The sequence below is a fragment of the Meriones unguiculatus genome, chromosome 20 (genome assembly GCF_030254825.1).
Source record: "Meriones unguiculatus strain TT.TT164.6M chromosome 20, Bangor_MerUng_6.1, whole genome shotgun sequence".
Lineage (NCBI taxonomy): Eukaryota > Metazoa > Chordata > Mammalia > Rodentia > Muridae > Meriones > Meriones unguiculatus.
Window position 1 is genome coordinate 13,299,121 of NC_083367.1, and position 72,089 is coordinate 13,371,209.

The 72,089-nt window shown below is 41.7% G+C and overlaps 1 protein-coding gene across 10 annotated transcripts; it reads left to right on the forward strand.

The window, feature by feature from the left end:
• The first annotated feature begins 30,147 nt into the window (after positions 1-30,147).
• Positions 30,148-56,008, forward strand: Cnr1 (cannabinoid receptor 1). Of its 10 annotated transcripts, XM_060373487.1 has the most exons (5): positions 31,594-31,723; positions 32,243-32,304; positions 33,169-33,255; positions 48,265-48,342; positions 50,731-56,008. In XM_060373487.1, the coding sequence occupies exon 5, from the start codon at positions 50,793-50,795 to the stop codon at positions 52,212-52,214; it is 1,422 nt and encodes a 473-aa protein (XP_060229470.1). In that variant the 5' UTR covers positions 31,594-31,723; positions 32,243-32,304; positions 33,169-33,255; positions 48,265-48,342; positions 50,731-50,792; the 3' UTR covers positions 52,215-56,008. The 10 variants fall into 10 exon arrangements, with proteins under 10 accessions (XP_060229474.1, XP_060229472.1, XP_021490544.1 ...); XM_060373486.1 differs by lacking the exon at positions 48,265-48,342; XM_021634864.2 differs by lacking the exon at positions 32,243-32,304 and having other exon boundaries at positions 31,602-31,723.
• The last annotated feature ends 16,081 nt before the right edge of the window (positions 56,009-72,089 follow it).

The following is a 72,089-nucleotide window of genomic DNA, read 5'->3' on the forward strand; positions in this document are numbered from 1 at the left end:
CAAGAATATAACATAGAAAACAATGAGCGAAGGATTATTTGTTTGAGCTCAGAAAAACGTCTGAAAAATATGATCAGAAAAACATGTAAATAAATGCCCATAAGCACACACTATATATTGACAGAGCAGCCATTTCCCAGTAACTTTTCTAAGGACAAACCAACTTAAACACAATTGTCTGCAAGTACTATAGATTATAGCGGAGAAAGCATGAAAGCAGAAGGCATAAGGACATATCCAGATTCAGGGTACACTGACCAGATAGGGTTCTATAGCTATGTTCTGACGTCCAACAAGAGTAAATACGTCTTATAAATAGAATGGAAATGTTTAACATAGGAGGTCCAAGAATCAGGTCCAAGAACAATGCAGGGAACAAAATGCACCTGAGGTAAAAGGCCCCAATGTCTTTTTTTCCTATAGCGCTGTCACAGTTCGTCAAGGCCACGTTCATCATGCATCATTCTTTTGACCATATTCAGACAAACACAGTAGCAGCATTCCAGTTCTGATATTCCTTTTATTGGTTGACATTCTGTAAAAAGAAACTTCTTTACATTTGCCTATTGTGCTTACATCAGAACCACTGCTAGACTCTCTGCCTTTACTTAAAACTTCCAAAATAACATATCTTCATTTTGTGCCGGCTGGTTTTCTGTGTCAACTTGATGCAAGCTAGAGTCTTCATCAGAGAGAAAGGAGCCTTAGCTAAGGAACTACCTCCATGAGATTCAACAGTAAGACATTTTCTCAATGGGATAAAGCTCAGCCCATTGTGGATGGTTTCATCCCTGGTCTGGTGGTCCTGGGTTCCATAAGAAAGCATGCTGAGTAAGCCATGAGGAGCAAGCCAGTAAGCAGCACCCCTCCGGTGGCCTCTGCATCAGCTCCTGCCTCTGGATCCCTACCCTGCTTGAGTTCCTGCCCTGACCTCGTTTGGTGATGAACACTAATGTGGAAATGTAAGCCAAATAAACCCTTTCCTCCCCAGCTTGCTTTTTGGTGTTTCATTTGCAGCAATAGACACCCTAATGAGGCACATAGCTTCCAAAGTTGACCACTGGATTTTTATTTTTTAGTAAGATTTCTTCCAAGTATCATTATGAATCTAAGTGTTTCAATATATGTGATGCTCTTTAATTTAAGCGTCAACTATGTTTGACTCTTTTCCAAGGTGACCTCTGAGATCTTTGACGGTTCTTCAATAGCTTTTTAAATTAAATTTTTATTTTTATATTAATTACAGTTTATTCACTTTGTATCCCAACTGTAGCCCCCTCCCTCATTCCCTCCTAATCTCACCCTCCCTCCCTCATCTCCTCCCATGACTCTCTTCAAGTCCACTGATAGGGGAGGTCCTCCTCCCCTTCCATCTGACCCTAGCTCGTCAGGACTGGAGGCATTGTACTCCTCTGTGGCCTGAAAAGGCTTCTACCCCCTCAGGGGGGTGTGGTCAAATAGCCAGCCACTAAGTTCATGTCAGAGACAGTCCCTATTCCCCTTACTAGGGTACCCACTTGGAGACTGAGCTGCCATGGGCTACATCTGTGCAGGGATTCTAGGTTATCTCCATGCATGCTCCTTGGTTGGAGTATCAGTCTCAGAAAACACCCCTGTGCCCAGATATTTTGGTTCTCTTTCTCTCCTTGTGGAGTATTTGTCCTTTCTAGCTCTTTCTATCTCCCTCTTCTTTCATGGGATTTTCTGCACTCTGCCCAAAGTTTGGTTATGAATCTCAGCATCTGCTTTGATACCTTCCTTGCTGGGTAAAATCTTTCAGAGGCCCTCTGTAGTAGGATCCTGTCCTGTTGCCTGTTTTCTCCTTCCAATGTCCATCTCAATTGTCTTTCTGATTGGGGATTGATCATCTTTCCCAGGGTCCTCCTTCCTGCTTAGCTTCTTTAGGTGTACAGATTTTAGTATGTTTATCCTATATTATAGGTCTAGAATCCACTTACAAATGAGTATATACGGTATGTGTTTTCCTGCTTCTGGGATACCTCACTCAAGATGATCTTTTCTAGTTCCATCCATTTGCCTGTAAATTTCATGATTTCCTTGTTTGTAATTGCTGAGTAGTATTCCACTGTGTAAATGTACCACAATTTCTGTATCCATTCCTCTGTTGCAGGACATCAGGGTTGTTTCCAGGTTCTGGCTATTATGAATAAAGTTGCTACAAACAAGGTTGAACAAATGTCCCTGCTGTGTACTTGAGCATATTTTGGATATATGCCTAGGAGTGCTATAGCTGGATCTTGAGGAAGCGCTATTCCTAATTGTTTCAGAAAGCACCAGATTGATTTCCAAGGTGCTTGTACAAGTTTACATTCCCACCAGCATTGGAGGAGGGTTCTCCTTTCTCCACATCCTCTCCAGCATGTGTTGTCACTTGAGTTTTTGATCTTAACCATTCTATTCGGTGTAGGTGAAATCTAGAAGTTGTTTCGATTTGCATCTCCCTGATGGCTAATGACATTGAGCATTGCTTTAAGTGTTTCCCTGCCAGCCTATATTCCTGTACAGAGAATTCTCTGTTTAGCTCTGTTCCCCATTTTTTAATTGGATTACTTGGTTTGTTGCTTTTTAACATTTTTAGTTTTTCATATATGCTGGATATCAGCCCTCTGTCAGATATAGGGTTGGTGAAGATCTTCTCCCAGTCTGTAGGCTGTTGTTTTGTTCTGATGACAGTGTCCTTCACCTTACAGAAGCGTTTCAGTTTCATGAGGTCCCATTAATTGCTTGTTAATCTTAGATAGAGCCTGTGCTGTTGGTGTTTTGTTCAGGAAGTTGTCTCCTGTGCCAACGAGTTCTAGGCTCTTCCCCACTTTTTCTTCTAACGGATTTAGTGTGCTTGGTTTTTGTTGAGGTCTTTGATCCACTTGGACTTTATTTTTGTGCAGGGTGATAAATATGGATCTATTTGCATTTTTCTGTATGTAGACAGCCAGTCAGACCAGCACCATTTGTTGAAGATGCTATCTTTTTTTTTCATTGTATGGTTTTGGCTTCTTTGTCAAAAATCAAGTATCCGTAGGTGTGTGGGTGTATTTCTGGGTCTTCTATTTGGTTCCACTGATCCACCGTTCTGTTTCTATGCCAATACAATGCAGTGTTTATTACTATTGCTCTGTAGTACAGCTTGAGATCAAGGATGGAGATACCTTCAGACGATCTGTTGTTGTACAGGATCATTTTGGTAATTCTGGGTTTTTTGTTTTTCCATATGAAATTGACAATTTTTCTTTCAAGTTCTGTAAAGAATTGTGTTGGTATTTTGATGGGAATTGCATTGAATCTGTAGATTGCTTTTGGCAGAATGGCCATTTTCACTATGTCAATCCTACAGATCCATGAGCACTGGAGATCTTTCCATCTTCTGATATCTTCTTCAATTTCTTTCTTCAGAGACTTGAAGTTTTTTTCATATAGGTGTTTTACTTGCTTGGTTAGGGTAACACCAAGGTACTTTATGTTATTAGTGGCTATTGTAAATGGTGTTATTTCCCTAAACTCTTTCTCCGCCCCTTTGTATTTGGTATACAGAAGGGTTTCTGATTTTTTTGAGTTAATTTTGTATCCAGCCCCTTTGCTTAAGGGCTCTATCAGCTGAAGGAGTTCTTTCGTTGAATTTTTGGGATTGTTCATGCATACTATCATCATCTGCAAATGGTGATACTTTGACTTCTTCCTTTCCAATTTGTATACCCTGATCTCCTTTAATTGTCTTACTGCTCTAGCAATGACTTCAAGTACTATGTTGAAGAGATGTGGAGAGAGTGGGCAGCCTTGCCTTGTCCCTGTTTTCAGTGGGATTGCTTTAAGTTTCTCTTCATTTATTTTGATGTTGGCTATAGGCTTGTTATATATTTTCTTTACTATGTTTAGGTATGTGCCTTGTATCCCTGATCTCTCCAAGACTTGAAACATGAACGAGTGTTAGATTTTGTCAAATGCTTTTTCGGCTTCTAAGGAGAGGATCATGTGGATTTTCTCGTTCAGTTTGTTTTATATGGTGGATTACATTGATGGATTTCTGTATATTGAACCACCCTTGCATGCCTGGGATGAAGCCTACTTGGTCATGGTGGATGATATCTTTTATGTGTTCTTGGATTTGGTATGCAAGTATTTTATTGAGTATTTTTCCATCAATATTCATAAGAGAGCTAGGTCTGAAATTCTCTTTTTTTTTTTGTTGGATCTTTGTGTAGTTTAGGTTTCAAGGTGACTGAGGCTTCATAGAATGAGTTGGGTAATGATACTTCTGTTTCTGTTTTGTGCAACAGGTTGAAGAGAATTGGTGTTAGCTCTTCTTTGAAGGTCTGGGTAGAATTCTGTGCTGAAACCATCTGGCTCTGGGCTTTTATTGGAAGGGAGACTTTTGATGACTGCTTCTACTTCCTTGTGGGATATAGGACTGGTCAATATTTCTACCTGATCTTGATTTAATTTTTTTAAATGGAATCTATCAAGAAAATTGTCCATTTCATTTAGAATTTTAAATTTTGTGGCATATAGGCTTTTGTAGTAAGACCTAATCATTGTTTGGATTTCCTCAGTGTCTGTTGTTTTGCCCCCCTTTTCATTTCTGATTTTACTGATTTGGATAGTTTCTCTCTGCCTTTTAGTTAGTTTGGCTAAGAGTTTGTCTATCTTGTTGATTTTCTTAAAGAACCACCTCTTGGTTTCATTGATTCTTTGAATTGTTTTATTTCATTCTAATTTCTTGATTTCAGCCCTGATCTTGAATATTTCCAGCTGTTTACTTCTCTTGGGTCTGTTTGCATTTTCTTCTTCTTCTTCTTTTTTTTTTCTAGGTCTTTCAGTTGAGCCTTTAATTTGCTTATATGAGATGTTTCAAATTTCTTCTTGAAGGCACTTAATACTATCAATTTTCCCCTTAGTACTGCTTTTTTTGTGTCCCATAAGTTTGGATATGTTTTGCCTTCATTTTCATTGAATTCTAGGAAGTCTTTAATTTCTTTCTTTATTTCTTCCCTAACCCAGCTTAGTAGTGAGTTGTTCAGTTTCCATGTGTGTGTAGGCTTTTTGCTATTTCTGTTTGCTATTCCAGCTTTAGTCCATGGTAGTCAGATAGGATACAAGGGATTATTTCAATCTTCTTGTATCTGTTGAGGTTTGCTTTGTGACCAACTATATGTTCTACTTTGGAGAAGGTTTCATGAGGTGCTGAAAACAAGGTATACTCTTTTGAATTTGGGTGGAAAGTTCTGTAGACATCTTTTGGGTCCATTTGATTTAGGACCTCTGTAAGTGCCAATTATTTCCCTATTTAGCCTCTGTCTAGATGATCTGTTCTTCAGTATAGTTTAATCAGTTCCAAGTTTTCTTTTATGTCATGCCAAGCTTTCTTGTCTGTCACCCAAAACTGGACATTTTAAAAACAACCCTGATTTATTTTAATGGAACTAGATTATTTTGACAGCAGTATTCACTGTTATGGCTCAGACACTATTTCTAGGGATTTTCTATTGATAACGAGGTATATATACTATACTGACATAAAAATATACATAAGTAAATACAGTCTGTGGAGATGACTCAGTCGGTAAAGGCATTTGCTGTTAAGCCTGACAACCAATCCCTGAAAGTCACATGGTGGAAGGGGAGACTCAACTCCTGAAAATTGTCCTCTGACCTCCACACATGGGCACAACATGATTGCATGCATGAGTGCTCACACACACACACTCACTCACTCACACGTACACGTAAACACAGACATAAACACACATACATGCATACACACACTCAAAACTAAATAAATGTTCTATTTGTATGTTTAAATTTGATGATAAATTTTTTTATTTGTTTCATTCTGGCTATTTGATTTAAAGAACAAACTACCTCATGTATGCTATTAGGACAACACTGAAATCTTTCAGAATTCAAACTATATCCATAGGAGATGATTTTGAGAAGATGTCTCCTGACATTATTTCTGACATGAAATTTAAAGAAAAAGCATGTTAAAATTTTTAGAAATAAAACTGCAAGTATAGAATATGCATGGTTTAGAATTATATTTAAGACAGAAACAATCACTTTTTCAAAAAGCAAAGTAGAAAGTATGAATAACACAAATGAATTTTTGTATGATATCACAGTGCACTTACAGCACTCTCTTGGAATTTTTGGGGGAGGGAGAAGGGGTTCAAGACAGGGTTTCTTTGTGTACTGCGGATGTCTTGGAACTTGCTCTGTAGACCAGGCAGGCTTGGCATCAGACCTCTACTCTTGCCTGATGCGTCTAAAACAAAAAGGGGGAACTGTAGAGAGCTGCGTAATGCCACGCCTTAAAGATGGAGCTGGTTTCTGCCTTCCACCTTCCCGATGGTGAGTGCTCTCTGTCACAAACAACTCCACATTTGGCTAAGGCTGAGGATCTGGCTTGCTTCCATGTATGTGGACCTATCTGCATTGCCCATGTGCACGCTGGGGTTGGCTACCCAGAGGCTATTTAAGCTGTGGGCTGGCTTTCCCCAGGGTCAGAAGATTGTTCAAGGTTCCTGAATAAACTGCATCGAGAAAAAAAAAAAAGGACTCAGTTTGGTTCTCTGTTCTCAGTAGGAAGGGAATCAGATGCCCCTGGGTTCCATAGGCACCTGCATTCTTGACATACCCACACAAAGAAACCCAGAAACACATAATTAAAAAATAAACCTTTTTTTAAATAAAAAAAAATTCTCAAGCGCTGTAATTAAAGGCATATAGCCACTACTGCCCGGCAACTTACAGCACTTTGACCACTAGCACATTGAGGGTTTTGCTTAAAAGTCTTATTACAGAAGATATGTATATCTAAAATTCTAAATCAAATTTTACCTTATAATTTGACTGTGCATTTTGAAAGGCTGTTTTCAGAAAGGGGAAAAGATTAATTTCTATATCATAAACCACAGCTGTATATAATTCATTTGCTTCATAATAAAATAGGCATATGACTTTCCATCCTTATCAGCTTTACTGGCTATTTTATTTTGGCATCAAGCAAAATACTTGTATACGTTCCTGCTTTTAAAAACTATTCTGTTGTGTCCTGTGCACGAGGTTTCTAGGTTCAAACTTTGTTTTCTTTGCACTAAATGGACGAGAGCAAAGAGGATCTGAAATAGCTTTGCCCTAAAGTCAACTTTCCCATCCGTGCTAATTCAGGAGTGTGGAGGAGAGACAAATTATAAAAGTCCCTATTTTTGTCACTGTTTCTTCCTCCCCACTAGGGCTTTCACATCTCTGAAGGCTTCTCATCCTGTCATTAAAAGGACACATCTTGGCATTAGATTAGACTCATCGTTAGGGAGTGAGTTGATAAACACATCCTTGACTCTCACAGGAGCCCAGGCTCGGAGTTCACACCAACCACTGCTGTTTCATGTGCTTCTGACCCTTCTTGGCTCCCAAGAAAGCTGCTGGGGACTGCAAAGGACTGAAGCGTGCTGAGAGAGCATCTGTCAGCTGCATGGATGACAAGCTACAGAACACACCCCACCTGGTGCAAGTGGCAGATGCCACAGTGAGAGTGTCACCTCACTCCTACATGGTGGCCAGGTATTGGCACTGTGTTTAATTGGTTGGGAACAGAGTGGGAGGGCTCACAACCAAATACAGGTTTCCACAATGGAAGATGCGTTTCATAAGTAAAGATGAAAGAAATTCAGGTGTTAGAGGTAGAGGATGGTACAAAAACAAAACAAAACTATCTTTTGCTGCATGAGGGCTGGGAGGCTGGAAGTTGGAGCTCCCAGAACAACAGATTAAAGATCAGTTCTTCAGGGTTTCTGTTTTCAGTTCTTCTCAGAAGATAAACCATCATTCCATTTAACCCCTCATTAAACTCAAAATCACTTCAAATGCACAATCATTTTCATTAAGTATGAAGGAATTTAGGAATAAGCAAACCTAAGAGAAAGCAAGAAGGTGTGATTGAGGGCTAATCAGTCTTCTCACTAAAATCAAATCAGTATGCTGTTTCCAGGGGATTTGCTGGTGCTTCACTTGCAGATGATTAAGAGCTTTCTAAACCTAAAGCTCTATTTCCGGTTCAGGGCTTTCTGTTGTGGTCATTTCTTTCTGGAAAGTGTGTATAGGATTTGTTGACCCAGTTGAGAATCTGAGTCTAGCTAAAGTTGCTGTGTAATACTTTCCTCTGAGATTGAAACATCCTATTCTGCAGGGATGCTCTTTAAGCTACTTTATTTTTATTGATTAATTCAATTTACATCTTGGTCATAGGCTCCTCTCTCCTCTCCTTCCAATTCTATCCTCCCTCCCGCATCCCCTCTCCCCTATGCTTAGGAATAGGGGTGCTCTTCTACCCAGAGAGTAACTCAAAATAGCTTTAGGAAGTCCCTGAAACTTACCAGATTCACTACCCCCCTTCCTCCCACAGAAAGCAATAAAGCTGCTGAGAAGTCACACTCATACAAGCCACACAGCAAAAAAGACTCTCAGAACAGACCAGCTCTCTGGGAGAAACAGAAACCAGCTAAGTTGCCTGAAGAGATTTAGCCCAGCTGAGGCACCTGGAAAGGACACTCTCCAGCATGTTGAGCTCCCTGTAGGCTGTACAACACGTTCTGGGTTCCCAGCCTTTGTGAGCTATAACCCATGCAGGGATTGGCTTTGGTGATGCAGCTGCCTTTAAGTCACTTTTGTTTCTCTCTGTGACCCCTCACCCGCATACCTGTAGGCAACACCAATGAAACTCATGGCTCACCAAGTTGGACTTCGGTGGTATCCATCATTTGGTCTGTCCTGGGCTTCATATCTGTGGTAAAGGTGAATAGATAAGCATGTCCTATCATCCCAGGAAAGTTTTATCTCACAACATACACACACACACACACACACACACACACACACACACACACGAAACACAGAGACGCACTTAGAGACAGATAGACAGTAACGTAGACATTTATTTCATTCCATTTCTACTTTTCAGTCCAAGGGTCATTTCCTTCCTGTGAGACCCTTCCTACTCCTGGAAGAAGAAAATCCTTCCAGACTGATCCCAGCTCCAAACTGATCCAGTCTAACTTTCAAACAACAAACTGGGCCTGACCACCTGTTCTACAGTTTTGTCTCTACCTTGACCTTCTAAGGCACTGTCCCCGACCTTGCTCACTGTCCCTGACCTTGCTCTCTAGCTGGCCCACTCTGAGGTGATGCTGAAGCGTAGGACTTCGTTTCTGCTCCCCTCTGCAAGAAGTGGCGTGGGTAACACTTGAGAGTTTAGTTCCCCGCCTTTTAATGCTCCTGTGGCAAACCACTGAAAGGACAAGGTAGTGAGCTCCATAGTCTTTGCTCACAGCATTTTGAAGCACTGGGGCTATTGCACTTACATTGTAACAGGACAGTGTTTAATTCACTGATGGAGAGAGGGTAGCTGTTCAGTTCATATAGTAATCTTTCAGCAGCAGGGAACACTTCATCATAGTCTTAGACAGAGAAGACAAAGTGGGGCTCAATGACTCTGTCCACATATGTATTTCACCAGAAACTATTCTGTATTCAGAAGAAACCCTCACACACTATCTTAATAACTTGAAAATTATCCAAAAGAGCATATTCCTTATCTTACCAGTTCACAAAAGCCAAGATCTATATATCAAACTCCAAAGCCCCCTTGCCTTTGTTCTTAAACATTTGTTGAGAAATAATTGAAAATTGATTGAAGCCACATTACACAAATATGCCTTATATCTATGGTAATCAAATTTAGTGATAAGTTTAATCACACATATTTATATATTTAGTTGTAAATAAATTTTTGTAAAGGGAAAAATAGAATAATTTAAATTAATGACAGATTAATTTCAGGAACTATACAGTTGATTATGTGTCTATTTTGGCATTACTCCCCATTTTGTGGTTTTTTTTTTCCCTCTGTATATCCCTTAAAACATAGCTGGCTCTGGCACTCTGCCCAGAGTTTGGCCATGAGTCTCAGTATCTCCTTCTATACCCTGGTGGGTAGAGTCTTCAGAGGTCCTCTGTGGAAGGCTCCTGTCCTGTTCCTTGTCTTCTCCTTTCTTCCAATCTCTATTCTGTTTGCCCTTCTGAATGAGGATTAAGCATCTTTGCTAGGGTTCTCCTTATGGAAGAAGAGGGAACTATAAAGACCTGGAGGGGACAGGGACTCTACAAGGAGAACAACAGAACCAAAAATCCTGGGTCCAGGGGGGCCTACAGAGACCGATATTCCAACCAAAGACCATGCATGGAGAGGACCTAGAACCCCTGCTAAGATATAGCCCATTGGCTGCTCAGTCTCTAGGTGGGTACACTAGTAAGGGGAACAGGGGCTGTCTCTGTTATGAACTCAGTGGAAGGCTCTCTGATCACCTCCCCCTGGGGGGATGCAGCCTTGCCAGGCCACAGAGGAAGACAATGCAGCCAGTCCTGATGAGACCTGATAGGTCATGGTCAGACAGAAAGGAAATATGTCCTCCCCTATCAGTGGACTAGGGGAAGGGCATAGGGGGAGAAGAGGGAGGGTGGGTAGGACAGGGAGTAAATGAGGGAGGGAGCTGGAGCAGGGATAAAGTGAATAAATTAAAATAAGTAAGCAAATAAATAAATTAGCATTAAAAAAAACATAGCTGGCTCCACAGAAATGAAGATTTTCTAAAAAGGCACTTGTGTCTCTCAATCTGATTGTTAGTTGAAACTTGGGGGGTTCCCACAACCTTCAAGGCTTTGTGATGCGGAGGAGTGAAGTCCTGGAGCTTCTGGGGTCTGGTTAGGGCACCTCTGGGTCAGGCCCCTCCGGAAGGTCACCTTGTCCTGCAGAACCTGGGTGTGGATGGCAGCAATCAAAAGGAGCAAGGCCCCTCAGCCCAAATTTCAGTAAGTCTAGGGGAAGAGGTCAGAGGAAGGGTCAGAGGAAGAGAGATGAGGAGGACTTGGAGAACCACATGAGGACTGGGTTCAAACAGGGTTTACACAGAGCACCAATAACGTCCCAGGAGCCAAGAGGTCTTCCGACCATGAGACCTGCGCTGCTCACGGAGGTAGAGACCACCCTGGGCACTGCTCCACGTCTCCCTCTTGTCCTCTGTGTTTTTACCCTACCCCTACCCCTTTAAAGATTTTTATTAGCTGAGTCTCCATCCTGTGTGCACTGTCCCCAGGTGTGGCAATGTGTGCTAGGAAGATGGAGCCCTTGAGACAGTGTAGTCACCCTCCTAGTGGCTGTCAGTTCCCCACTTTGATCCTCCCCAGTCACTCTACTGCTGCACAAATGTTAACTTCTGCTGCAGACCCTCCCTCTCACTCACATGGTGTTGAAGTCAGAATCTTCCTCCAGCCTTTCTGTGTCACTTCTTGGGAGCCTGAGGCATCAGAGGTGCGAGGGAAATGCAAGACTATCGTCGCCATAGAGTCTAAACCAGGATCAGAAACCGACTGGACATCACTGGGGTGGAGCCAGCAGAAGCAGATAAAAGGACCTGGGCTCTGGTCAGACTGGTGGCTGTTCCACTGGTATAGTGAGCTCAGAGGGTGTCCATACTCCCAGATGAATGAATATGGGGAAGGGAAGGAAGGCTCTCTGCCCAGAGAATCCTAACTGGAAAACTGAGGCAGAGAGACAGGCAGAGTTTACGTCAACAGGCTGAGACTGCACTACCGGAACAGTGAGAGAAGTCAACCTTTCCACAGGACAAAGGTTGAATGTGCTTAGAGGGCCTGAGAGATAGTTACACACATATATACATGCACACATACAGACACACACACACACCATATGCTACCAGGAAGTTACAGCTACATTTTGTGGTTTGACTGGAGGCAGTGTTGTGTTAATTTTGATAAGGAGCCCTGTTGTTTCTGCAGGTGAAGCTGACCTGTCAGGCTGAGGCCGAAACATTTATGGTTAGGACATAATGCCTAACTCAATTCCTCAGACCTGAGGCTAGTACCTAACACTGTGCAGGAGCATTATGATTGGCATGGGTTTTTAAAAGGTGTATATGAGTGTATGAATGAACATGCGTGCTTTGGGGTGATTTTTGTACTTTGCAATAGCCATTGCTTTTGTATCTTCCTCCTCCTTCTTCTTAAAATACAGAAATAAATTTAAAAAACTGAATCTGGAAAAAGAAAAACAGGTTGGACTTTAGGCAGGTGGGTTCCAGGTCTTGGGATGTTACTAGTACAAAGGTTAATTGTGTGTGTCTTTTTGCTGGCCCTTTCAAATGTTAATTTTAGAAACAAAAAAAATTATCACAGACTTTACAATATTGGCTAAAATTTAAAATATTTAACACCTGAAGTGATTTTTTTACATTGATTCCTAGGAGTGCACATTAAATGTTAGATTATGCTGTATATAACGATAGAGTTGTGTTTCTCAGATCTCTGCGTTATGTTTGATGAAAGCTCCAGGAAAGTAGTGTAGTAACAGTAACGTTGAGGATCTTTTAGGTTTTTTCTTACATTTAAAGAGTAAAGTTAGGGCTGGGTCTTGGCCACTAACACTGCTTGCTAATCTCGGTTCCAATCCATGTCCGGGTCCCAGTGCTGCTGTTGTTTGCACCTATTTGTAATCCAGTTCCAGGGTGTCTAAGGCCCTCTTCCAGGCTCCACTGGCCATACACACCTCTAGGCAAGTCACTCAAACATGAAATAAAGATAAATCTTAAGAAAAAAAGATGTGTATTTATTAAACAGTCAAAACATCTCTAAACTGCATTTTCTTTTCTGGACAAATTTAGTATTTTTAGAATCAGCCTCCCTGTAGAGCTATTTTGATATACCTCTAGTCCTTGTCTATTTAAAATGTGCACAGTTTGTTAATAAAATAATGAGGCAATTTTTTGGAAAATTGCTAACAGATGATATGTTTGTTGTAAATAAAATTATAAAATTAGGTTTTTAACATCTAAATATAATAGAAGTCATAGTCTTATCAATGAAAAATTTGGGAATGAATTCAATAGAAAAAGTCCATTTGAGTTAAGAACCAAGAAAAGAGGCAGGTTCAGGGAAGGAAGTTTTTATGAAACCACACAGGGGGAAAACAAAAGTCTTCAGGGAGGCAGTAAAAATACCCAGCATCCCAACAGGAATATTTAGAATTGTAGTCAAGATCTTAAAAACAAAAGACAAGGTTAGTGTCCCCTGCCTTTTTCCTTCAAATTGGAGTCAGGAAAGCAGGGAAGCCTATCAATAAAAACCCATAAACAGCAGCACTGAGGCAGGGCTCAGTAATCTGTGATGTTACAATCTTTGACACAGATTGGATTGTCATGTCTCCGCCCATGACCAAAGATAAAACTTGGGGTGTGACACTTCCCTGTTTTTGTGTATTACCAACAAAAATGTAATAAAGGGTCTAAAAGCAATTATAAAGGAGGGGCCCAACCTCATCACCTCTAAATGTTCTAATGGTTGTCTCCAATCTAATTTAAGTTGGTGAAAATGTACCTTGTAAAATATTCAAGATTATAAAAATAATCTCATCTATAAAAGAGATCAAGAGATCAGCCCATCCTTAAACTCATTATTTTTGTTATCAGTGCATAACAGCAAAATACAACAGTATAAAAATGCTAGTAGAAATTGTTCACCTTGAGTTACACACACACACACACACACACACACACACACACAAACACAATTTACCATTAACAGTAGCATGTGACAGTTTCATGTCAAATACATTTGCTTTTCTTTTTGAAATCTCCCTTCCCTGTAGCATAGTGAGCTCCTTTCTCCCTCTTCTCTTGACACTTCTTTAAGTTTTCCTTTTTGTTTAAATAGTTGTCTTTCTTTGGAATGTTAAGACAGTCTTCGAGCAGCTTCGTATTACAATAGGCTGTGTATTTAAACCGCCATGTCTTCTTGCTTCTGTTGTGATTGTGCTCTTTAAGGGGACAGGCAAGCTGAGCTTAAGCTCTCACTAAGAGAGGAAGAAGCAAATTTTAGTTATGTGAGTCCTCATGTGAGAAGCTCTCCTGCTTCCCCAGGGTCTCAGATACTCAGAAGCATGCAGTTTCTTTCCATTTTTTTTTGTAGTAATAATGAGGGAAAGAAGAAGGGAGAGAGAGAGGGAAGGAGATAGCTTCTCACGGTGTGTGTGTGTGTGTTTGTGTGTGTGAGTGTGTGTGCGTGTGGCTATCTATCATCTTTTGACAATTTCAAAATTAAATAATGTAATGCATACCGTTGGACCTTTATATATTTATTTAGAATGTTTAGCTTGTCTCTAACACACATCTAGAGCAATGCTAGAAAAATACAGTAGAGAAATTAATAACTTACCCAAACTATAAAAATACAGTTTGAGAACTAATAAAAAAAACCTCATTTCAAAATTGTTAATGTCCTGATATAAAGATGTGAAAACTAGAAGCTAATTTCTATGTCTAAAGCAGCAGGATGTTCTTAATGAGACTGTTTTGCTCAGAATAATATTTTATGATAAACCAAAGACAAGATTTATGTTTTGTCAAAAAAAAATTGGTTTACGTTTTCTGCTGTTTGTGTTTCACAATTTTGGCTGCTCGGGAGATTCTCATCAAAGTCTGGAGTTTGTTGAGGATCAATCTGTATGTGGCTGCTTTGTAAGTGACTATTTTAAACTATTTTAGTACACTAATGCTCTATGTATCTGAGACTGAAAACATGTAGAGCCATGTACTTAAAAGTTTTATTATGCAGCAGTTACAGAGTTGAAAATATATTAGGATAATACATGCCAAGTTATGGACGGGTGTTCCTGCTCAGCTGCGTGTATGGCTGAGTGCATTCTCAGCAGCCCGGGATGCCCCATGAAGAAGACACAATAATGGGGTTAGCAGCCTATGGCTGCAGTCAGAGCCAATCTGAGAACCAGGCAGAACAGGCCTAGCCCTGGCCCAGGCAGAGGAATCTGTGATAAGCCGGCTCAGTAAAGAAATACAAGAAAAATCCCATGGCAGCAGCCTGGGTAAAAGAAAGAGTTAACTCATGGTGACTGTGAACTGGGAGGATATTAAGAACATCCTTCCAGACTGCATAGCTAACTTTTCACTTTTAAAGGAAGAAGTGATCCAAATGATGGACTCTGCTTGTGCTGTATTGAACCTTGTTATCAGTGTCTCTGGAGACTTAAAACGTTATCTAAAAATTATGCCACCTGTCTTAGTTTGGGTTCTATTGCTGTGAAGAGACAGCACAACCAAGGAAACTCTTGTAAATGCAAACATTTCTTGGGGCTGCCTCACAATTTTAGAGGTTTTGTCCATTGTCATCAGTATCAGGGAGCATGGAAGCATGCTGGCAGACATGGTGCTGGAGGAGCCAAGAGTTCTATTTCTTGATCTGAAGGCAGCCCGCAGGAAACTACACTGGGCGAAGCTGGAGCAGTGATTCATTTCCTCCTCCAAGGCCACACCTACTCCAACAAGGCCTAATAGTGCCACTCCCCGTGGGCCAAGCATTCAAGCACATGAGCCCATGAGGACCAAACCTATTCAAACCATCACACCTTTGATACAATCTTACTATCCAAAGCCTAGGTATATACAAAATAGGTATGTACTAACATATGCTAACATATTATATATTGGAGGTATACTTGGCAACACTCTATACTAAGCAGCACTGTTCACTAAAACAGCTTCTGACAAAGAAACCTAAACAGCACTTTGAGGTGCCCGAGGATTACCCGAAAGACAAGCAGAATGTAATTCAAGTGTGTCTGACCTAAGATCCACTCCTTCTATATCCAAGCTACTTAAATCTGGAACTAAGTGGTTTGCTGGAATGAACTTTTTGACACTTGTCTCTTACCCATCCATAATGTGAGGTTAAATCAGACCAGCCAAAATGAATCTTCTCCTAGCTTCATGGAACAATGGGAAACAAAACACCAGATAGTGAATCACCAATGTCTTTAGAGAATGTTGCTCGGAGACAAAGGAGGGAGTTGTCAGAACTGAAATAAAGTCATGGTGGGCATGGTGTACTTGCCTGAAAGCCCAGGCAAGCTGAAGCAGGAGGGTCTTAAGTTAGAGGACATCACCCTAAGCTGCATGATGAGATACTGTCTCCAAATCCTGCCAGCCCTTCCAAAAGCAACCAGAAGTCACGAGGTTGTTATAAAAAAAAATGAGAATATTCATCAAGTGAGAATATTTATAGTTTCAATCCTGGAAAAGTCAAGAACCAAAAGCAGCATTTTAAAAAACTTTTATTGGTTCTTTGTGAATTTCACACTATGCATCCCAATCCCACTCAAATTTCCATCCCCTCATATCTGCTCTCCACTCTTGCAACCTCCCCCACAAGACAAAACAAAACAAAACAAATCTCATTGTGGAAGCTGTAGGGTGTCAATGTATCCTATAGTATTACCCTTTGTCTATGCGTCTTTAACTTGCAAATGTTAATTGCAGTGAGTCATCGCTCTGGTTTGAGGCCTCTCTCTGGCTTGTGCTACACCATCAATACTGGAACCTCACTGCGACTCCTCTCAGACATCCCATTATTGCCCTGTGTCACTGAGATCCTGCAGTTTTGGATCCATAGAAGCAGCCTCTTCACTTGCAGTTCATAGATGGGGTAGAGGTTGATGTGGGCACACTCAAAGCCCTGGATCTGGGCCTGAACGATATCTGAGCTGCTCAGCCTGATGGCTCTCCTGCTCCTATCCCTGCCCTGGCTGGGTCATCTAGTTCTTCAGTGAGCAAGTGGCAGAGCCAGCTCTCCCTCCGTTCTGCCCTCAGGGCCAGCTAATCTGCACCAACAGCATCTGCTGTGCTGCCCAGGTGAGGGGCCAGACCTGCTCTCCTAGGTGCTGCAGCAGCTGAGGGGCTGGGACAGCTCTCCTTCTCTGCCTTCATGTCCTTGGGTCTGGCTCACCCACAACCCCACAACCAGGGCCAGCTTAGCAGTGAACACAGATGAGAGATGGTGGGCACAGGCAGCAGTCAACAGCAGTGCTTTGTGGATGTGAATCTGGTAGGAGTCAGATTGTGAACCCCAAGGTCTAGTACATTGGCACTGAGGAAATACCGGGTGTCTTGGGTCTTCTGCTGCCCTTCTGCACCACTATAAAACGTGAACATGAAGTTTCTGGCTTTCCCTGGGAGTAATGAACCTCTCTGGACTCAGACACAAGCCTTCTGAGTCTCTCTTTGTTTAATGATCTGCTGCGCAAATGCTTCCAGGTCAGACTTAACATAAAAACACAGCACTTCTGTTTCATTTCTAAAGCCTCCTGTGCCATGAAATACTAATTAAATAAATTTGTGTGATTAGTGTGCTCTGTTGTTGAGGCTTCCCCACAAACCCGCTGAGAAATCCTTTCCTCTAAGTTTTCATTAGCAAGGTTGCTTCCATGAAATTTACCAGTGACCCACTGTTTAGAGACCGTCGCATGGTAACAGCACAGCTCTGAGTGTCGAGATCAGAACACCATCTCAAGTCTATGCTAACACACGAGTGGGGCCTCTCTTACCTCAGTGATTTGACTGCGCAGCTCCAACAAAAGCTGCTTGAACTCTGGCTCACCTGCAACCTCCCACACACATGTTGCATGAAACAGAGTATTGTGTTGGTTTGTGTACCCCTGGTACCAGTTCTATAAATGACGATAACTGTATTTAACTCAGGTATGATAAAAGTTTCCTGTGAAAATGTTTGTAGGCCTTTGAGGTGAGCTGTTTTTGCTACTCAGCTTGGCATCACGGTTGGAATCTCGAAAGGTCAAGTTTAGCCACCTGTCCCTGAGAAGCCAAGTAAAAGAGCCAAATAATAGTGGAAATCAGAAGTGGAGATTTATCCAATGTGGCCTTATTGGCAAGAGGGACAAAGAGAGGCAGTGAGCCACTGAGTGCATCTGTGAGGCCCTGAAGTGAGATCCCAGTTTGACTAGAGGGCTAAGGAGGTCCATATCTAAGCAGTCCTAGTCAAGGTATGGTCCTGCCCACAGTCATCCCATCACTGTGTAGGCTTCAATTGTAATCTCTAGTGTGGTCTGACAAGTTAGAACTGTGTGAGATCTCTTTCTGGGAGATGAGTTCACCTCTGGTGGGTCATTTTCCTTCTCCCAGAGTGAGATTCCTGGAGAAATTCCTCTGTCTTTAAGGTCTACTGTTTCAATAATCTGATAGATTGAGAGAATCTGTCTCACCAGAGTATGTTGAGTATGCTCTGACAGTGAGATTGCCAGGAGAATTGCGTTTCCATGAACTCGGCACCATGCTTGTCCAACATCTGTCTCCAGTATCCCTCTAAAGCAACAGTCATTCACGCTTCAGGTTCAACTCTCATCTCTCTGGAGTCTCCCTGATGAGGACAGCCCACTTCATTCCCCTGTGAAGGAATTCCTATAGCACTTTGAGCTTCTGCTTTCACAGCTGTATCTAGAGGCCAGCAGAACACCAAACTGGAATAGAGATTTCTTCAAAGTGGAAAAATATCTGAGCTAGAGAAGAATGAAGTTTGCCTCAACTTCCTTCACCTGACAAGAATGGAAAGCCAGATACCACAAAAAAACACCCTTGGGAAGCTAACCATCTGAACAAGGACAGGTATCGTGTGACTAAGCCTCATCAGGGCCTTTTAACTTGGAAGCCCTTTCCTCTGTCCCTCCTGAAGGCTGGTGTACAAACATTACCCAAAATTCTTCTGGAGACTCATGCATCTGTGATATACTTTTCTTCTATTAACCTGTTCTTTGTCAGTTCATTCACAGCTTCACAGTCCTGCAACTGGTAGTATCTAAATTGGTAGAGAAATCTTAGCACTGTTTATTACAAACTGATTTTTAGCATGATTGTGAGTCAGGGAGCAGAGTAAAGGGCCGTGCCTTGTACTTATTGGATTCTCCAGAAGACTGCTAGCCTAGGCCCGGCCTTGACTGTGTGATTGTTTTCATTTCATTTGCACAAGTTTAATTGAATGTAGAATTCCTGTACCAAAACATTTTCCCTCCCAAGGCTAACTACATAGTTCTCAGTTATACTTCTTGGATTATTGGTATATTACCAATTGTTCTCTTTCTACAAGTCCATGTTCCACACTCTGACCTGTCTCAGACTTCCCCCATCTGCTCTGACCCTCCTAGATAGCTGAGAATGATTCTCTGCATTTGGTAGCACCACTGTTAGATTGCTCCTGGTTTAATTAGCGGGAGATGTGAAGGCAGGAGGGAAAGGGACCTGTGCTGCCTTTCCCCACTGTTTCCCTGAGCAACAGCATCCCTTTCTGTGTTACGCCCTTTGACACACCAGGAGACACAGAACTGCTGCTCCAGGCACAGCCTCAGCAGGTCCTGCCTTCTCTGTTCTCCTTTGCTTCTTCAGCTCCGGAGACACCAACAATGCCCCATCATTAATAATATCTGGCTGCCCCACTCTCCTTGACTGCATTTGCAATCCTCTCATTAAGTACTAAATATATTGAGCCTTCAGAGATTACCATCTGTGGAGCAACCTTGATCAGGGCTTTGTGGTGGCCATTAGGGAGAGCTGTTTTCTGTCTGAGGTGCAGGAAAGTGGGACCCCACCTAGGTAGGCAGAATCATCCTAAGAAAGGAGGGATAATTGTTTAATGAGAGAATGCTTTTTCCTCCCCAGGATTCCCATCCCCTAGTGTGGTGACAGGAATTGCCATGGGTTCTGCTAGATCTGTTCACCTTCCTAAATCATGTTTCAGAAAGGCAAAACATTTTCCTTTTCTTTTCTTTCGTCTCTTTCTTTTAGATAGCCAGCTGGTTTCTAGGACCCTGGCTTCCCAGGAAAGGTTCAAAGATTCCACAATATTCTTGTATTTGTCATTTCCTGCTTCCAGTAGGGACTGGTGGTTGTTGCTAGTTTTGTTGGGGTATGTGGCAGGACACAGAGGAGCTGGGAGTGTCTAGAATTGCTATATTTTCTTCATAACTATGCACCGGTGAGTGTTGTATTCTTATGGCATTTGCCTGGGGATTGTAATCATATTTTAAATTTTTGAATGTTAGGCCGAATTTCTTTGGACCAGCAAACATCTTCTTCTGATTAATACTTGGCTCTTTGTTTCTTCCCCCTCAGGAGCTGTAGACTGCTTGGCTATCCATGATACTCCACATGTCCCCGAGTACTTAAATTATTTTAATCATTTTGTTCAATGTCCTAGTAATTTTGATAATTGTTTGTTTTTTTTTTTTTGTAACAGATTTTCTTCAACATCTATTGTCTGATTGGCGGCTCCCATTTCTATCTTTAAACTTGGCATTCATGTTTTTCAAATAAGTGATCTTTCATTATATCATATTTTCATAATTATTTATTCAAGTTATATAATTCTTGAAACTCTCTTTAATTGTCACCAGAAAACACGTTATTTTTCCAAAGTCTACTGAAAATGGTTGTCTGAGCTACATAAACCTTTACCTTTAGGGTTGCATTTTATTTTATTTATTTTTTTTGTTTTATTTGTTTGGTTTGAAAATACATTTGTAGGTGATGTGACTTTTCTGTTTACCTATCATTCAAAGGATGCTATTTACTTCCCAGTGTATGGTTTTAATTAAGTAAAACTTGACAAGGATTGGTGTGTCTGTACAAAGTCTTCCTTTTAGAAAGGTTGGGCTCTAAGTGAAAGAAATAAAGAAAAAAAATATTTCAAAAGACATGAAATTTGGTGTCTAGCAAGGAGGAGTCAGGTTACCTAAAATCTAAGTTGCTGACAGAAACTATATTTTATTCTGGTTTTTTTTTTGTTTTGTTTTGTTTTTTGTTTTGTTTTTTGGTATTCACAACACAACATCTGTTTCAAAATGAGAAGAGGTTGGATGGGCAGATGAACAAATGAATTAATTCAAAGTTCAAGAGTCTTTAAAGCAGGCATCAAAAGAAAATTTCCATTAAGGCAAAGATCAATTTTTAAAATATTCCTTCTTTTAAACACACTGTCAACCCAACAAAATTATAGATTTAAGTGAGATTAATTTAATGTTTTTTATGTAACAAAGTGTCATTTGTATTAAAATGCCATTATTTTCTGAGTTCTGAACCAATACTCTTTTTCTCTAGATGTGGACTGAACAAATATGCAGATAAGTCATCTGAATTGCAAATAGTTCATGGGAAGCATGATGGTGTCAAGGAAAGAGCAGACCACTTAGCAAAGACCAAAGTCCCAGCTCATCTTCTTAGCTGTATGACTTGCATATGTCATTCAAATGAAGTCTCTAATTTCTTCTGTGAAAATCTGCTTTACCTGCTTCAAAAGAAGGGGACCGATGTGTGCATTAACAAGAAAGTACTATGCAATCTTAACTGTGGCTATAACAATTTCATAATTTGGTTTTAAATACAATGTTCCAGTTATAAGATAAAGAATATGGCTGACCCTAAGAATGAAAGAGGAAAACAAGCAAGCAAGCAAACAAACAAAGAAGCCAACCTCCCAATGATCTGTACACCAAAAGCAAAACAAAAAGAAGCAAGTTTAATGGAAGGAGCCCAACCTGAGAGAAAGCACCCAAACCTTCTACCTTCAGAATGATTAATGCCTGAACCTGCCACTTTGAAGTAAGGAAACTCCCAAATGAGAATAAAAAGATCTTGAATTGTAGTGCATTCAGAGCACATTTTTCTAGTGATTACTGTTTGATGACTTTCTGTGGTCTGCTGTCTGCACATTTACATGTACACACTGCTGTCTCTGAAAGGTTATGGGGGGGTTTTCACATCTCCTGAAGGCTATTGGCCATTGGCCATTGTGCAATATCAAATCTCATTGCCGTACATCCTTTCCCACTGGTCTCTGAGAACAGTAACTTTTACTCCAGGAAGAATGAGTTACTTCCGCTTTTCTGTTTCCACAGCTTCTGTACCCCAAGGGCATCGGTTGTGTGCATGTATCTGCTTCTGTTTCTATCTCCCTCACACACTGTAAAGCCTGCAAGGCCAGAAACCTCATCTCTTTTGTTTTTGTACCAACCTCATTCCTCAATATGAATTGCTCTATTATAATGCAAGTGGGCAAGACTTCCAAGATCCAGAATTTCAGGGGATATTTGCCAAAAAAAAAAAAAATAGGTAAATAAAGAAACATATAAAGAGAGCCTTGGTCCTTGTTCTTCAGTCTCAATCAGTATTCTTGATTAAGTGGTGATTTTGTGTGATATATTACCTACGTTAGGGCTGGACAACCAGCATTTCAAACATGTGCCTCTGGAAAAACAAAAAAGGCTGGGAATGGTGCCAAGTCATCTGTCTGTTGCTGCTTGTAGTCTCCTTTCCTATATAAAACTGCAAACAAGAACTAGTTGCAGCTCAGGGTGAAGGCAAATGGCTGAAACACTCCTGGGCGTCCCCCACCCGGGCACTGTCTGACGAAACCTTCTCTCTATACACTGTGCGGCAGCCTTATCCATTCATCAAGCAGGACGACCCCTCACTCTTCACTGTTGTAAAACAAACAAACAAACAAAAAAACAATAGATTTGCTTTTCAAAAAACCAAGACTGAAAACTGACATGAATACAAAGCCCGTGGCAGAAGGAGAAAACTAACTTCTGAAAGGTCCACTGTGAACTCTACATGTGTGTGCCCAAACTCATACACATGTAAGTCTCTGAAAGAGTTAAGAAAAATGAACTGTTGTTGGGATTTTTCCTCATTTCTAGATCACCACCATTATATACAAGTGTGGGCAGAACTCTGTCTGACAGCAATCTAGGACAGGACTAGTTTCTGGCCATCAGCTGAGTCGACTAGTGGCTGGATCTAGTGAAGTTGGAACGAAGATTTCTGGTCTTTGAAACCTGAGTACCGGTGCATGGTAAGAATTGGAGTAGCCTCTATAACCTGAAAATCAAAAGGGAAGGTATAATGCCATCAATGTTTTTGAGAATCAATTAGGTGCTGAAATGAGCAAAGCAGAGAGCTCAGGCTACCTGCATACAGGGATGGAGCTGGCGTCTTAGTGATGACTTCAGATTCTTCAGTCCTCTGTGGGTGCCGGAGCCTTACAATATAGTCCATACCATGGAGAAAGAATTTTCGTGTTATGTAAACTTAAAGTCAGAAAAGAATGTTAAATCACCTTAAGAAAAGAAATACTGAAAAACAGGCTAAAATATAACTGATATTTTAGTTATGAAATTTAACATAATGGTTAAGTTTTCCCACTCCAATATAGGAGTCCAATGCACAATGTATAGTAATGGGATTTATGGGAGTTAGCACAATGCAGAGTAAGTCACATGTGTGCATGTACACACACAAACACACATACACACTTATGTATCTTGCAGATATATTCCCCACTTCCCTGTTTAAAATCTTTACAAAACGTCAGCTACATGGCAGAGGCAGAGAGGATGTACCTTGCTTTCCACTTTTCTTCACACATGGTGTTCTGTAATACTCTCAGTAATATTTAAATTAGCAAAGAAGAAAGTTATTTATATACTAACTATATCATCATGTATGAAATTAGACGTAATGGTGGCCGGGCCAAATTATATATAGATGCATTCACTAGAAATAAAAATAGATTGAAAATGTATCATGGTGGAGGACTTGTACATCACAAAAATTCTGTCTCCCAAAGTGCTTAAATTGTGATCGTATTCTGATTATTATGCCTGAAATCCCAATGTAAATTAAAGCTACAACCAAACAACAAACCAAAAGAGAATTAAACCTATCTGTACAGTGTAGCTGAGCTCTGGGCTTGAGGACAAGCAGGCTCTCACCAACCTGAATGCCCACCAAAACATCTCTAAGTTCTATGGGATTTTTTTTAATTGAATGGAACTGCCCTGTAGCACATGCTATTTTAGCTCCTTGTTTCACTCTCCCAATTAGAATAACAAAACATTTCTCCTTGTCCTTCACATTTGCAGAGTCTGTGGCAAGTGGCCCTGCCCATGGTCTAGCATCTTTAAGCTAGCCCAACACTGTCCTGTTCTTTGCCCAGTGCACAATGGATAGTACTGGGAGTTGTGGGAGTTAGCACAATGGAGAGATGGGGCTGGATCAGGCATTCACTTGAATCCAGACCCGTGCTTAAATGAGCCGATGAGATCCATTTGAAGCACTTGCTTTGCAATAGGTATTTTCCTTCAAAATCTGCAGTGCAGAAGTTTGCCTACAGAATTTCTCTTCCAGGAATTCATTCCACTGACTTTGTCTGAATATAATATAAAGAGTTGCATGATAGCAGAATAGAGTGAGAACTTTGATTTAAATTTTTTATTGTTGTTTTGTTTTATAATACGCATGTTTTATTGTTAATTGTAATGCTACATTCACTGCAGAAAAAAATAATAAATGGCTCAAAAAATGACATTGCCAACTTAAGTTTTGAACTCAGTGACCCAGTTGAGTGCTGTAGTGTATTATTGTCGTGACACTGAACACGCCATCCTGGCATCATATTATTTGTGAACCAAGTTAGAAAGAAAAATGTTGAATATTCACTTTGTGTTAGCATTTTCTAATTTTCAGGCCCTTTCCTAGCCTCATCCATTTCTTTGAAATATTTTGGGGCAGAAATGAATTCAAAGGCTTGCCCTCTCAAAATGTGTGGGGGCTTCTTTAAGGTCAGGCCACTGAGGCTGCCTGCAAGAGCTCCCTCCGCACTGCCATTGCTTCATATTATGCAAGGTATCAGGTCAAAGATTTCACACGCCATCCTAAGCTGCTGCTGTTTCTTCTTTTTATTGCCCTCCCCATCTCCATGGGCTCCACAGTAATAAAAGGGACTAGAGAAAGGAAAGAAGACTTCCCCTAGAGGGTGCAGAGGAAGATAGAATTCAGAGCACAGAGGGCAGAGTTGTAACACTATATGACAGAAAAACCTCAGAATCAAAGATTTTCTAAAATGACATTTACCAATGGTCCATTTTCTTCATATGCACTTTTATAACTTCCATACTAAGAAATTGTCACCTCAAATTTTTTTCTCCATGAGATCTTATTTGGGAAATTATGACTATCTTCTAAATTGATTTAAGCACTGAATTTTTATATTTAGGCTGGCTTTCTGATACCTGAGCACCATATACAATACAGAGAGGAAGTTACCATTATTATATTCTATTCCCACACAGACATATAAGTTATGCAGTCTTAATACTAAGTATTCACCTTTGAGAAATGCATTTTAAGGCATAATCAACCATATGCCTTCTCAGTTTCTATGAGCCAACTATATCCCCTTGAGTTGAAAACTTAACACTTAGCACGCATTAGTCTGTAGCATGTAGTAGCAAAAACCACAGCTGGATCATCTCCTTATTTCATTCACGCTGCTGGTAAGAGAATACTTTAGCTCTGACAGTTTATAAACAATAGGATTTATTTCTCATCGTTGTGAGGCTGAGAAGCAAATCCAAAATCAGGGCACACTGAAAGGGGCAAATGAGAGAGTCTCACAAGGTAGAGGGGAAAAGGCAACATTTCTCAATCTCTTTTACAAAGGCAGAGCCATCATGGATGACTCCTCAAAACTTTTAATTTAAAATATTACCATCATGAGGGTTAGCTCTTAAGATATGGATTTTGAGAGACATTGTCACTGACACCATAATGATTATTTTTCCAGCTAGAAGAGTGGCTTCCTTAGGCCATCAGCTGACAGTCCTTTTCATACATGTAATTGTCTGTTACATACAGCTCATATTGATGCTGAAGACTTGCCAGCCTGGATATTCACAAATTACAGCCTCTTCTTGGCTCTTCATGAGTTGATGCCTTCACAGCTTTAAGGTTCACAAATTATTTATTGTTCTTTTTTCAATAAGTACCATAGTTAAAATAGTCTACTTAATTAGATCCAAGAGAAAAATCAGTTGACAGTCAAGATTTTTTTTCCAGAATTATTTCCCAATGATTCTCATGCTTATTGTATTATTAGATGTTTTAAATGACTATAAGGGAAGTAGGGCAGGTCAGTGTTAGTTCCCCCTTTTAGAAAGGAGAGGTCTAGACATGGTAAGCAGGAGCCTGGGCCATCATTACATAGCAATGGATAGAAGACCCTGGATCTCACCTACTTCTCTCTGCATCGATAGTTCTTTAAACAAAAACTTAGAAAACCACTTGTTATATCCACTTCTTCAATAAGGCCTGAGCTATACCTGTTTTCTTTAGTGACAGCTATACCAGATAAAGCAATGAACCTGCAGACACATCACATACCCATTGGCTTTTGACAATTCTCAACTGTTACTGAAAGCCTATAGTCTGGGTACCAGGTAGAGAGTTTAGATCCATTATTGTATTTACTCTCTTTTTCTCAAGAAGGATGCTCTTTTTTTTTTCTTTTCTAAGTTCACATTGAAAGTTGTAAAAAAAAAAAAAGAAGAAAGAAAGGAAAGAAAAGAAACAGACAAACTGTGACAAACATGAGTGTGGTGGTTTGAATGAGAATGGCCTCCATAGGTTCATATGTTTGAATTCTTGGTCCCCATTTGGTGGAACTGTTTGAGAAGGACTAGGAGGTATGGCCTTGTTGGAGAAGGTATGTTATTGGCTGCCAGATTTTAGGTTTCAAAAGCTCAAACCAGTCCCATTGTCTCCTCTTTTGTCTCATGGTTGTGTTTCAAGATGTGAGCTTGCAGCCACCTTTCCGTGCCATGCCTGCTCTACCTGATACCATGCTCCCTGCCATGATGGCCATGACTCTGAGACTGTAAGCCCGAATAAACTCTTTCTTCTTGACAAAACTGCCTTGGCGCATGTTGTGTTATTACAGTAATGGGAAAGTAACCAAGCCAGGAAGACGGTGTGTGTATTAAAGGAGGACTGTGGGTGACCAAGATGTGCCTGTCTTTACTACTGTCTATTGTTTGCTGTTTTGACATTATCGTACTGCTGATTATCCCATTCTTAAAAAAGAAACAGAAACGTAAAAAGATTTTCTTCTTAGCCTTTTTAATTACAGAGCTTCGGTGACAGCTTTGTATGAACTTCATCAAGGGGAACAAAGACTGTGTTTACCTGGTTTCTCTTGCTGTGTGTTTACACCGGTTGCTTGTTCGTTCTGCTAGACCACGCTTCTCACGTGGTTTGCAGGTAAGGATGCCCCATCTCCTCATTACTGATCCTGTGCTCGGTAACAAAAACAAAACAAAACCCAACATGGAAACAAAGGAAAACACTTTCCTGTCATTGCTTGGCTTTCTTTGCCACTGCCCATCTGGCATGTCAATGAAAGAAGGTGAGAAGGTGGAAAGAAAAGAAAAGAAAAGAAAAGAAAAGAAAAGAAAAGAAAAGAAAAGAAAAGAAAAATCTATGTAGCACATGTTTAGTTGTATGGAAAGATCACTGAGAAGCCACAGTTACTGTCTTTGTTTCTAATATAACAGAGTATCCCCAGGTCAAAGACTTCCCCATTCTTCCTTCTTTATTCCCTCTTTCCTTCATACCCAACCCTGACAATAAACTTCTCCACATGAAGCCAGTCACAGGAAGTCTACTTTCTGATGGTGGCATGACAAAGAGCCTCCTGTTTCAGCAGCAGCATATGGTTCTGAGATGCATGCAGAAATGATATGGGTGGTTCTGGTGGCTGCTGCATCCCTGGTAGAATACATCACAAGCAGATATTTCAGACCTCACACTGCAGCTGCTAGAGCCGGGACTGCGGGGCTGCAGGGCACCGAGCAAGGCAGAGCCACTGCCACACAAAATGCTTTAACACTTGTGAGGAGAGACAGCAACAGCTGTGGAAATTCTAAAGCTACTCTCTGAATTAGAATGAAATCCCGTGGCCAGATCAGTCCCCAAATGTCTTTAATCATCCAGCACTCTGGCCCTGCGGAATGAGCATCACCCTGCACCCACTGAATTGACACGGGGGCCCACTTGAGTCCCAAACCCCAAACTCTGAAAGTCAGTGATGACTTTGCTTTGCCAGTTCCTGAATAAGGGAACCACTGTCCATCACCCTGGAAGTGGGAGGGATTGACAAACCACACAGGTTAAAGGGAAAACTTTTTCATGTCTCTTTAGGATCAACGGCCATCTCAGAAAGAAGCCATTGCTTCTTTAATGTTCTGTGTCTAGTGTGTAACTAGGAGCATATCGACTTCTGCAATTTGAGATCTTTCTTTGAAGTTTAAATATGCCACTTTAACTGTGTTCTCATCCTCTACAACCCACTGAATGAATAACCCAAATTACACAGAACAGCAGCAAATTGGCTCATCATAGCCCCGTTATAATTTAAAAAGAATAAAGATCTGAAAACCCAGAAAGTCTGAAGGAGCTGATGAAGCTCAAAAAGGAGTTGACAGGTCTTTCCTCTGAAGGACATGGATTCTAACTCATCCTTGGTTTGTAGTGATTAAGAATCACTCACATCTTGAGTTCTGCTTACATGTATCTTCAGCATAGTGTCCCTAGTAGGGACACTGACAGCTTGCCTTTGCCATCCCTGCTGTCTCCTCTGGGAGCACACATGTGTAAATCATTTCCTCCCACATAAAAGTGATCTTTGGAAAGCGAAGTCCAAGGCATCCAAGAATACCTGGCCTTTCCACTGTCAGCTGCCTGCTTCTCTTCTGGCTTCCCAGCTCAGAAGGAAAGGGACAGCAGCTCGCTGCCTGGTTGAAGAGCTCGGGACAGACAGACAGAACTTGAAAAACATCTCTGCATCCCCAGGGAGGGTGCTTTCCAGACAAAATTCTCTTGGTTTTAACCAAGCATTCCTTTGTGGTGATAAAACACCAGGTCACAAGTCAGACTTTGCCTCCACTATTGAGTGTCACCTTTGAACTCTAAATATAGTTAGTACAATTTTCCAGCTGCCAGGCTCCAGGCCCCCATTCTGAACAAGAGAATAAGTAGCGAAACAGTAATAGCTTCTGGAATCTCTCCCTGATTAGATTAATGCCGATAGTTTCAGTCCACAGATCACTCCAGCCAGTCAATCAACGAACAGACTCCTAGCCTTTAGAATCACAGATTATTATTAATTCTTTTTTGCTTGTGTTTCATAGGATTCAGTGAAAAACTATGCCATCAATCAAAGAGATTTGGTATGATTTTGAGACATGAATAAGCATCAAGATCTTTCCTAGGAATTAGAGTGCTTTGTTGTAGGGAGGGAAAAAAGCTGGTGTTGACAGAAGACTTCTGTAGAGTACCTCCCACAGGTTGTGAATGACGCTATGATACTGACCAGCAAGAGGATGGGTCAATATTGGGAAGAAGGTCCTCTATATACTACCAGGACATGTCTGTGTTGATACCTGGATGATGCTAAATAACCCAAGTGAATAAATAGCACCAACACCCACACGAAAACTTGCTGTCTGGAATCACCTAGGAGCCCAGCTCCCCAGCTTGACCACACAGAGCAAGAATATCTTGCTTCCTGTCTTTAACTACCAGCCATTACTTGAACTAGTCCTAGCAGGCAGGGCTGAGACTTCTGTAGAGGCTGGGAGGTCCCAAGAAGGGAAACCGCCCCCCACCCCTCTCACCCAATGTTTTCTTCTGCTAGGAATGGGGTTGGGGGAAGAGGGTGAAATAACAACCACAGCCTCTAAGAGAAAGGGCAGAGGATAAAGCCTCTTTCTCCCCTGATCCTCAGAAAGAGCTGTCCTTACCCTGGAGATGTGTTGGAGGAGGCAAAGCAGAGCCTGGACCTAGGCAGCAGGTTTTAGGCCCAGAAGGCATCCCGCATCCATCCATCCATCTCTCGTAATCATTTCTCTCCCTATGGATTGGTCTGTCAGATTTTTGTTTATATTTACCTACAACTTGATTGCTTCGGCTGTGGGCTCTATCTCAAAAGGCCATCTCCTAACATGGAGATGGGAGCTACTCGCTCTAGTGGAGAGCAGTCTCAGGGATTTTCAGACAGCTGGGGCTCTGCGGGAAGCCTTTCTTCAACTGACTTGTAGGTAGGAAGATTTCAGTCTTCCCTTCTCAGAGCCCCGCTCTCCTCCTCGGATTCTGCAGCTTCCTCTCCCCTCTATGTTCCCTCTTCCTGGAGGCTCGCCCTCTGGGATCCTTGTCACCAGATTCAAAATAGGGGCCCAGATACACGGTATGACTGCGTTTGGCTTTGAGCTGGGTGTAGGACGTCAGGAAAAACTGGTGAAAACAAAAGAGGCCTTGGAGGATGCTGTTTGGGCTAGACGTCCTCGAATCTGAGCAAGCTGCTCCTCGCGGGCCTAGAACTGAAGGTCGTGCCTAAGGTAGGGGCCCCTGGAGCCCCTGGACACCACGTGGCTCCTTCAGGTGCAAACACTGCGGGTCGAGTGGACCCAACTCCGGGAGAGATTCAGCATTAGCCACAACCACCCCGGCCCGAGGACCGGGCGGAGAATGGCCCTGTTGGCTGAAGCTGCGGGCTGACGCTCGTGTATAGGGTTGCAATTCGCCGTGATAAATGTAAAGACCAATTAAGGTTTGATCCCTGCACACAGGAGGCAGACGGCGACGGATAGTGGAACCAATTAAAGAGCATGTCCCCTAATTCGTGCGGCGGCGGCCGGGCGCACCGCCGGTCCCCAGGCGCCCTGCCCAGAAGAGCCCCCGCCCGCCGCGGCGGCGTCTCCCCGAGAGCAGGAGGTGCGGGGAGCGCCGGGGCTGGGGAGGGGGCGCCCCGGCGGCTCCGGGAGCCCAGCGCGTGCAGCCGCGGCTGGGGACCGGGCGGCCAGAGCGGTCGTGCGGGCCCGCGCGGGAGGCGCCGGGGCGACGCCGTGCGCCCCGAGGGCGGAGGGCCGGCGGCCGCGGCCAGGTAGCTCAGGGCGCAGGGGCGGCGCGTAGGGGAGGGTCGGGCCGAGACCACACCCGGCCTGCCGCAGCCTCGCTTCCCGGCCCGGCCGCCCGGCGCCTGACCTCCCGCAGGTGCCGGCGCTGAGCAGAGCGCGTGATGAACGGCCCCGAGGTCGCGGGCGGCGAGGCACGCGTCCCCTTTGGCCCCACCAGGGTGGGAGGGCGCCGGGAAGCAGAGCGGGGTCAGGCGGCGGGGTCCTCGGCACGAGGCGGTGGCAGACGGTGACGATGGCACCGTGGGTGCCGAGCGGGAGGGCCGGGCCTCTCCGGCCCCCGGGCCACAGCCGCGGCGGGGACCGCGCAGCAAAGTTTGGAGCCTCGGGCGCCGCGCGCTGGTCCCTCCCCGCGCAGATCCCTTGGCGGAGTCTCTGCTGCCGCCGCTGCCAGGGCAGGACAAAGGCTCATTAACACGTGATGGGACCACGCTTCATAAATGGGACTGGAGCGAGAGCGAGCCAGAGACAGCGCGCGAGCGGAGGGAGAGGCAGGGACCGCGAGCAGGGCGCGGCGACGGGCGCTCGGGCTGGCCCAGGCGGGCTGCCCCAGGCCGGCCAGCGCGGCCAGCGGGACGCCACGGAGAGCTGGGGAGCAACCCGGGCCTGCCGGAGCCCGGGGGCGTCAGTCCGGGCGGCCGTGGCGCGCGGGAGCTAGAGGCCGGGGACGCGGGCGCGCAGACCGACTGACTTAGTGACCGGCCGCCACAGGCACGCCCCGCTCCACCCCGCCCGCCGCGCCCCGCGCCGCCTCTCCCGCTCTCTCCCTGCCTCTACCTTTTCCACTTCTTTTCCGCCTCTGCCTCCTTCGGGCTCCCCTGGCGCCAGAGCCTTCCCCTGGCTCAGGCGGGAGCCTGGGCTGCCTGCGGAGATCTCGTAGAGTCGGGGGGCAAATTTCCTTGTAGCAGTGAGCCAGCCCCTTGGCTGGGCGACAGGTGCCGAGGGAGCTTCTGGCCCGTGGACCGGGGGATGCGAAGGGTAAGACCCGGCACAGTGGCGTTTGGGAATAGCTTTTCCGCCTCCCGGCCCCTTGATACTAGCCAGTGGTCCCAGGTGTCCTGCCCGGAGTTCGTGCTCCGTGTTCCAGGAGAGCAAACCGCGCGTCGGTGGTGTTTACTGAGCTGTGTAGTCCCATCTTGCTAACCGCAGTCTGAGCTACTTCTGGAGGATTCTACCATCTACAGTTACTGAATGTGCACCTAGATCTGCATACACTGATAATCTGTTTGTAGAAAATGTGTAACTGTGCATGTTTGAGAAACAGGCGCTTGAGTTGATGCTTGATGTCTTTTAACCGTATCAGAGACTGAGTCTTGCAGAGGAATACGTGTCTCTGCATCAAATCTAGAAAACGACTCAACTGAAATATGAAATGTCATGTAGAGAAACCTATGTCAAAGAACGAACTTATGATGCAGAATAATAGCTACAGTAGCCATTTCTCTTTAAGAAAAAACCAATATGCATAGCATTAATACCTGTAATTGAATGTTCTAGGAACATGAAACTAAGAGCCGGCACCAGGTGATAAAGTTGACATTTTAAAAAGACGTTTCTCGGTAAGGCTGACAAGTCATACATGGAGCATCTCCTGAATGCAAATGTTTGCTATGATAGATGTGAAAAACTGTTGTTTGTTCATTTCAAAGTTTAAAGCAACATGCATGTTTCTAATTGTAGTACATGATTTATCTCTCAAAGGTTTTAACGAGATGAGAAAGATTTAATAACCTGTTTATGAAACATTCTATTTCCTATCTTTTTAATTTTCTTCCAAATAGGAGCTATTAGCTATTCCTGCTTTTGTTTATTTCTTGGCATTTTAAACCGCCTAGCATTTAATCCAGGGATTAGAGCAGATTTACCTGTTTTAAAGATGTTGAAAGATATCTCTCTGGATCTCATAACTTCTCATTTTTATTACTGAGTTAATGTCTTTGAACAATGCGGGGATACACGGGCTCAGAGGAGGCTCACCGGGCACTGATTATCTGTGGGGTCCTCAGACATCAGACTGTTTGGCAGAAAATTGAGAAACTAGGAGCGACCGACCTTCCAGGTTCCCACAGGACTGTCTGATTTAAAGTGCTGCTCTTCTAATCCCAGCTTTTGACAATTTGAAAGGGAGATAGATCTACTGATCGATTTTTCTCTGCTTCCCCCTTCCCCCCCCCCCGTATCACCCCCTTCCCTAACTCCGTTCTGAGCAATTTTATCAAAATGAAAGGCCATGAATAGTTACTTAACTGAGAAAAAAATAATTTTCTGATTACATCCACACGGGAACAGAATCCTTGCACCTCTCGAATGCTAAGCAGCACAAACAGCGCAGGCTGCTGTCTGTAGGCACAACTAGCAGTTGCTGTAGCTGGGAAGGAGGCTCCATGTTGATATGGTGTATTAAAGAAAACTAATCATTTTAGGTCATTAGGCGAACTTACTGTGATCAGGATCTCTTATTGCTTCAAAAGATTGTCTCCCATTACAAGCAAGGAACACCCACGGCTGAGGTAAGTATGTGTGTCACATGTCTGACGGGGGGAGATCCCATTGTGTTCCTGATCCTACATGAGGGTGCGATTAAGCCACACGGTGGAAATACACACTTCTGGCCTTTCCAGATGACTATGCTTGCACGCTCATCAGAAGACAACTCTGCCCACAAATTTTAGTGGCATCGGTGGCTGTGCACAGAATGGATGTTGTGACTAGAACCTTAATTAAGCCATAGGAGAGGTTAGTGAATTGTGTGCAAAGTTTGTAATTCTGGTGAAAATCAGATCTCATGGTGGAGCGGGCTTGGCTTTGTTTGCTCTCTAGTGTTTTCTGCTTTTTATCTGCTCCCCCTCTCCCAGAGGACTGTGCTCCTTTCTGTCTTGCCTGTGAGCCTGCTCTTCTCTAATAAGCCTAGCTACAGGATCAGTGTGTTCTTTTTGGCATTTCAAAATGTTAAAATAGTGAAATTGTTAAATGTTACCCAGATGAAACTGCTGGGAATGAAACTCTCCAAAAGAACCACGATATTTGTGACATATTATATATTACAGACAATTCCGAAGGAAAACTCCATGAATCGCTTTTTCTTTTCCCAAGGAAGGAAACAGCCCCATTGATTGTGTTGATAAGTGTTTAGTATGCTGTGTCAGCTTATTAATTACGAAAGCAAAGCCTGTGCAACTCTTCAAAACAATCCATGGCATTCTCCTTTGCTTTGACTTAGAATTAACATTAACCACCAGGATATTTAGATGGGCTCCTTGGTTGTCTTGTGGGTTGGTCTTTGAAATTTGACTTGGATTTGCTATATAGGAAGACAGTATTATGAAATAGAGCTTATACTAGCAGTTTAGAGTTCATGACACTTACCAAATGCTTCTCCCCAGAAAAGAGTTGGCCTAATAAACAATTTCCCATAACTAGCTATTCAAAAATTTGCAAGGGAAAAAAGTAGCAAATTGAATTTAGATATGCCTAATAACACATAATTAGTCAAGAGCAATTTGGTCATAGCTTCTTGAATTTAGTGAGATGGAGTCTCTTCTTGAGGGTGCTGCCTATTATTCTTGGGGGGTAATTATGTTAGTTTAGTTGCATAAGGAACACAGTTTAGACTTGGCTTTCCAGTGTTTTAAAGGATGTTGGGTCTTCCCAGGTGAAGACATGTCTATCCTGTTTTGGTAGTCATCATTTCTGACTGAGCTGATAGGGTGAAACCAGCCTTTGGGTTTAACTTATTTATAATTCTGTATTTTTTAAACCAGAAACCTGGACTACATACTTTTTGGAAAGCTATGCACACCTGTATTTTCTGACATGCAGTTCTGCTTATTATTCTCTTACTGGCTGGTAGACAATGAAAAGAAAAAGAAGGAATAGAAACATCACCTATGTTTGAATTCTGTATTTTGTACCCTCTCCTCCAAATCTTCTTTGCCATTCTTGTTCTTATAAAAATGTTAACTTTATGTTATAACTGTGCAGATTCTGTTTTGTGTGGGTTGGGACTGCAACACTTCGCCACTGAATTGCTAATTCTTTAATAACTATTTAATTCACTTAGCTGTATGTTCTTAGGTTAGATAAGATTCGTCTCATAAAGTTCACTTCAGATTCCCTGGACTGAAAGAAATGGTAAATGCCATCCAGAACATCAATGCTCTCCAACTCTATGCTGCATCATTTTCAAAACTGAATGTGTATATATATGCATGAACAAAGTTTTTTTAATGGATGTGTATTAGAGATAAAAAGACATTTTAGGTACACTGCCTTTTAGATATTTGTGAATACTGTTCTGATTTTAAATGAATACTGCAATCTTGGGAAAGTGTCCAAGTTCAAAGCAACTGTGCAGATGGACCCAGAAGACTCCAAGGGAAAGGAAGTATTAACACTGAATCAGAACAAGGCTGTTTTGTTTTCCAAGAGAGGGAGAGCTCTCCAGTCTTGTTGTTCTAAGAGTCTTGTAAATACCCTAGGATGAGCATCAGATTCGATTACAATTTTTATCATAAACACCGATGGGTTTAAGACAGCTTCCTGCCAGTCATGATTAAGTTATAGTTTTGGATATTAGAACTATACCGATTGGCAGGAGAAAAAAAATCACAGAATGCATGTTAAAATAGCCCCATTTGCCTCATATATTAAACAATGTCATGTTATCACAATAATGTTAAAACCGTAGGAAATATGTGAGAGAGGAAGAGGAGGGTTAACTTTAATAGTGCCCATCACCTCTCACTACTATTCAATTGCTTAATATTACATGAATGTTTTCCTTGGGCTTGCCAGAAGGATAATAGGTGTATTTACAATAGATGGGTAACATTAGGTCAAAGCCATTCCTTGAACGAATCAATGTGATTACCTGTAATTTGAAGATGCAAATATCTACTAAAAGCTTTCCTATGTTATTTTTCTTCCCCAGACAGGGTATCCTGGCAGGGTATACATTCCACTCCAGGATTTTCTCTAGGACAGCTAGTTGTGTGTACAAATGTACTTGATCTCACTGTCACTGATGCTGTCTCTGTTTGAGGACTTCTCCACAGAGATAAGAGTTGAACAATATCATGACAAACTTACTGTCATAACTTAGTGGACTATGAAATTCTTGAGGACTATAGTAGTTGAGTCTGTAAGGTTTTGTTTCCCCTTAGGGGGAGGGGAGAACTGTTTGTTCCCCAAACATGAGCAAATAGGCCTGACCTTTGTCCTGGCAATGACCTGGGTTCTGTTCTGGACTCACAGGAAGAAAGTTTTACACTTTTTCTTTAACAATACATTGAAGTGTTGCTTTCTTTGTCTTGCTGTCATTTATTTTTGAATTGGAACTCTTTAGATGCTCTTGTTTTTCAGACAAGCGTTTTGTTTATTTTTGTTTTTGTTTTTGTTTTTGTTTTTTGTTTTTGTTTTTTAATCTCATTGTGCTACCTGTACTACCTGCATTGTATTTTGTATTTTTCAGTAAATTTCATAAAATAGGTTCTGCGATTTTTGGAGGGGAAGACAATGATTTTAACTTTCTCTTTTCTAACTCAAATGACACTTTCCCCCTCAACAGCATAGTATCTTATTTAACATCATGTTCCTGCTCTTGCGTGCATTCTTAGCTGCCCATAGTTATGAAAGCTGAATAGATTTGGTACTTTTGACTTGATTCCTTACTACTTTTTATCAACTCTAAGTAGCATTTAAATCAATATTTTTTAACTTTAGGAGAGAAAGTGCAGTATAATTTCCTATGTTTGATAATGTAATATCTATTTTTTTTCCTCTAACAAATTCCATGCTATTGCTTTTTAAAGAAAAGCAGAGGCATCCTTCAGAGCTGTGCCAGGCAATCTGTTGTGGTGGTTTAATATACTGACAAATGCTCTCACAAACTGTATACGTATATTTAAATATAATTAAAATACAACGCAATTAGGATATCTGGTTTTCAGAGTTTATGCTCAATGGGAGGTCCCTCTCTACTCTTAACCATTTCTTTATCTGCTATTTTGAGCCAATCTTTTAACACAAGGAAATTGTGATCAATGTGATAATTGGGTTGGAAGGAGTGTTGCATTCAAACTGCTGATAAATCCTAGTATGTTTTAAAAAAACGTTAAAAATTATGTCTTAAATAAATCTTTGCCTTTTTGGACATTTGTACTTGGTAATTTTACAATTCCTATTTCTATAGAAAGTGAATCAACATTCTAAAAACTGAGATGGTATGCTTTTGCGTTTATATTAGCTTTTCATTCAGCTTTCTTTAAAATTAAATTTATCTATTCTTGTAGGAGCCACTCAATTGAATACTGTGTGACTATTTTGGCTGGTTAAAATTTCAATTTATATCTCCATGTCACTAGCCAGAATTTGTATATTTTTTTTACCTTTTGCACAAGTGTTGAGCAAGTACAAATGGATAAATAGAAAGGCAAGCGAGGAAGGAGGTTTAACTCATAAGTGAAATGAAAAAATTTCAAAGAATTCTGTACTCCTACTTCTGTGGGAATCTGGCTTTGGAAACATGCAGCTACATGTAGAAGTAACATTTAACTTCCATAAAGCTAAGAGGGATGGTAATCAGGTAATCTGGGGTTCATTTTCGTTGTAATAATTGGGAAATGGTTGCTCAGGGTTTATACGTTTGACTATTTTTGGATATGTTTATGCGAGCTCATTGCTCCTAGGTACTTAAAAAGATAGGAGCTGTAGACTGTACTGCCGTCAGACACAAGCGGCAACACTGTTCAGTGCGCTTCTGCCCCTGCAAGTCCCCGTGGCCATTTCCTGGGCTACATTACCTTATGGTTTGGGAGTAAAGAACAGAAACAAGTGTTTCCCACATAAGAAAACAAGCTGAGGTGTTAATTTCTTTGACTTTCTAAAAATTCTTCTGCGCTCAGCCATTAAAGGTTTCTGTGTAGCGGTCCTGTAAGGCTGACCATAAGGCTTGTAAATAGAATGAGAAAGAAAATGATAAAGGTTTCTTAGTTTATGTTTGTCTACTGGGTCCATATGTATTACATCTTGAAGTCACTTTCCTGTACTGTACAAAATATGTGACAGGAAGTTTCCAGAAAAACTCTAGAGGAGTCCTGAACTGTAGTCAGAACCTTGAGAGGCTCCCTTACTCTCATCTCCAGGCTACCGGTGCTTCCATGTGCCAGCCGGACAGGAGCACCCTGGCCTCGGTCCTTGCCGTAGGGTGCTATTTTACCTTGTGCGCAGGTTCTCTCAGCTCTCATGCTCTCAAAACCTGCACTTTCAGAAGCTGTCTTTTCACTTCACCTCCAGGCTTCTTAAAGGCTGACCCCCCCTACTGCTGCTGCATTTGGTCTTTTTCATGGGTTTCATAACTTTAAACCAGTGGTTCTGAAATTTCAGAAATATTTCCCGGAGGCCTTGTTAACAGCCCAGATGTGCCCAAGTCTAATGTTTCTAGCTCCGTAGATCCAAACTGGGGATTTGCATTCATTAGTTCCCAGAGGCTGCCCGGCTGTGGGTTGGGAGAACACCCCCTGGCCTAGGGACCAAGCGTGTCTTGGGTGGAGATCTCTACATGCCTCTCAGACCATCCTTAAGGTGTGCACTGGCTGAGCTCCCTGCTCATTCGCCCCTGTCCTATCAGCTTTTTTAAATCTGGGTATCTTTCTTTCCAAACATTATCAATTCCCTCTCAGTTCAGAATTTTGTAGTTGTGTCGCACAAACCCCAGAATGAGTTTGAGCTTGAGTATGCCCAGTGGCATAAAAGTCACACACTTTCATCCAGTTTGCTTCGAAGTCACATCTTCATGTTCCGTGTTTGCATTGCCCCCGAAACCCAGCACTTCCACGTCTTCGCATGGGTAATCACTGGCGTCTTGAAGGTACACTTTGGCTTATAGCTTATGGTGTGAGTAAACACTGAAAAATTTCTGATCAGTTCAAGTAAAGTAGCCAATACTTAAGTTCTTAGTTTCTAAAATAATGTGAAAGGAAATCCTGAACTTAAATGGCAATTCAATTCATTTAAAATTATTACAATGAGAGAATAATAGCAAGGGAATTGAATTGTTTAGAAGTTATTTTTGTTCTCAATAAATATGATTATATGAACTAATATTTCCTTCTCGTGAAATATTTCATATCAGTCCTGATAATAAAAGTTTCCATTAATTTTCATCTCAGAATTAGTTATGATCTGTGTTGATGATTTTGTGTTTCCAAAATAGAAAGCTAAATATTTCATAAAATAGAAATTAGTTTGTTATTAGATTGATGTTGAGCTCCTGAGACCTCCCATTTTATTTTCAGTATCTCTTAGCATAAACATATGTATTTTCAGTAGAACTTTTATTTACAAATTCTTAATTACTTTCTTGAGGCAAAATTCCAAATATTCACAATTAATTTTTTATTAATATATTGAATTTTCTCAGTGTCTCTACCTCAGAAAAGTAATTAGAAATTTCACTTTTGTAGGCAGCACTAATAACCAATTTTAACCTGCATGGCATATTTTATTCTTATATTTTAATTAATTCAGCTGTAAATCCATGAAATATTGTAGCAGAAGTTGCTCAGCCAAAGCAAGAACTGTGTCCAGTGAATGGAATAGCAAATTGATTCCCAAGGGCTGAGAAAAGCCTCTCTATCTAGTGAGTTTTCACATAACTTCTTTTGACAGGCCATTTGGGAAAGACCAGTACTTAGCTTTTGCTTAGGAAAAGGTCTACTCTAGGAGCAGGTTTACATGTCTTTAAATGTGTATCAGAAGAATGTATTAGGATCCATTCAAAGCTGTGTATATTACAAGGAGCTCTGTCACATGGTCAATTGTTATAGTTTGTCTTACCTCACAGTGAACAAGAATCAGAGTGAAACGTGTTTACCCAGTCATTGCCTTTGACTTCTGCATACCATACTCTACAACTTAAGTCTGATTCTGAGAGATTCTGATTGTCATTTTGACATTTTAAACCTTTTTAGGGGGACATTTGTATGAGACCAAGATCAACAATCTTCTAATGACGAGTTGGCTTTATGCTGAGGGCAATTGTTCGATTTTGAAAGCCATTCTGTTGAGTTAGGTTTGTAGTGTTGCCAAAGCACAGTAGTATCCATTGACTAGCCTGCTCTGGACCAGGTACAGAGCCAGGCTGAGGTCCTGAAGGGAGAGGCTGCTGCAAGATGGCTCAGCATTGCTCATAGTTCCTTTTGGCAGAAGTTTCCAAGGCACAGCTCACACTCTTTATAACTCATCGGCCATGATTTTAACTGTGGGAGGGGGTAGGGACATACATAGGCTTTAGCTGAGGGATGGGCTGGGATAAAGTATCATATTCTCTGATTTCTCTATCCAACCCATAGCTATTACACAAGTGCGCAACATTTCAGAGTAATGTATTGTAGAAAATGTTGCTGGCTTTGAGTATGTGTCTGTATTCAGCATAGAGGACATGCCTGTTAGAAATGTGCTGAATGAGCCTTGTGAAGGCATAGAGCACCCACCAGCCACCTTCTGCAGTCACACAGTTGATACTGACACATGCTAAGAGACTCAAAATCATTCATTTTGCTGGAGCATAAAGTTTACATAATTTCTTGGTGTTGATTCAGCTCAGAATTTGAGGGATTTCCTCTGTGGTTAAGAGAAGTCCACTGCACTTCTCTGTGTAGGGAGTGGCTGCTTCAAGCTTTTATTTACCAGCAGCCATCAGGTCTTGTTCTAAAGTGAGACGGTGTGAAAAAGGTGTCAGACAGGAAGGCCTCTTCATATCTCAGTCGTGGTGTAGAAAGGTGTCATTACCATCAGCAACCCTTGTAAGTTCATTAATGAGGCACAAACAACACACACACACACACACACAAATCCCATCATACCTAATTAAAAACAGCAGTGACAAAGATGACTTAGATTTCATTTATTTGCTGACAGTCATTTCAACCAAGGTGTTGCTCCAGAGACAGGAATTGTAGCATGTGGTTGCTTGTTGTGCCTGTCTTTGAAGACCGTGGGCAGGGTGCTCTGCAGGTAGTGGGGGCAACCTTTCCACTGTCCTCGGATTGTCTCTCCTTTCAGATCTTAATTGTTTGCTGATTAACCTTTGTCATGTACTGCTTAGGATGTCTTTTGCACAACCCACTTTTCTATTTCACTAAAAAATAAAAATAAAAATAAGCATTTACATGTTTCCTGGACTGCAAAGTGAAGAGCAGAGACTCTGAGTTGTGCAGATATGAGTTGAAGTTCCGCATTACCTTCTCCCAAACAGTTGCTGTTGGAGCTTTAGGCCCGGCTTTTGCCTTTCTGAGCCTCAATTGTCCTTATACAGAGTAGTGATTATAATACTATTTGTGCAACATAATTACTAAAGAAAAATAATTTGTCATTCAAATTATTCTTAGGAGAGAATTTAGGGAAATTCAAATTATCTTTAATATACATTTATTCATTCGAATCTAAGATTTGAAGCCAAAGAACACATTTGGCTTTTCTTTAGGCTTAATTTATATGCTCATGGATTCAAAGTTAAAACACCCCTAAATCTGTAGATGAAAGGAAGGAAAACTGAAAGCTATGTTACACAATTGACACCATGCAGGGTATTTTCAACCATTGTTGTGAAGACCTTGATAATGAACTGTAAGGATAAGAGCCCATTAACTGGGTTGTACATATTTTCTGGTCTAAAATAATACATTGCTTTCTACTTTTAATGAGAAAGCTTCATGTACAAGCTAAAGACAACCTATGTAGCTTATACTGAATGAAGAACTGCAAATTCTTTGCTAAGAGAAGGCCACCTCCATAACCACACTCTTTAAAGACTGTGGAAAATATCTCTCTCACAGAAAAGGTCAAAGCGCTTAGTAGGAGCAAACATCTACGCCACAGAGCAGAATTAAATGGTACATGGGGTCAACAAGTCGTTTTTCTGTATTACTCGTCCGACCTTGCGGAGAGCTTTTCTTGTAACACTGTCACCTCCCAGTGCTTACGCCTATGTAATTTCAAGGCATCATTTTCTTGAGCTCTGCAATTAAACTTTAACAAGCCCTTAAGTGTTAAATAATAGGGCATATTTCACATTAGGTTTTCAAGAAAATATAGCCTTGTTAGTGTCTTAATGCCACTAGTTCATACTAATTTGATGAATTTTTTTAAGAAAAAAGAAAACACCGAATACCTTTGAGAGTAAAGAATAAACCAGAGAAAATGATGTGTTTAATAACTTCATTTGTTCTTTTACAAAATATACAACAACAACAAGAAAAAAAAAACAAAAACCGAAGCTTTGGTGCCCAGTCAAACATTAGCAGTATAATGGAATTTTTATACGTATACAGGAAAAGAACTGACATTAATACAGGAAGAAATATTATCTATTTTGCCTGAATTATCAGGATAATTAAGTCAATTCTTTATTTACTTAGCTGTAGAAGATGATGGAAAAGATGTCCAAACCAGTTTCATCGTTCCAAGCCGTCGTGAGTCATCGGTGAGGCTTAGGAGAGACTTGCTGCCTGCTCAGCTGGGCTCAAACCATCATTCATTGGCTTATGTTGCTGCTCTGTCTGAGGACATGACTTAGACATCATAGTAGCCAACCAAAGTTTTTGTCGGCTAACTTCAGGGAAATAGATTATCAAGGGACTTATTTTCCTTAAGCAAATCAGTAGAAATCAGACTTATTCCAAGAAGTGAATGAAAAAATAGCAAATATCCCCTGTGACCTCCATCCTTTTTGAACCCTTCCTGTGACACTTTGACCAGGCCACCCAAGCAGAGAAATTGAACATGGAAATAGGGAAACAGTCGGGTTAATCAAGGGCCTTGAAGTCCCACGTTTGTTCTGGATCCTGTCAGTTCAGACATTATGAGCTTGTGTCTGTCTCATTTAAGCATTTATAAACTTATGAGTAGCAGGGATTTTTAGTGTGCCAGCATAATCTATAACATGTCTGGTGCACCCTCTATTCTGATGCTTTTAGAGCTTTTCTGTATCCACGGACATACAGCCTGCAACAAGAAAATACCAGCCTATTACCTTTCATCCCAGAGATCCTACTGAGGTCCGAATTACAAGAGTTTTAACCCAGATGCAGCAGTGGTGGACACCTAAATCACTATAAAACCCCTCTTAAAAGAAACAAACAACAGCAAAACCCAAATAGGTCCTCAGAGTAACTTCTCAGAGTACAGATCAGAAGCACAGTTAGTTTTTCCTATTGTTTGGAAATTTTGCTGTTTTAATTTAGTGACAGGGTTCTGCTGTGGAAGCTTAGGTTGGATTCACTATACACCTGTTTCATCCACCCAAGCACCAGGATTCCAAGTGTGAGTCCCCACAGCCAGCCTTAGACAGGGGTGTTTTAAATGTTCAGTGGCTATAGAATTAAGGATATGGATAAACATTTAAAAAAGACTCCTTGCTATTACCATCCTCATAGAATTACTTCACTGATAGCATAGTCAGTTTGTTGATAATGTGCTTTTTTTTTTTCTGGAGGAAGAGGGAGTAGAGATGCAGGTGTATTCACAAAGAGAGGGAACAAGAGCAGATGGTACTAACCTAGGAATTGAAGGAGGTTTTCCTAAAATAATAGATTCCGTACGTTTAAACATTATTGTTACTATGAAAGCATGATTTCTATGTTAAGTTGTTAGGAAATTTTAGCTGCCATTCAATTGTTCTTTCACTATAACTGTAATAAGCCCCAACTGCTTCTTTAATAGGCACATCTACACATCCTGTTAGAATTTCCAATTATGATTTTCCTATTAGCAAACAAAAACAAAATTAATGGCAGCTTCACCCCCCAAAGCCTAAGTTATATTACTAATGAACTCTCAAAGAAAACTCTCCATGTGAAAGTGATAAGGTGGAAATTACTGCAATAATCCAAATGTAGAAATAAAGGAAAGACTTTTAGAGATGCAGGAAACACTGCTTCTCATTAGTTTCTGCACTAGCCTGTGGACAGCAGTGTTCTGACATCCTCAAATTTGCAAAGCCCATTTATTTTAAACTCTTCTCTGGCTTATACTGGACAGCTCATAACCACCTGTCTGTGTCTTAGATTTAACATACTGTTGTCAAAATGACAGTGGCTGCATTACCAAAGGCATTGTGGCCTTGTATGGTGATCATAAACACAGTGGATTGCAGGACATTTTTGAGTTCTGATCCATTGTCCACCCTTGAAGAATCTTAATTCTGTGGCTACATTTTCAACCGTTGGGCCCATGCCAGTAGGAAGATTTACTGGAGGGTATGGGATAGGAAATAGTGATTTATTAGGAATTATTAATAACTGTTGTAATGACTTCTTTTACATTTTAAAGGATAGATAAGGTTTGAATATACGATGCAAAATACCTTTAATTTAGTTACTATCTAAATCTTAAAATAGACATAATGTTACAGCGGAGATCCTGAAGTCCTTAAACAAGGATTTCCATTTGTGTTCTGAATTATTGACTAAATATCCAATGGTCTCCTTTTTGCTTGGGGAGTCAGGTAAGAAATAAGATCCTGAATGTCATTGAGTTAGTTTGCTGATGGAATGTAGGTAAACTTCCTCAAGTATCAAATACAGTTGACATGTCGCTAAGGCTCCTCTTCAGCGTATATGCTCTCTCTGCCCATGCTTACATTCTGATACAAGGATACAACTAAGTAAGCAGCCTGCAAGTGAATTAAGATAATGCATTTTCTTGAAATATAATTAGTATGTAATGTAGTAATTAGTACATATTATATAGTCTTGAAATGCAGTTAGTATGTACTATACGGTGGTGAGTCACCAGTAGTTATGAACAGCGATGGCAGTAATGCTTATTGAAGACTGACTTTTGTGTCAGGTCTAAGCAGGATTTATTTTGAGTTACTTTTCCTAACAGTTCTGTGATTTAGGCGTCATTGTTATCTCTAGCTTGTAGCTGAAACGCTAGGCTTACAACCATCAGCTGCTTGAGTAGATGTGGCCTGACATCCTCCCTGGTCTGCCAGTTCCCATAGCAGCTTTCACTCCATAGAATAGGGCTTTGCTGATCAGGATCAGAAGGGAAACTGAGGGAAACAGAGCTCAGAGAGAGTATCAGGAACTCTGGGCCCAGGCTGTCCAGGGAGCAGCTACTGGTTACTTCTAGTGCTTCAAATGAGGTCCACACTCCAGGCTCAACCCAGCTCTACCACCTACTAGGTGAGTTAATGGTATGTTATTTACCTTCTCTGTGCCTTTCATGCAAAAATTACCTCATAAGCCATTGTAGGAATAAAACAAGTTGATACATGTAAAAGGCTCAAAGAGCCCTCCTGTCCATAATAAGCTTTCTGTATGCTTAAATTGAGAGGGGGAAGATTAGTGACACTTAAGAGGTACACCTGATTACAGAGGCCAAGAAGGAGGTGGTGTCACAGTAAGTCCAAGCTAAGAGTTAAGATGACTAGAAAGATTACTCACAATGGCATTAGCAATGTGAAAAATAAAGTGATTAGCACTAATTCATTGCAGCATTATTTGTGGTAACAAAAGACAGTAAAGCCCCAAGCCTATCATCAGTAGGAGGCTGGTCACAGCCGACTACCAGACCAGTAGGGCAGCTGGAGAATGAGGGATGCATTGATCTAGCATGGAACTGCCTTTGGTGTGTACTTCTAAATGGAAAGCCATACAGTAAATGCAAACATTTTCTAAAGAAGTACAGAGGTGGTAAGCATACATACATACGCACACCCACAGGTTCATGTGCACACACACACACACACACACACACACACACACACACACGTGCACTTGCACCTGAATGTGTGTGGACTAGCTCCAGAAAACTCTTTTGCTCTGAAAGAATGCATATCTAAGATACCTGTGAGAAGGGTTTCGCAGTATATCTTGTTGTACTGTGTGAATTTGTAAATCTAAATAAACATCACTTATAATTTGAAAACTTTCAAAGTTAGCCTCTAACAGGGAAGTGTGAAGGACTAGCTGCCAGAAAGGAGATGCCTGAAGCATGGGACTGTAGGATGCTTGAGACTAGGCTGCTCAGCCAAATAGTTGCTGAGCTACCTTTCTTTTCTTCAATTCTGAGACAAGGAAATAAGTACTAAATCCCTAAAACAGGGAACAGGACAGGAGCCTACCACAGAGGGCTTCTGAAAGACTCTGCCCAGCAGGGTATTAAAGCAGATGCTGAGACTCATAGCCAAACTTTGGGCATAGTGCACGGAATCTTATGAAAGAAAGGGAAGATAGAAAGACCTTGAGGGACAGGAGCTCCAGAAGGAGACCAACAGAACCAAGAAATCTGGGCCCAGGGGTCTTTTCTGAGACTGATACTCCAACCAAGGACCATTCATGGAGATAACCTAGAACCTCTGCACAGATGTAGCCCATGGCAGCTCAGTCTCAAGCGGGTACCTTAGTAAGGGGTACAGGGACATGTCTCTGACATGAATTCAGTGGCTAGCTCTTTGATCACCTCCCTCTGAGGTGAAAGCAGCCATACCAGGCCACAGAGGAAGACAATGCAGCCAGTCCTGATGAGACCTGATAGACTAAGGTCAGACGGAAGGGGAGGGGGACCTCTTCTAACAGTGGACTTGGGGAGGGTCATGGGAGAACAGGGAAGGAGGGTGAGAATGGGAGGGGGTGAGGGAGGGGGTTACAGCTGGGCTACAAAGTGAATAAAAAAATATCTCTGGTAATGAAATTGCATTGTCGTCTTACTAGGTCTAGGTGAGCATTTCCCAGGGATCCCAGTTCCCTGCTCCTCAGAACGAATGGTGGCTGTGAAGAACAGCAGTCCATTTGGAAATTGCATTCTGGTTCTGACAGTGGATATGTAAACCTGTGCTTAAATGATGTCCAGTGGCTGATGACAGAAGAGTCCAGTAGGGCAGTTTGTGAAGCCTGCTGGCATAGAAGTAGCACTGGCCCCAGTCTAGGAAGGTCCCTCTAGCCTACAAAAGACTTGGATGTGAGCAGTCTGACAGAGGAGGCAGTAGAAAGGTGTTCCAGTATGTTTGTGTATTTAAAGGCTTCTGAGTCCCCTTCCACCATTGAGGAGTAAGCACTGATTTGAGGAAGTGCCACGATATCCCTTTAATCGTGGATAAAGGTTTTCATATGTAAACAGAGTTGATCCATTAGGTCGGATACAGATGGCATTGTCACTGAAGAAATAATTATGTGAGAAAAGATATGGTTGACAGATAGAACTTAAGGAACACCGATAGTTACTTGCAACCAGGCCAAGGCTGGAAATTCGGGAGAGATATTCTTTTGGTAGAGGGATTAAGGAGGATTGGGCACCAAGCTTGGATCCGGGGCTTTGGCCTCATCTCTGTATCCTTCCTGCCTACAGCTGCAGCAGCTGCCCTTTGCCCCTGGGCCACAGCCCAGAGTGTGTTGGACTTAGCTGACTAACTGGATTCAGTATTGCTCTGTGCTTTGTGCTTTACAACTTCTGCTTCTGGCCAGGCAGTACCTAACTCTGATGTGGACCTTGTGCCTTGACAGTCCAGGGATAGTGTGCAGACTGCCCACATAAAGGAAGAAAGCCCATTGCCCCGAGTGATGGGCAGAGTGACCCATGGAGGCTCTGGGCCTTCTGCTTGATAGTGCTGCCATAGTGTCACAGGAGCAGCTGCATTGCCGGCCTGACCAGAGGGAGTGGGCAAGCCAGCCCTTCAGCTCACCGGTCACTGAGGACTGAGGCTCTCACTAACACTGGCCACCTTGTTTTTCTAGGCACAGCTGCTTATGGCACAGTTCAGGAATGTAGACCAAGGGCTCTATGCAGAATGCCTGTTTTAGAATACTGATAACTCCCACCCAAATAGATCTCTATTTTGGACACATGTGTATTGACTTATTGGGTGAGAAACCTTGATCCCTGTACACGTGTGTGTTTCCTATGTGACATCCCTTCACTTATTTTAGGTAGAAATGAGCTGCTCTGACTCTATTTGAAGAAAACAAAATCAGTCAGACAACTCCATTTTAAGCCTCTTTCTGCATGCTATGCATTGTGCTGCAGATTAAATGCTTAGACAGGTAATGTCCCCAACGAGGTCCTCACTGAACTTCTTCAGGAACTGGGGAGCGAGAAGCAGATCGGGTAAATGCTGCGGTACAACTGTTTCATTATTCTGAGAACCCCAAGAATAGAGCGTCACCTGAGCATGGGAAGCGATGGGCTAAATGGCATAGGAGCAACAAAGTGGTGAGGGTAGGGGTCTCCATCAGGCAGAAGAGAATTAGGGGCAGTGGGAATCACAGCATGGAGCAAGTGGGTTGGCATTTGTGGAAGCAAACTCTATGTGGCAGAGCACAACTCTAGAGAGGCAGGACCAGAGAGAAGAGGGATGAGGGAAGGTTTCTGTACTGGCCTTCACCCAGGAAGCATGCTGACAGAAGGTGGAATGCACTCAGGGGGAGCGGGTGGTGAGAGGGTCAGAATGATGGGAACTCAGCTGGATTGTACGAGCCCGAAGGGGAGTGTGTGTTGACTCTGTGCTTGGTCTTTAGGGCAGAGAGGTTGAAAGGAGAGTCACACAGTCTTTTTCTGCAATGATCAAGGCTGGGGCCAGCAGAGCTGCTCACAAGGTTTGTGCTCTAATCCTGGTAAGCAGGGGTGAGGCTGGGACTTGGCGAGCAGCAAAGTCCACACCTACCACTTTATGCCCCAGATTACTTTTGCTTTAGAAAAAAAGTATGAAGCTTGAGGTATTAATTTTTACTTCTTTTTGAAATTTTTATTAATTACAATTTATTCACTTTGTATCCCCTCTTGTAGCTTCCTCCCTCCTCCCTTCCCCATCCCAACCCTCCCTACCCTTCTCCACCCATGTCTCTCCCCAAGTTCACTGATGGGGGAGGTCCTCCTCCCCTTCCTTCTCATCCTAGTCTATCAGGTCTCATCAGGAGTGCCTGGGGTGTCTTCCTCTGTGGCCTGGTAAGGCTGCTCTCCCTCAGGGGGAGGTGATCAAAGAGCAGGCCAGTCAGTTCACGTCAGAGACAGTTCCTGTTCCCATTACTATGGAACCCACTTGGACACCAAACTGCCATGGGCTACATCTGTGCAGGGGTTCTAGGTTATCTCCATGAATGGTCCTTGGTAGGAGTATCAGTCTCAGAAAAGACCCCTCTGCCCAGATTCTTTGGTTCTGTTGCTCTCCTTATGAAGTTCCTGTCCTCTCCAGGTCTTACTGTCTCCACCAGAAATTGTGGTTCATCTACACAATGGAATATTACTCAGCAATAAAAAACAAGAAAATCGTGAAATTTGCAGGCAAATGGTGGGAACTGGAAAAGATCATCCCGAGTGAGATATCCCAGAAGCAGAAAGACACACAGGGTATACACTCACTCATAAGTGGATATTAGGTATATAATATAGGATAAATGTACTAAAATCTGTACACCTAAAGAAACTAATCAAGTAGGAGGACTTTGGTTAAGATGTTCCCCATTCAGAAAGGAAAGAGGATGAGCATCAGAAAAGGGAGAAAACAGGGAACAGGACAGAAGCCTACCACAGAGGGTCTCTGAAAGGCTCTACCCTGCAGAGTATCAGAGCAGATGTTGAGGTATTAATTTAGAAGCCCTTTTCTCTGTGTCCCATCCCCTCCCACACCCATGCAAACACTAGGCACATGCATCCCTTGTTGGGCACGTCCCTTTTGCTGCCTAGGGTGGATGCTGCCCAGCACTGTCACCTGCTCGGCAGCCATCCCTGCCTGTAGGTGCTGAGATAGCTGACCCCCAGCTAGTTGTCAGACTCCACATGGCCTTGATACAGTGAAGCACCCAGTTGAGTACAGGGGCATGTCAGAGGTGCTCTATCATTTATTGAATAGACACAGCATATTAACAAGTCAACTGTCTTGACAGGCTATCTGTATTTTAGCAGAAAGACTTAGAATTTTAAATGTTTTCAAAAGATAATAGCTTTCTCAGATGTGTCACAAATAGAAGCAACAAATGGTAATTGATGAGTAAAATATTAAAATTTATGGTTATTTAATTGTTACACGTGTCAGCCTGCATTTGTAACAGTTTTTATAAACCAAAGAGATAAATGACCATCTTTTAAACACTTACAAATGGTGAGATTAGTTCTCTTGCTATATATACTGAAAATAACACCAAATTGCTTAGCTTAGAGTTGAAGGCTGCATCATGCTAGCCATTCTCATTTCCAGCACTGTCTTCTTGGAAAGCAGTGGTCACCAGCAGGGAGGGCTATCTCCTGTCCTTTGTGTCAGCACACGGAGGGGCAATCTCCTGAAGTGCCCCATTCATTATCACCACCTTCCTTGGGTTAACCTTGGAATTCCATAAGCCTCTGTGCAAATGTTTGTCACATTTCCTACTTGATTGGCACAAACATTTTTATAAGTTCTTATGAGCCATGCTGTGATCCCAGTCTCCCTTCTTCTGGGTGAGGAAGCATGCCTGGTGGAGTGCTTCTTTGCACCATGGTCTGGAGCTATCTTGGGTTGTCACAGATGTCCCCCCATACAATTAAACAGGACAGCTCAATACTTGAGTCTATACTGTCATGTGCTTTGGTTGTCTTGCCTGTTCAGCCTCACCTGTCTTTCCAAATATCTCACGGGGCAGGGATTATACCACCAGCCACATCATCATGGATGGTATGTACTTGATAGTAGGTGCTTAGGGGCCAACACTTCCCGTGAAGAGCACCATGAAGTTTTTATCATTGAACTTGGTACATTTGACTGTACGGGTCCATTAACTTTGGTTTGAAGACATGAAGAAATGAGAAAAGGTGTTTTATGTGTAGCATTCCACCCCCTGACATTTCTGTGTGTGTTGGGGGGACTCTTCTCGGAACTGACTCACTGTAGTGACTGAACCTCTGTGTTCAGAGGTGACGCCAATATGGGGTGCCTAGTGTTCGGTTTATTACTCTCCTGATTTTCTTACCTCTCAGCTTTTTTGTTGTTTGTTTGTTTTCCCTCCTATTAGGGTTCCCTCCCAGCACCTCTTTCTCAGTCACTTTGAGTCTGGCCTAATCGAAGACTGAGGTTATGAAGTCGATCCTAGATGGCCTTGCAGACACCACCTTCCGCACCATCACCACAGACCTCCTGTATGTGGGCTCCAATGACATTCAGTACGAAGACATCAAGGGAGACATGGCATCCAAACTAGGATACTTCCCACAGAAATTCCCTCTAACTTCCTTCAGGGGCAGTCCCTTCCAAGAAAAGATGACTGCCGGAGACAATGCCCAGCTGGTCCCAGCCGTAGACACAACAAACATTACAGAATTCTACAACAAGTCTCTCTCGTCCTACAAGGAGAATGAGGAGAACATCCAGTGTGGGGAGAACTTTATGGACATGGAGTGCTTTATGATCCTGAACCCCAGCCAGCAGCTGGCCATCGCTGTGCTGTCCCTCACACTGGGCACCTTCACGGTTCTGGAGAACCTGCTGGTGCTGTGCGTCATTCTTCATTCCCGCAGTCTCCGATGCAGGCCCTCCTACCACTTCATCGGCAGCCTGGCGGTGGCCGACCTCCTGGGAAGCGTCATTTTTGTCTACAGCTTTGTTGACTTCCATGTGTTCCACCGTAAAGATAGCCCCAACGTGTTTCTGTTCAAACTGGGTGGCGTTACGGCCTCCTTCACGGCCTCTGTGGGCAGCCTGTTCCTCACAGCCATCGACAGGTACATATCCATCCACAGGCCCCTGGCCTATAAGAGGATCGTCACCAGGCCCAAGGCCGTGGTTGCCTTTTGCCTGATGTGGACCATTGCGATAGTAATTGCTGTGCTGCCTCTCCTGGGCTGGAACTGCAAGAGGCTGCAATCTGTTTGCTCGGACATTTTCCCTCTCATTGATGAAACCTACCTGATGTTCTGGATTGGAGTCACCAGCGTGCTGTTGCTGTTCATTGTGTATGCATACATGTACATCCTCTGGAAGGCTCACAGCCACGCAGTCCGCATGATTCAACGTGGAACCCAGAAGAGCATCATAATCCACACATCAGAAGATGGCAAGGTGCAGGTAACCCGGCCCGACCAAGCCCGCATGGACATTAGGCTGGCTAAAACCCTGGTCCTCATCCTGGTTGTACTGATCATCTGCTGGGGGCCCCTGCTGGCAATCATGGTCTACGACGTCTTTGGGAAGATGAATAAGCTTATCAAGACGGTGTTTGCCTTCTGCAGTATGCTCTGCCTGCTGAACTCCACCGTGAACCCCATCATCTACGCTCTGAGGAGCAAGGACCTGAGACATGCTTTCCGCAGCATGTTCCCTTCGTGCGAGGGAACCGCACAGCCCCTGGATAACAGCATGGGGGACTCGGACTGCCTGCACAAGCACGCCAACAACACAGCCAGCATGCACAGGGCCGCGGAAAGCTGCATCAAGAGCACTGTGAAGATCGCCAAGGTGACCATGTCTGTATCCACAGATACGTCTGCCGAGGCTCTGTGAGCCTGCTGCTTTTGTGGTTGCACACACACAGAGATTCTGCTTTCCAAACTTAGAAGTCTGTTGTCTCATCGACTATATTTTTTTAAGTTTACCATGTTTAGTAAACTAGTGACAATTACTGTGCTTACTTAGTTTGCTGACATCTCAATAGTTTAGGTACTTAAACTCCATTCTCCAGGGGTTTACAGCGAAGAAAGCTTATTACTTCAGTTACTCAATGGTCCTTCAAAGTCCCTGAAGTGGAAGGGAAAACCTTGGCTTCGAAAATCTGAAGTCTAACTATCCATCGAAAAACACCATGAAATAAGTAATGCCTTTGCAACCACAACTTTCATGATGATGTGGTATGTGTCTGTCCATAGTATAAAACAAGTACATTTTTACAATAGGTATAGTGTGAAAGTAGAGACACTTTGTAAAATGTTTTATGTACTGTGAATTGTGTGTCAGTGTCTATGCGTCATTTTTGTCTAGATTAGCAAAGCCAGAATGTGGCCTCATAAGAGCAATGGCATAAAGCAGTGGGTATGTAGCAGGGCAACTCCTATTTTGGTAGTGTTACTGCCCGTGATACAGTTTTAGAAACTTTAGTATTTCTTCCAATATCCGTATCTAAAGTTAACATTGAAGTAACCACAAAGCTTTATTTTTCTGTTAAAACAACAAGAAGAAGTTGAAGACTACCCAAAGTCTTGATCAGAATTCATGGACACTTAAACTGTATTAGAAATGCATTTTCATATGAGGACATTTATTATCTTCTGGACCACAGCTGTTCAGTTGGGTAATGGATGATATTCAGGATGGAAAAGAGAAACTATATTGACTTTTTAAGGCTGACATCTCTGACTTTCTTCAGTGGTTAGCTATAACTGGACCTCTTAAGACAGCATGTGTCAATCTTCGTGTCCTGTTATCACTGTGCAGTTGCTGTTTACTTGAAGTGTATTGCATTTTTATGTTCCAGATTTAAGTAGCTTTTAGGCCTGAATGGCCAAAAACAAAAAAGAAAAAACAACAACAACAACAACAACAAAACCCCAGTCATCTTCTCCTTAATTGAGAAGAAATATTGTCTGGCTCAGTAAAATTGTACCACGTGAGTGTGATTGTGTTTGTGTGTGTGTATGTGTGTTTGTGTTCTATCTTGTAACTGTTACAGCAATTTCATATAAGAGAAAACTGACCAAGTGTGGCTTGTACCACTTGCTGCACTCTTGCACACGAATTTAGTTTCTAAAATTGAAATCTCTTCATGAAACCTTTTCTATAAAATTTTTGATTAGGACCATTCAGAAAAATGTTGCCGCCTAAGATTAAGTGTTCTAACAACCTTTAGGTGTTTTATAAGGCCGGCGTCCAGCAAGGTGCAAAAATTTGGAGGACTCTTCCAGGGAGATAAGAGTGTGGGGATGGTAATCACCTACTGTTGGTCAAGGTCATGGAAATGGAGGTCAGTAGAGGGAGAAGGTTCTAAGACCTTCCAAAGCTCCTAACAGTAACAAGGTTTAGTGGTGTGTGTAGGCAGCGTGATCTCAGGTTAAGGAGCATCACACACCTCATGAGAGCCACCAGGTCCAGACCATTTCATTACAGAGGGTGACGAGCGGAGACTGGGGACAGCCTGTACCTGTCTTTGTTTAGGTTAAGTTTGGGCTAAGGAAAAGGCGGTGCTTCCACTAGATGGTATCAGAGCGTGCCAAAGCATAAGACGAGGGAGGGTGGCTAGCTTCTGATGATTCCTCTGACATGGTGCTCAGAACTGGGCCCTTTTCCAGGAAGGAGAGGTATTGCTTTTAAGAAGCCACTTACTCTGGATAAGTTCCACTTATAATCTCTCCTTGTCCAGGTTCTCACCAGTCCTGAGGACTGTGTAGCATGAGGTGGAGAGCTAGCATCTACCTGTGATTTCTAGAGCTTGGGGTTCCCAGCCTGACAGGGCAGTTCCCCTTCTTGCAACCAGTGTGGCCTGAGGACCAAGCGAGGATATATCCAGAACTTACCTGAGTCTCCTGCTGTCCTTCGCCGTGCACAGTCAAGGACTCGGGATTCTGGTGAATCAGTGTTTCCACAGGGAGGGGCACTGATAGCTAGGGGCTAGGAATTGCCAGCCTTGTCCTACATCAACCTAAATATCAGACTACATGTCTCTAGCTACCAGGTCGTACCACCTCTTCTCACGGCTACGTAGACCTGGTAGGAAATTCTAGGTATAGGCATAAAAAACAATCCAAGATTCACTTTTAGAACTGTATTTGTGTAAATGCCATTTTAGTGATAGATTTTATAGTGTGTTGAACTCTCAAGACCTAACTCATATTTAATAAGCTAAGGGACAATGGGGCTGATAGCACTAAACTTGGTGCTTATTGATACTCTAAGAAATATCTGTGAAATACTATCATGTGTACATTATACTACCTTCATTTAAAAGGACTTAAAATTAGTTGGACCCACTTTACCATTTCTTATATCATTTCCTAACCATAGTGACCAACACTCTCTCCCTAGGGAGTATAGTCATTAGAATTACATTCGTTAGTATCATTCATTAACAAGCCCCTTAATTAGATTCATTCATGTCAGGGGGTTAAATTTAGTCGCTTACACACTCTGGCATCAGGGTTACCTACTTTCCTCTGACATTTGTCCTGAACGTGCATTCTTCAGCCATTATTCATCTTAAAAGCGGGCCAGTTCCCAAACTGCTTGGCTTCTTCCAAATGAAGACTAAGTCCCGGACTAACAGTGTCATTTAAGCAAAGAAAGCTGCGTCCAAGAGCCCCTATCGTAAAACATAGTTTCACTCTATGCAGAAGAAATGTGGATCTGGGCATCTTAGACATACGCCTGAGCCAGAAGGCTCCCAAGTACCCTGATACTGTCAGGTTCCACTGCTATCAAATGCCAAGGAATTTTTGCTGCCTAAACATGCTCTGCAGGAAATGGGCCCAACTACCAGGTGAGAACTAGGTCTCTGGTTACTGTTCAGTTCATTCATTTCTGTCATTCCATATCCATAAACAAGACCACTAACATCATGCACAAAATTAGATTTCTCATAGTCTTAACTGTATATTTGTATATTTTAAAATCTCCTAAAAGGCCATTCACAGTTGCTTTGCACTGGCCTTCTGATAAAATGTTAACACACCTGTTGTAATATACACAAAACATTCTATCTGCTGATTTGGACTGAATGTATGTATATAGGTTTTACAAACAAGTCAGGCGTTGAAGCAGTGGTTTGCAGATCAGTTATTTTCGAATAGAGTTTGTTTCAGTTGCTGTGGTATCTTTACAAAGCACTTTGTGTGAACTTACTGAACTCTAGGGAGTGTCCCCTAGAGAAGAAATCTTTTCTTGTAATAATATAAACCAAGATACCAGATTATCTTGATTCTCACTTCCAGTGTTTCAAGTGAAAAACATATCTGCTTATTGTCTTTGTAAATGGAGCATCCTTCCTTTTTCTCTTAAAGAGTATTCTACTGTTAGGTGTTTGTTGAACTGGTAGCATCCTTGAGACTGCTGTGATGTCTTTGTCAGTAATCTGTATAATATTTTGTATACAAGTACTGGTAATATTGTTATTAAGTGTAGCTCCAGTCATTAAATTACTATAGCAAAGTAGTTCTTCTGTAATATTTATGATGTATTAAGCCTACAGTATATTTTATTTCATTAATGTAATTTAATTGTTATTTATTCAAGAGAAAACAGCTCATCATGTCTATTGTCTAAAATTACCTGGAATCAAATAAAAATTCTAGATTATCATGAAAAACACAAAAGTCCTTTGAATTCTGCCTTGTATCAAAGTTTAGTGGCAAAGCATTGGTTGGGGGAGGGCTCATATTTTAAAAGCAGATTGCTAAAAAATGAACTTCTTCTCCCAAAAGAACCTATAAAATTGTTTGGAAATGGTGGTATACTTGATTAACATATTCATCATTTTACATTTTATTATTTATTCACTTTATATCTTTGTGGTAGCCCCATCATTCCTCGCCTCCCTGTCCCAACCTCCCTTCTGCTTCCCCCCTCAACTCTTCCTCAGAAATGGAGAGCTCCCTTTTCCATCTACCCCAGCTTTTCAAGTTGCATCAGGACTGAGTGCATCCTCTTTCCCTGTGGTCTGGCAAGGAAGTCCCACCAAGGGGAAGTGATCAAAAAAGTTGGCAACAGAGTCCATGTCAGAGACACCCCCATTTCCCTTACTAGAGGACCCACATGAAGCCTAAGCTGCCCATCTGCTACATCTTTGTAAGGGCATGCATGGTTCTTGGTTGATGCTTCAGTCTCAGCAAGCCCCTTTTGGCCGTGGCTAGTTGGCCCTACTGGTCTTCTTGTGGTGCTCCTGTCATCTCCAGGTCATTTTCTCTTGCCTCCCACTTTTCAACAAGATACCCTATTCATTGCCCCGTGTTTGGCTATGAATCTCAGTACTGTTTTGAAGTGCTGCAAGGTAGAGCCTCTCAGGAAACAACTCTGCTAGGCTTAGCAGAGTATGCTTAATAGTGTCAGGGTTGGCTTTTTCCCATGGGATGGGCCTTGGGTTGGACCAGGCATTGTTTGGATATTTTCTCAATCTCTGTTCTATCTGCTCTATCTTTTAACATAGGAAAAATAAAGCAAAAATTCTACCATTGCACTGTGCCTTCTTAAAGCATCATTTATTTAAGGATTCTAATGATTTTGTAATTTATTAAAATGAACAGTTGCAATACATAAGTTAAAATATAACATACATACTAAAACATACATCTTAAAGAGAGTATAAAAACACACCTTAAGCAATGTAAGAGATTCATGCCTTTTCAATAGTATGCAAAAACTGAATTTCCATTTGATTAGTATAAAGAAACCGTTGGAAATTTTAACGGTATAAAACAAAAGCATGTAATCAATTTTGAGAAAAGCTTTAGAGATTTTGAAATAACAAATTAGTGAATATTTAAAACTATGTTAACTTTGTTTTTAATAACTAACCTAAATTAATTATTCTGAAGCTTTTAGATGCTCTGAACCTTAATGCTCTGACAAAAATAAATTATATCTATTCTTAGATATTAAATTTTATGTTAGTACTTCAGAGAAACAGAATATTTCTTTTAGAATTTTTATGGAGGATTTTAAAACCCTCAGACTGGTCCTTTATCAGCATGTGATGCTCCCTGTGTTGAAAATATGTTTAAAATGACGTCCAAACGGAAATATCAATGCAGCCCCTTAGAGCGCCCACGTTGGAATGTATTGTGCTGTCTTATACACTTACCTTCTACAGATCTCCCTCTCTGTCTTCCTTTCCCTCCTGCCTCCCTCTTCCTCACTCTCTTCATTGTCTTTGAAACAGGCTTTTGCTACATAGTCCAGGTTGGACTCAAACTTACAATTCTCTCATGTCAATTATAGGCACACCCAACCACACAGGTTTACATGAGTTTGTTAGCTAACAATCTATATTTTAAGGCAGGTATTATGGCATCACTTCCACAAAATACGTTATCTTCACATCACCTCTGTGAGTTGTGTGCCATTGCTTCATTGTATAGGTAAAAAGGAGGCCCAGTGAGATCACAGAGCTAAGGTTAGAATCAAGGCTTCTGGGATCACAGAGTCTTTATTACTTTGTCTATAACAGTGCTTCCATCCATGTACTCATTTTTTACTTATAGTTCTATATACATATTTCTTGAAAATTCTCACGTGCTGGCCAGTTTAAAGATGAAGAACACCTGCAGGTACCAGAATGACTAACGCACTAAGTTATTGCTCTTGCTGCTATAATCAAACAGCTGACGAGAGTAACTGAAGTTCGGGGCTGCAGTCCATTATCAAGGGGACATTCTGGTGGCAAAAGTGTGAGATAGCTGGCCACGTGTGTCCACAGTCAGGAGACAAAGAATGATGAATGCTGGGCCACAGCGTGGACTACCGAACAGGGTCACCCACACCAGATAGCTCTCCCTGCCTCGGTGGACTCAATCTAGAAATTCTCACACGTAAATGTCCAGAAGTTTGTTTTCACTCTGACTCCAAATCCTGTCAATTTCACAGTCAGTGATCTAAGTTCTAATTTTGTATGTTTCAGTGCATTTGTGGGCTTCGAGAGGTCAAGTAACTTGTACAGATAGTAATGTTACATTTCTTGAGTAGGAAACCTATGCCTTTGGGCTCTAAATGTTGGATTCCTTCACCACACCAACTTGCAAAGAAACAAGAGAAAGAGCGGGGAATGCTTCTAACCAGTCATTAGGGTTTTTCTTTCTTTCATTTTTCAAACAAAATCTATTCCAGGTGTCAAAAAAATTGTGGTCCTCGTTGCTTATCTTCCACGGACATGGCTCACCTTGATCAGGTGAAGGAGTCATTGAAGGGAAGTTTGATTTATGAGCCCACTTACACTAGCTGCATTTCTAGCCTTTGATTACTTACTACAGAACATTTTAACTTCAGTTCACTTAAAGAAACAAATTTACCTTTCATTTTTTAACCTGTACACAAGGTATCTGAAAAATGTACTCTACACTAGTCAATGAAATGTAACTTGTTGGAACTGTGGTAAGTACATAAGCGATTTATGAAGCTGCCTTGTACCTGGCCCTGATAGTAGTGTTAGAATTGAGCTCACTAATTACTAGGCACATTATCTCATTTAGTCCTCTCAATCACCCTGTGAAATACCATCATTCCTATTGGAAAGGCCTGCCTAAGTTCTAGCAACTAATTGGTGGCATAGCTTGACCATACTCATGGCCTACCGGGCTACTGAGCAAAGATCTGGCCAGCTTACATCAAATGACCTGCTCATTTGTTGTATTTAATCCAATGCCTATTATCTACTATGGTAAACCATCAAATCACTTAATGGCCAGTAAAAAGGTGAACAGGTTAATCGGACCTTCTCGATGCAGCACAATCAACGATAAAATAAAGAGAGCAGCCATGGGCATTCCTCGCAAGGGACCATTGGGGCTCACAGTCTGTGGTGACTTCCACTGACATGACTGCCTACCCGAGACCAACAACAATGGAAGGAGGGCTGCTTGGGCAGCTTATCGAAGAATAAACAGGAACTAGCCTTGGAATAGAAAAATGTATGTGGAAATGCTAGGAAGTGAAAGGAAGAGAAATGATGGTTGGATGGGGACCACAGCAAGAGATGTAAGCTAGTATAATATGTCCAGTGAATGAAGCTAGTCCCTTTGGCCAGGACATCGCATCAGGGCCTTCATGCTGAGAGGAGTCATTGTTCTTGGTGAACCATGCCGCAGTTTACATCAGTCCCAGTGGACTTGAAGTATCAGTCTGCAATGCCAGGTTTACCCCATCTTTTGGTAATTATGCTAATTCAAAGGCACTGTTACAAAGGCACATAAAGAAGTCTCCCTGTAAGGCAAAGCAGGCAACCTAGGAGTGGCTGTGCGGCCTCCCTCTCTGTATTCCTTGCTAGCTAGCCACATATTTTCCCTTTTGATGACATTGCCGTCACTGCACGAAGAACATTATTCACTTGGAACAGGAAGACATCAATTAGCTCCTGAACAGTATAGTCACCAGTCACAGAGTGTTCTTGGTCATTATTCACCTGGCCTGGGCCGACCCTTTGGTCTCGGAATGACAGGGACCTTATTGAGCCTCAGCCCATGGGGCCTCCAACCCTTTGCCCTCCTGCCCTCCTTGTAAATAAGATCATTGTTGCTGCTTCTGTCTGGCTTGCCTGGGGGAACCCTTTAGGAAACAGATAAGGACTAACAGGGAGGATCTTTTTGAACTGTCCAAAGCAACCCTGTGCCTGGTCCAAACATAAAGGATCTCATAACATACTGCTTTCAACCGTGAGACAGCCTGGAAATGGAGGGGGAATAAGATGACTTTGAATTATTCTATGAAGGGAAAAAAACCTTCAAACATTGTGATACTCTCTTCCAAATTAATCACACATAATATGTTTTAAATGACGTTTTCACCCTTTATAAATACTTACGTTCACAAAAAATCACTTTATGAAAATCTTGTGTTATTTTAAAGGATGAGACATTTATCTTTTATTGTAACAGACTGTATTATTTGAATTTATAAACCTGACCATTTTTTTCTGGCTTGTGCTTTACTTAAAATCATTGATTATTCCAGACAGACACAGCCCCTTTAGCCATACAGTCTTGCCTCTGATTGCTCTTATTAAATCCCAGACAATCTAACATGAGTAACTATGAGCAAGTGTCTCCTGGTCCCCAAATATGGATATTTTCAAGCATGTGTTCCCTCTCCTGAGGAGGAATTGGAGCAAGAATACTTTACAAGAAACACCCCCATATTATTATTATTACTATTATTATTATTATTATTATTATTTTGCAGTGGGACAACCTCTGTATTCTACAGACATTTTCTTAAATTGCAGATGTAAATATTCTAACTAGGTCTCACTTAACTACAGAATCCTACCGCATCTCAAAAATAAACTTCTGGGAGCTATGAGAGGAATTGGGACATTTGGCTATTGCAGCAAATAGGGTTCAACAAAGATCACAGCTAAGTTGCCTTCCCCGAAGATGGGACACACGGGAATTTGCTTCTACAAGTGCCAGTTCTGGCAACCATTTCTATGTTTTGTGGAGGGGAAAATCCTGTTCGGTGTAGATGAAGAGTGACTGGATATTTTCCCAAAGCATAACCAGTCTTGGTTCAAATCACATTACATCTAGGCAGAGGGAAATAGGAAAAGAAATATTGATTCTCAAAAACAGATTATGAAAGTAAATTCTTTAACAATACTGCCTCAGGAGAAAGTGGAGCAGGAAGCTTCGTGAAGCTTGGTGTACATATTGGCAGAGTATACTGTGTGTTTCAGGGTAGTGCTATGATTCAGTGTCCATCATTGTGACTAACTTCCACAGACTTCCATCTCTCATTGTACTCCTTGTTCTGTAGGTTATTAATCAATATAGGCGCACACTTAGGCTTTTCAAAGATGAAGAACAATCAAAACAGTTTCCAGGTTTCCTTTGAAGGGTAGGTAGGCGTGCCTGAGGGAAGTGGTCATTAACCAAAACACGGGTTTCATTTTAGGTGTGAAGATGAGGTTAACATGAGGGAAGGGATGTCAACCAAAGATCTTGTTTTGGTGACTGTCATTTCTAGCAGTAAGTGTGGTACAAACAAATCTGAAAATATATTTGTTGTGTCAAGGTCTCAAATATTTAGAATGAACTTAAAGCAAATCAAGTAGTGGGGCAAGAGAAACTCAAAGCAAAATCTAGTTTACCCTTTTTTCTTTCTTCCTTTTCTTCCTCCTTCCTTTCCTTTCCTTTCCTTTCCTTTCCTTTCCTTTCCTTTCCTTTCCTTTCCTTTCCTTTCCTTTCCTTTCCTTTCCTTTCCTTTCCTTTCCTTCCTTCCTTCCTTCCTTCCTTCCTTCCTTCCTTCCTTCCTTCCTTCCTTCCTGTTCTTTCTTAATTTTTTTGAGACAGAGTTTCTCTGTGTAACAACTCTGGCTGTCCTGGAACTCACTTTGTAGACCAGGTTGGCTTCAAACTTACAGAGATCCTTCTGCCTCTGTCTCTGAGTGCTGGGATTAAAGAGGTGTGCCACCACCAACTGGCAGAGTTTATTTTTCAAGCTACTGTGTGTTTGCACTAGAACTCCAAAGTCATCTACACAAGTAAGAGCAAAGAGAAAAGAGTCTTTGAAAAATAAAAGTTTGAGCTTTTGTTTAAGAGCAAACTGAGGCATGAATAAAAGAGAGTATAAGAATTGAAGGATTTATTTTAATGTTTTGAATCAAGATGGAAATTGTACAAGCAAGGGATTAAAATGTTTACAAAAACAGAAGATTTAGATGCTATAAACAAAACAGACAGCCCTCTTAATACAAATATAAATAAATGCAGTAATGAATCGATTCAACATTATTTCAAACAGATACTTCTAAACCCGGCTGTACGACCTGGTTACTTAATTTTCTCCTATACGTACAATGTTAGAGAATGGTAGCACTTAATCAGGTGTGTCATGTGGAAAGCCTTCATCTAATTTATTATAAGCAGTTCTCAGTTTTGAAGATAAAAACAGCCTTAACATTTATAATGTTCCCCTGGGAGAATGAGTCTCCTCATTTGCTAGATATTCAAGGAAAAACATTTTAGTGGAAGCATCTATACAGATGCTTTAGACAACTTGGTGTGTTAAAATTGAAATTACAAATAGACAGACAAGGAGGAAATTGTTTCCTCACACTGCCCTGAAGAAAAGCTCACAGCAGAGCATGCTTTGAGGAGAAGATACTCCTCTGGCTGATGCAAATGTAAGCAAGTGCTTATAAATCTAATGTGCAGGGGTCTTTAAGAAATATCCTTTTGCCTGCAAATTTCATGATTTTCTTGTTTTTCATGGTGGAGTAATATGCCACAATTTCTTGATCCATTCTTCAATTGAGGTACATTTAGGTTGTTTCCAGTTTCTGGCTATTACAAATAAAGCTGCGAAGAACGCGGTTGAGCAAATGCCTTTGTTGTACAGTGTAGTATTTTTCCTGTGTATGTCCAGTAGTGGTATAACTGCATCTTGAGGTATGGTCTTCCCAGTTCTCTGAGAAAGCACCAGATTGATTTCCAAAGTGGTTGTACAAGTTTGCACCCCCACCAGCAATGGAAGAGTGTTCTGCTTTCTCCACATCCTTCCCAGCATGTGTTGTTACTTGAGTTTTTGATCTTAGCCATTCTGACAGGTGTAAGATGGAATCTCAGAGTTATTTTGATTTGCATTTCGCTGATGACTAAAGACCTGAGCATTTCTTTAAGTGCTTCTCCACCATTCGAGATTCCTCTGTTGAGAATTCTCTGTTTAGCTTTGTATCCCATTTTTAAAATTGGATTATTTGGTTTGTTGGTGTTTAAGAAAAGGTCATCCTGAGAGAGGTAACACAGACCCAGAAAGTGATATCCACTCACTTATAAGCGGATTTTAGTCATGTAGTACAGGATGGACACACTACAAGGTGCACACTCTAAGAAGATAAACCCAATAGTTATGGGAGTGAGGGCTATCTCTGACATGGACTATCTTACCTGCTCTTTGATCACTCCCCCTGATGGGATTTCCTTTCACAGTGGAGAAAGATAAACTCAGTCCTCAGGTGAATAGATGATCTGGGGTGTCTGACAAATATGGGAGAGAGGGTAGGACTGGGAGAAGAGCTTATGACTTACATGATTGAATTAATAAAAAAGAAAAATATCCCTCTTATCCAGAGTGAGATGTCTCTACAGTGTTAAACTTCCCACTCATCCCACCTGGAGCTTCCATAAGAGTTTCCTTTATTTTTGTATTCTGAAGCTCATAATTTTTTGCTGTAGATATACAATGAGCTGACTATGCTCATCTCTTCAGGGCATAGGACCCATTTACAAACTTGCAATTGTGCTCACTCTGTGAGCAACCCAATTATTGTAGATATTAGTGGGTGGAAGAGAAGTGAATAATGAAATTCTTGAATAACCCCCAGATCCCCAGGTTTTCGGCAGCCAAGTGCGAACAGCTCTGTTACTATTGGTGTTGACAAGCAGAGAGGAGGCTGGCTTACAGTCTGATGACTTCACTCACTGGCCTCCTTTTGCTGATAGAAATAACAGGCAAATGATCAGAGAGCGCGAAGCCCCATCCTGGAGCAGAGACCTGCTGCAGACTGCACACTTAGCTCCTAAATAACAAGACTATCAATGCGCTAGGAACAAGTTGGAGGCAGTTTACTTCCAGTGAGCATGGGTTTCTCCTTATCTATGGGATGCCAAAAACACAGAACCCCTTAGCTCAGCATAGTGCATTGGTGGCTGCTATCATGGCTACTTCTTTAGCAAGCAGCTCCTCTGAAGTGGCAGAGACTCCACAGGGCTGCTGTGGTGCAGGGAAAGCCATGTTCAAGGCCTGACTTCATAGTTGGCCTTTATATAGGCTGCAAAAGCCAACCAGAACCCTGTTGTTGATTTATACATATACTAAAGTGTCTTGCTGCCATGAATTAATTATGAAAAAAAACAAAAACAAAAACGAGTAAGTCAGCTAGAGATTCATTTATGTCACCAAGATCCTTTCGTAGACAGTAAACACACTCTGGCACGTTGAACATATCAGTAATTTCTAACTTAGGTTTTTTTTTTTTTTTTTTTTTTGTAGTGGCTTCAGTTAAATGTGTGTGTGTATACATTTTCAGATTTTTAAAAGTTATATGTATGTATGTGTTGGAGAAGATGCACCTGCATGCAGATGATGTCAGATCCTTTGGTCGTTGTGAGCCACTTAACACAGAGATCTAAACTCTCATCCCCATGATTGACCTGCTAAGGTCTCCTAACTGCTAACTCCCTCACCAGCCCTGAACTGATATTTCTAACAGATAACTTTTACTTCACTCACCAGACACTGGACACTTCAAAAACATTTCTTTAGTCAAGATTAACCAGAGTGCCCACATGCTATATTTGGGACAGGTCTCCTACTTGAAACATGCCATCATATGCATAGAAACCTCATTTACATATTGTGCTAGAGGAATGCTGAAGCTCCTTGGCTCCTGGTTGAAAAGCATTACCCCATCTGTCACCGTGAGGAGGGAGAGAAACAACCGAACAACCGTGGTCCATTTGGCTCATTGACTGAGTCTAACTTAGGAAGGTGAAGCCTATCAGATAATATGGATAGAATACCACAGCAGGTGGAAACTTACAGATATTAGTCTAGAATAAGGGATTTGGAGGGTGAAGCTTATTGTGGAAGCAGTTGTACGGCTTTGGACAATGAAAGGAAAGTCAGAAATCCTCACACTCTTTTATCCTGTCTGAATTGTTCTTTTTGGGTGGTTAGGGTGCCACTGGGCAGGTTTAAATGTAGGATGGCTCTACAATGCACAGGGAAGAACCGATCATTTCTGCCTGTACATGTGCTTGTAACTAACGTGCTACACAGTGAGGAGCAAGGGTTGCTCTGGGTCCCAGTCTCTGCTTCTGAATAGATGCAGGATCTGTTAACCCTGCTGTGCACATCTTAGTCATATTTGTAAGAAGGTTTGTTGCTGCCTTTACCACCTCCTTCCAATCTCTTTAAGCTTCTGGTTACATCAGTGAAGCTGTGTGTCTTCTGTTCTCAGACACTCAAATTCTAAGTATAATTTGCTGCAAGGCATTTTTCAAAATAAAAAATAGTTAAAGGTGATTTCAATGTGGCTCAGTGTAAGAAATTCTCTTTATTTTGAAATCTGTCATAATTTTGTCATGTATAAATATATTTTTCTATTTATAGATAAATTTCTAATAATGTATTAGTTTCACTAATTTAAATACATTTTCTCTTTGCTCTCTTTGATTCCAATTATTGGCATGGTCTTCTCTCTTCCAGTATTTACTGGTGAAATGGCAGAACCTTTTTTTCATTGATACAGCTTTTTGACCCAAGAAGCCAAAAATCATTCATAAACAAATTGATTTTTAAAAATGTATTATGCAGTAGCTGTTGCCATCTCTATTTAGCTGTAGCTGCTGCCATTTACAACTGCAGATAACAGAATCACTTTAGAATTTCTTAGCTTTACAGTCATACACATACATGTGCCATTGATATAGAAATTAAAAGATTATACACACATGGTGCTGAGATTGTTGGCTATTGAGAAGAGAAACATCTCAATGGAATTCTTTCCCATTGGATGAATGCATCCACACTTCTCTCAGTTTTGCTTCAATGTTTATACTTCCAAAGGGTTAGAGTATAAGCATCACTGTGGGCAGCATGGCAACAGGCAGGCAGCCATGACACCAGAACAGCAGCTGAGAGTTTACATCTTGAGACACAACAATGAAGCAGAATGAGAGACATTGGGAACTGCTGGAGTCTTTTGAAATCCCAAAGCCAAACCCCAGTGATATATTTTCCCAACAAGGCCATATCTTCCCAGACATTCCTACCACCTGGTTGTTAAGTATTCAAATATCTGAGTATACAGCAACTATTCTCATTCAAACCACCACAGAGAAAGGCTAAATGCAAAAGCCCAGAGTATAGTTTAGTTTATAAATCCAAACTTTAGTCTATAAATCCAAGTGTTTATGTTTTCAGGGATATGGTCAAATAATAACACATGCTTTAGGGCAAGAATATATCCCAGAGAGTCTAAGATGGCGGCAATCAGTGAGCACCATATCTGAGGGGCACAGGGTCTGAAACTCTGAAATTGGTGAGTAGAGGGGCTGCTGAACCCAGAACATCGACATTGAGGCTTCCTGGGTGAGAAGGGACAACCTGTGAGCTGGGACAGTTTGGATCCAGACCACCCATGGATGTCTCCAAGGACTGAGAGTGGTGAAGAGTCAACTCCACCGGACTTCCCCTAGACCCAAGCATGGGCCTCCCTGCTCTGCAGAGGCAGCAGTGGTTGCCCCAAGCACAAGCCTCCATGCTCGGTGACTGAGACTGCAGAGGCGGTGGCAGTATGGGCCTCCCGGGTCTGCAGATGTGATGATCTGGGTCTGTGAGTCTGGGATGAGCGGCGGTAAGCCCAAGCAGGAGCCCTAAGCTTGGTGACTGAGACAGCAGAGGAGGCTGCCCCAAGTATAGGCCTCCCTGCCAGTGGCCAAACAGTGGACACCAATGAAATGACAGATCTCCTACACTCTCATTTGCCTCTGTGGGCCCAAATCTGAGAGTAGAGAATGGGGCAACCCCTGTGCTTTCTGATTAGGCCTGTGGGCGAGTGAGTGTACCTTCAAGTGAGTGTGTGCAGAACCCCAGATCCAGGCTCCCTCTACACTAGCAGCCAGACATCAGAACCCTCCCACCCACATTCCCACTGTAAGCAACATAGGGATCCTTGGGACAGCATTCTCAACATTGAAGGCCCTGTTCTGTGGGTCTCCCAGGCACAAAATTTCTGGAACCCAGACATCCTGAATACCAGGAGGACAGTGCAACAGGCCTGTAGGTCACTGAGGTATTCAGGGCACCTGCACATGCTCATCAACTCCTGAACTTAAGCTCCACCCTTCCTGGCATCTACCGGCTCTAGCACCCTGTCCTTCAAGGCACACTTCCACACACATGCCCTCATTTGCACACATGTGCTTGCAACCATTCTCCCTTAGCTACAGCTGAAACACCAACATCCACTCTCCAACCGGTGGACCTCTCTCATCTTCCTGAAGCATACTGCAGATACCAGACAGAGATGGACCCAGGCTGAAGTACAGACTTTAGGAACAAACAGCAGATGGCTAGAGGTTGGTGTGAGTACACATCCAACAAAAATCAGGATAGCATGGCTTCATAAGCAACCCCAAATCAATGGACATCTAATTCCTTGGAAACACAGGAAAATGATCTCAAATCTAAGTTTATCCAGTATGAGAGGAACATAAAGAAGAAACGAACAAAGCTCTCAAAGAAATACAGGCAAATATAGTCAAACAAATAGAGGCACACGTAGAGGTATATAGAGGAAACAAACAAAAAAATAGAGGCCATCAGGGAAAGACAGGAATCCACATTCAAATGAAGGAAATAGGGCAGAACATGAAAACAGAATTAGAATCAGTAAACAAAACACAAATAGAGAAAAGCCTGGATCTGGAGAGCTTAGAGAAAAGATCAGGAACCACAAAAAAGTAAGCATCACCAACAGAATACAAGAGATGGAGAGAGAATCTCAGGCCCTGAAGAGTTTCTCAACTTAAAGAGATGTCCTTTAACATACAAAAGTCATACAGAACTCCAAATAGTCTAGACCACAAAAGAAATGCCTCATGTCACATAATAGTCAACACACTAAATCTACAGAACAAAGAAAAAATATTAAAAGCAGCAAAGGAAAAAGGCTAAGTAACATATAAAGGTAGACCTATCAGAATCACACCAGACTTCTCAACAGAAATTATGAAGGCCAGAAGGACAGATATCATGTGGATGTTAAGAGACCACAGATGCTAACCCAGACTATCATACCCAGCAAAGCTTTCAATCAACATAAATGGAGAAAACCAAATATTACATGACAAAACTAAACAATATCTACACAACAACCCAGCCCTACAGAAGGTATTAGAAGAAAAACTCCAATTTAATGAAATCAACTACACCCAAGAAAACAAAGGATATAGATAAATTCACAACAACAACAAAAATTAAAAGAAAACAAGCATATAAACACAGTAATACCACCTACTCCATAATAAAAGGAACTACTATTCATTGGTCACTATTATCTATCAACATCAAAGGACTCAACTCTCCAATAAAAAGACACAGACTTACAGATTGGTTGTGGAAACAGGATCCAACATTCTGCTGCATCCAAGAAACACACCTCTGCAACAAAGATAAACACTACCTCAGAGTAAAGGGCTGGAAAAATGTTTTTCAAGCAAATGGACCAAGAAAACAAGCTAGGGTAGCTATCCTAATATCTAATAAAATAGACTTTCAACCAAAATTAATCAAAAAAAAAAGATGAGGAGGGGCACTTAATTCTCATTAAAGGAAAAATCCACCAGGAAGACATCACAATCCTGAACATCTATGCCCTGAATACAAGAACACTTGCATTTGTAAATGAAACATTATTAAAGCTTAAATCACACATTAATCCCAACACCTAAATAGTAGGAGATGTCAACTCTTCACTCTCACCAAAGGTCAGATCATCTAGACAGAAGATAATAGGGAAATAATGGCACTTACTGAGGTCCTAAATCAAATGGACCTAATAGATGTCTACAGAATTTTTCTCCCAAATTCAAAAGAATATATCTTCTTTTCAGAACCTCACAGAACCTTCTCAAAAACTGACCATATAGTCAGACACAAAGCAAGCCTCAACAGATACAAGAAGATCAAAATAATCCCTTGTATTTTATCAGACCACCATGGCCTAAAAGTAGACCTCCTCAACGACAGAAATAACAAAAAGCTATGTACACATGGAAACTAAACAACTCTCTACTCAATGACAACTTAGTCAAGGAAGAAATGAAAAAGGAAACTAGAAACTTCCTAAAATTCAATGCAAATGAAGGCACAACTTACCAAAACTTATGGGACACAATGAAAACAGTGCTAAGAGGAAAGTTCATAGTGCTAAGTGCCTCCAGAAAGAAGTTTGAGACATCTCATACAAGCAATTTAATGGCACCCCTAAAAGCCCAAGAAAAAAGAACAACACACATACCCAAGAGGAGTAGACAAATGGAAATAATCAAACTCAGAGCCAAAATCAATGAATTAGAAGCAAAGAAAACAATTCAAAGAATCAATGATACCAAGAGCTGTTTCTTTGAGAAAATCAACAAGATAGACAAACCCTTAGCTAAACTAAAAAAAAAAAGGCAGAGAGAAACTATCTAAATCGGCAAAATCAGAAAAGAAAAGGGAGACATAATGACAGACACTGAGGAAATCCAAACAATCATTAGGTGTTACTACAAAAGCCTGTATGACACAAAATTTGAAAATGTAAATGAAATGGACAATTTTCAAGATAGATTCTATTTACCAAAAGTAAATCAAGATCAGGTAAATAGATTAAGTAGTCCTGAATAAGATGATTAATGCGCACTCAGAAAGGCAAACTGGACAGATATTGGAAGAGGGAGAAAACAGGGAACAGGACAGGAGCTTACTACAGAGGGCCTCTGAAAGACTTTACCAAGCAAGGTATCAAAGCAGATGCTGAGACTCAGAGCCAAACTTTAGTCAGAGTTCAGGAAATCTTATGAAAGGAGGGGGAGATAGAAAGACCTGGATGGGACAGAGCCTCGCAAGCAGAGCAACAGATCAAAAAACAAAACAAAAAACAAACAAACAAACAAAACTCTGGGCCCAGGGTTCTTTTCTGAGACTGATACTCCAACCAAGGACCATGCATGGAGATAACCTAGAACTCCTGCACAGATGTAGCCCATGGCATCTCAGTGACCAAATGGGTTTCCTAGTAATGGGGATAAGGACTGTCTCTGACATGAACTCAGGGGCTGGCTCTTTGATCACCTCTGCCTGAGAGGGGAGCAGCCTTACCAGACACAGGGGAAGACAATGCAGCCAATCCTGATGAGGCCTGATAGGCTAGGGTCAAATTGGAGGGGTGGAGGACCTCCCCTATCAGTGGACTTAGGAGGGAGGAGATGAGGGAGGAAGGGTGGGGTTCATAGGAGATGAGGGAGGGGGCTACAACTGGGATACAACGTGAATAAACTATAATTAAAAAATAAATACATTTAAAAAATAAAAAAGAACCCAGCACGCTATAAGCACTCAATACATAACATCTTATTTGATTGCTTCTTTGGCTTAGAAATCTATTCACTGAGTTTTATTCTTACATTAGTAACAACTGTGAATCTTTAGGTCTTGCACAAGTTTCTAAACCTAAAATATATGCAATCTGAATTGATATATAATGTAGAATGAAAGGAATAATTTCCAGACAATATATAACTTCATTAGGAATAAAGTAACTTTTCAAAAAAAATATATCCCAGAAGTAAAAGGCTTGTCTGACATGTATGAGGTTGTCTGTTTGATGTTAGGGATGTGATGGTTTCAGGAGTACAAGTGTCCTGGTTCAAAACTCAGGTCTACCGCTTTGTGACCTTGACTGAAGTACTTCCCTTTACCTATACTTTGTGCTTTGTTTGTGCCTATGTTACACTACAGTAATTAAGACAGCGTGCATGACCAACAATATGAGTCAATTATTTGATGTGTAAAAACTAATGATTCATCCATTGGGGCTGGAAAGATGGCTCCATATGTTAAAATGCTTACTGTGCAAATATGAAGACCCAGGTTTAAATGACCATAACTCATGTGAAAACAGTCATGAAAGCACATGTCTGCAGTCTGAGTGCTCCTAAGGCACTTTGAGAGGCAGAGATGGGAGAATCTCTGAAAACTGCAAGCCAGCTAGCCCAGGCCCAGAAGAGACCCTGTTTCAATGTGGAAGGTAAGGACTCAGCGCTCTCTCTCTCTCTCTCTCTCTCTCTCTCTCTCTCTCTCTCTCTCTCTCTCCCCACACACACACACACAGACACACTAACCAAATTATTCATGTTTTCTCCTTTGTCCTGTTTCTCCAAATAGCCAGTATCCTGTGCTGAAAAGCTTTAAATGATGTCTGCTTTTGTCATGAGGCATCTCTTGCCTCCTTGTGTTCTCCCACGCATTGCCTGATCTTGGACAAACACTGAAGGGAGTGACCTTCTACTTCCGAGGGAAAGTTTTATGGAGGTCATTTTCTTGCAATTTGGTCCTAAAAGAGACTCCAGGTGTGCCTATAATTTATATTGGAATATTCCATATCTTGTATTAGTTATAATATTATATAAATTCTGCCCATTTAAAGACTATGTCAGCACCTCCACTTCTTTTTAGGACAGCATTCAAATTTTTTCAAATAGCTGGGTGAGGTGAGGTACTCCTGTGATCCTACTAATCTAGGAGGCAGAGGCAGGCAAATCTCTGTGAGATCGAGGCCAGTCTGGTCTACAAAGTGAGTCCAGGACAGCTCCAGCTACACAGAGAAACCCTGTCTTGGAAAAAATTTTTAAATAGGTGGCCCTTCTCTGCATATTAATGTGACTTTGGTACTCAATTTATCCTTCACTTCTACTTACTTACCCAAATACCTGCAGCCAATATTTTATGCCAAGTGTTTTCTTACCCTGTCCAAATGTAGAAATGTAAAAGTACTCCACCTTTATGAAGGAATCAATCTTCATTTTAAGTGATTGTCCTTCAGGGCTGGCAAAGAGTCAGAGTCACTGAAGAAAGAGTCACTGAAGAAAGGAAATAGTCTGTATCTAAATGAGTCTCTCCCGCGTCTCTGTGGCTGTG

Excerpts from the sequence above, each read along its gene's own strand:
- Cnr1 (XM_060373491.1), top strand. The coding sequence starts at position 50,793 with ATGAAGTCGATCCTAGATGGCCTTGCAGACACCACCTTCCGCACCATC.